The sequence below is a fragment of the Rana temporaria genome, chromosome 4 (genome assembly GCF_905171775.1).
Source record: "Rana temporaria chromosome 4, aRanTem1.1, whole genome shotgun sequence".
NCBI classification, from domain to species: Eukaryota; Metazoa; Chordata; class Amphibia; order Anura; family Ranidae; genus Rana; species Rana temporaria.
In genome coordinates this window covers 335297192-335369280 of record NC_053492.1, presented here as the reverse complement: position 1 = coordinate 335369280, position 72089 = coordinate 335297192, and the positions used below count along the sequence as shown (strand labels likewise).

The 72089-nt window shown below is 43.0% G+C and overlaps 1 long non-coding RNA gene across 1 annotated transcript; it reads left to right on the top strand.

Moving 5' to 3' along the window:
* The first annotated feature begins 39698 nt into the window (after window positions 1–39698).
* On the top strand, window positions 39699–42242 carry LOC120935413. Its single transcript, XR_005748467.1, has 3 exons — window positions 39699–39962; window positions 41884–41942; window positions 42056–42242. It is a non-coding gene; the product is annotated as an uncharacterized LOC120935413 (long non-coding RNA).
* The last annotated feature ends 29847 nt before the right edge of the window (window positions 42243–72089 follow it).

The window sequence follows — 72089 nt, the reverse complement described above, 5'->3', positions numbered from 1 at the left end:
AAGGTCAGCAAGCAAGGACTTGGTTCTGGTTGTGTGATTCCTGTTGGCCAGTAAACCAGAACCACTGGAGGGAATCCCCTGAGGGTTCCTATTAGTGATAAGGATTCCCATTAAGGGGAGAGGGTTGTGGTGTAGGGGTAGGGGCAAGATAGGGGGTGGTTTTAGGGAATGTGTGGTGTGCGTGGGTCTATGTGAAGGAGCAGGTGGTGGGGATAGAGAGGACGTGGGGGCCTGGTGTCTTAGATAGATGGAGTATATTTTAATTTCCAATTGAAAACTCTATTGGAATTAAAGTCATCTAGATCTCTTTTGAATTTTCCCTATTTGGTTTTGATCAGCAAGTCCTCATCTGACTTGGTGTTTTTCTTGAGAACATCAAGCCAAGATAGTGGGACAATGACTCCCCGGTCAATGATACTACTTGCTATAGTTTTAGCTTCAAGTCTAAGGGCCAGATTCACGTAGCCGCGGCGCAGCGTAACGTAACCCGTTTACGTTACACCGCCGCAATTTTTCAGATTTAGTGCCCGATCCGCAAAGCACTTACCTGGAAATTTGCGGCGGTGTACCGTAAACACGTCCGGCGCAAGGCGGTCCAATTCAAATGGGGCGGGTACCATTTAAATTAGGCGCGCTCCCGCGCCGGACGTACTGCGCATGCTCCCGTTGCAAATTTCCCGACGTGCTTTGCGCGAAATTACGACGCGCCGACGTTTTGTGAATCGCGACGTCAACAAAACACTTACGCCGGGAAAAAGAAAAAATGTTAAAATAACTCAAAAGCGACGCGGGAAAGACGGGCATATTTTAACATGGTGGAGTACTTTTCCACCATATTAAAGGTGCCCTATGTTTGCGACGGAAATCTAACACTTGCGACGACGTAACGACGGGAAAAATCTTCGTGGATCGCCGTAACTCATACCCGACGCTGGTTTACGACGCGAACTCCCCCCAGCGGCGGCCGCGGTATTGCATCCTAAGATCCGACAGTGTAAGTCCATTACACCTGTCGGATCTTCTGGCTATCTATGCGTAACTGATTCTATGAATCAGTCGCATAGATACTCTGAGAGATACGACGGAGTATCTGAGATACTCCTTCGTATCTCCTTTGTGAATCTGGCCCCTAGTTTCTCAAAGAGATGTAATCTATGATCAATGAGAATTTCCATCCACTTGGATGTACAGAATTCTGAGATATTTTCCCATTCTTTCCTAGAGGCATCATTTAAAAATGGGCAATCCTTAGTAATTCTAAGGCCTCGGGGAGAGATCTTAGTAGTGATATATTTTTCGAAGAAGAACTTGTCCCACCATTGTTGGTTGGTGTGTGTGACAATTCTCTCTAAATGTTTAAATTTACCACAGAGATTGTATCTAGTGGTACCAGTTAGTTTAGTGTTATTGGAGAAAATGGTAGGAGGTAAGATGGTATATAAATCTTCTAAAACATTGTGTCTATGGGTCTCTATATCTTTTAGGAGATCCATACTTAATAGATGGAATAAATATAATGATAAAATGGGGACGAGTAATCAATCTAGTATGCAATAATGAAACAGGGGAGAAAAAAGGGGGGGGGGGGGGCAAGGTAAAAAAATAATGCACTTTTTAGATAATTGTAAAGGTAACTGTAAAAATAACATACATTACATACAGATAAAAATGCGTGTGCAGTAGATAAAAAGTATTACTAAAATTAAAATTAAAAGCAACAGCAAGGAACAAATTGCAGAAAAAGCAGTTCTGGAAAGTTTTTTGTGGACAAGGTAAGAAGGAGTCTGTGTATGCAGCACTTCAAGCTTCTGAACATAAAACATTAAACAAGTAAAAAAGGCGCAAAGCACAGGTACCTCAAGTAGTGGTACCCAATAGTCCAAGGGCAAAGGTAAGAAGGTGTGGAGGGGCGTGGCCTAGCGTCGGACTGTGATGGACGCCTAATCCCTATCCTCCAGCACGTGTGGGCAACTAAATTAAGCTACAGGCAAAAAGAAGACGCTAAACGGCCGAAAAGCAAGCGATCGGGCCGCCAGAACACCCGTAGACCCGATGGAGCAAGGTCAGCAATCCTCCCCTGTAATCCCGGAGATGTTCCGAGCGGCGCAGATAGTAGGCCTCAAAGCCGCGGCCTCGAGTAAGGCCCCTATGCCGCTCGGCGGCTCCAGCACCTCCGCGGACGGCGCGATCAGCGCCCAAAACACCATGGCACCCCCAATCTTACCTCTGCATGCACAGCAGGCACAATCCCTCAGCCTAGCAGACCTGCAAGCCAATCTGCAGGCAATGGCCATGGATATTAAATCATCCTTTGCTGCAGCCATAACTGACATAAGAGCAGACATCCAGGGCATAGCAGTGAGGACAGGAGCTATGGAACAGGCCTCAGCCCGCCAGACAGATGCCATTAAGCAGATACAAAAAAATGCTGACATGCATCTTGGCCACATTATTGAAATACAACGCCATTTAGAAGATTTAGATAACCGCGGAAGAAGACACAATATAAGAATTAGAGGAGTCCCAGAAATGCCTGACCAAATTCCTGTGGAGAGAACTGCAGAAACCATATTTAATGACATTCTGGAAAGACCTCCTGATTCTCCGATTGAGTTTGAAAGAGTCCACAGAGCCCTAAGATCCAGGGGAAGAGAAAATGATCCCCCTAGAGACATAATCTGTTGCCTGGTAAACTTTCCTCTCAAAGAGGCCATATTGAGAAAAGCCAGAGAGAAAAATAGAGTCATCTTCAATGGCACAGAAATAAAACTCTATCAAGACCTCTCAAACATCACGCTACAGCAACGCAGAGCACTACGCCCGATCACAGAACAATTGCGATCAAGAGGTATTCCATACAGGTGGAAATTTCCGTTCTGTCTCTCAGCTACTTCAAGAGGTCACACGGCATTACTCCGAACACCTGATGACCTTCGAGCTTTCTGTGAAGCCATGAACATCCCTAGAACGGAAGTCCCTGAATGGTACAACTCCTTCATGCTGAATGAATCCTGGATCACACTCTCCAACAATCTTACTCCAAGAACACAGAGGCAAAGAGAACGACGCCCCAGATCGCCGTCGCCTCAACGCAACAGACGAGCAGATTCCCCACCCAGACGCAGAGATCGACCCGATCATCAAGACCACATGGACACCTAAACCAAGCCTAAAGAGCAGAAGATGAACGCTAGAATCAAAGATGGAGCAGCACACGTCTCCCTTCGACCACCTAATTCTTTCCGCCACAGCCTGATATTACAGAACCTCAACATGGAGATTTTGAACTTACATCTCCCAAAGATATCAGACCTGCTATCAACCAACCAGATAGACAGTCCTTCATCACACCGAGCCGACAACTTTTGCCATAGGAGATCTAGACACCTGTGAGTATCGCTTATATAAAGATTCCAAGGTTGGTTATCCACTCCAACCCACACATATTTGATCCTCCTAATAGAAAGACTTTAATAGGCAAACTCAACCTCCGGCCATACTCAAAGCCTAATTCTGATTATGGCGGATTTGAATGTGGTCAGAGACGTGTGATAAACTGTACTCCCTTTTTCTTCTTTTATTCTATGTTACACATTCTTGGTTTGTATACTTTTACCTAACCAATTGACTGCCAATACCTGTAATACATGATTGGGTGAGACATGACGGTGATCAAGATGCAAATACTCTGTAAACTAGTGATCCATGACACCAATGTGAGTTAAACCGGCTCATATGCTCAAATACTCAAAACAAAGCTTCCAAATTACTGAAACATGTCACTGCCTGATCCACAGGATATGGAATGTCAATCACACATAGTGAATGGTCTTGATCATAGCAATGTCTCATACACATGTTAAACTCTTCAAGATGATGTTCAGGAGCACAGCATAAGTTGAACAAGTTAAAAAACAAGTTAAAATGTTTTAAAATGTTTGTTTACACTGGTTATTGCTTTACACTGTTGTTACAATGGTTTAAAAATTATAGGAGAAAAGTGTTCAAACTCAAAATAACTGACATACACCTCATAGATTAGAAGGGCAACACTCCCATCTAGTGGACAAAAATATAATTGCCTTCAGATACCTTTAACACATATTATCCATGACTCTGACTCCCTGAACCTCTTGATTTATAGGCAACTTCCCTCCGGCTCTAAATTTACCCCACAGGTGTATTTATACAAGTAAGCTGGCCAACCACGGAGACTCAAAACAAAACTCAAAACTTATTTTTTAGTAATATTCAGGCCCAACCTACCAACATTTTTCCCTGTGAATACGCATGCTTTCTTTTTATAGTTGTCCCAGAGTGCTGACTCAATTGGTTCACAGACAGAGTAGAAAGACAGAGAGAGTAAAAGGAAGAATAGTTAGTCAATCTCCTCTGGCTGTGTACTACTGTGACCAAAACCGTAGCAGATACGATAATAGTCACAACCCCACACAAAGGGTTTTTTCCTTGAATACCCTTTGACCCATCCGGTACTGTATATACCAAGGTAGATCTGCTGGTCTGAACCTACCTGCCGGAGTTGTCTCCTCCCTTAACCCTCCCCCCCCTCTTCTTTCTCTAGCTAAACTTTTTCTCCTTTTTCTTTTTTTTTTTTTTCTTTTTTTTTTTTTTTTTTTATTTTTATTATTACCCCGCCCCCACACCGACTCTATAAACATGACTTCAAATACTCAACAAAGCATACCACTATCCATTAAACTTCTATCTGTGAACGCAAAAGGCCTCAACATACCTGAAAAACGAACCAAGTTCCTTAACGAATTTCACAAACAGAAAGCAAATTTCATATGCATACAAGAGACACACTTCAAATCAGATAAAATACCGAAATTCCACGACATGAGATACCCCACCGCTTTTCATGCCTCAAACACAGAAGGTAAAACGAAAGGGGTCTCAATACTAATCTCACGTCGAACCCCCTTCCAGGTACAAGACACCATGTTAGACCCTGGGGGTAGGTATATATTCATCAAAGGTAAACTTGAAAATCATCCAATGACAATTGCTAATGTTTATGCTCCAAATTCAAGACAGGTAACCTTCTTTCGTAAAATTAAAGACCTGCTGACAACCTTTGCCTCGGGCATTCTAGTTTTGGGGGGAGACTTCAATATCCCACTAGACCCCCTCATTGACACCTCTAACGGAACATCGAGCCTTCCCTACAGGGCTTTAAAACAAATCAAAATACAACTGAAAGAACTGATGCTACACGACACCTGGAGAACTCTGTATCCCCAGACCAAAGATTTTACCTACTTTTCCAACACCCATCAAAAATATTCTAGAATAGACTACTTCTTCCTATCACAGCCAGACCTAACCTTCCTAACAAACTCGACTATCGAACCTATGACACTATCTGACCATCATCCTATAACCCTCTCGCTGACTTTCCCTGAAAAAAAAACAGTGACAAAAACGTGGAGACTAAATACTACAGTACTAAAAGACCCTGCAGACGTATCAGAACTACGCGAGAAACTTCTAGACTATTTCTCTAGAAACGAAAATGATGAAACCTCCTCTCTAACGCAGTGGGAAGCACACAAATGCGTCATTAGGGGAGAATTCATCAAAAAAATAGCGAAGCTAAAAAGGGAAAGCCAACTAAAAATAAAATCCCTCATAGACCAGATCCACAAGCTAGAAATGTCACACAAAAGAGATATTGCCATCTCAACGCTTGACGAGCTAACTAAAAGGAGAGCAATTCTCGCAGAGGAACTAAATTTGAAAACAAAAAGACAATACGTACTGAGACATAGGATATATTATGAGCAGGGTAATAAAAGCGGGAAATTACTTGCAAAGGCAGTTCAAAGCAAAAAAATTTCTTCAACGATACATCAAATTAGAGATAACCAAGGGAAATCATATTCCGCAAACGAGGAGATCGCCAACCAGTTTGAAGCATATTACCATTCCCTTTATAACCTTCCGTCAGACCCAAAATGCCCCCAAAATTCAGAGAAAAGAGCTAAAATGATCCAGGAATTTCTGGAAAAATACAGCCCACCTAAGCTTGCCACAAATAAAGCCCAAGAACTAGAAGCTCCTATCTCAGGACCAGAATTTGACAAAGCAATTAAAGAGATGAAAATAGGCAAAGCGCCAGGACCAGATGGTTTACCCTTACAATACTACAAAACGTTCATTGACATCCTGAAGCCAAGATTCCTAAAGACATTCCAAACTCTTAAATCTGAACGCCAACCTCCAAAACAATTATTAGAAGCCCACATTACAGTCATTCCCAAAGAAGGTAAGGATACCTCACAAGTAACTAACTATAGGCCCATATCTCTTATTAATGTAGATGTTAAAATCTATGCCAAGATCTTAGCTAATAGAATAGTGCCCTTACTCAACTCCCTCATAACTCTAGACCAAGTGGGTTTCATCCCAGGAAGAGAGGGTCGCGACAACACAATTAAGGCCCTTAATATTAGCCACTGGTTAACTTCAAATAAGAAACAAGGCTTCTTTCTGTCTTTAGATGCTGAGAAGGCGTTCGATAGAGTGGCCTGGGATTTTATTGACGCAGTACTAGATCACATAGGCATTCTACCCCAAATGAAAGCTTACATCACTGCACTTTACACCAATCCAACAGCCAGAGTACGTGTCAACGGCCACCTATCGGACGCCTTCCAATTAAGAAATGGTACGAGACAGGGATGCCCCTTATCCCCTCTACTGTTTGTTCTAACTCTTGAGCCACTCCTAAACAGAATCAGATCCAATCAGAACATCAAAGGAATTGATATTCATAAAAACACTTATAAAATTGCTGCATTCGCGGACGACATGCTTCTAACCCTCGCAGAGCCCCACATATCCATACCTAACCTCTTAAAGGACCTAGATCACTTTAAATTATTGTCCAACTTAAAAATCAATCACACTAAATCCAATGCCCTAAACATTACACTCCCCCTAAAAGCTGTAGATCTGTGTAAAAAGAATTTCCCGTTCACATGGGCCAAACATAGTATAACCTACCTAGGAATAGAAATCCCTTCTAATCTAAATGACCTCTTTAGACTTAACTTTTTACCTATACTAAAGGAAGCGCAGGAGGATCTGAAAAGATGGAATACTTTAAACGTCTCTTGGTTTGGTAGAGCCTCCCTAATTAAAATGACAATACTGCCTCGCTTCTTATATGCTATGCAGACAATACCCATCTTTCTACCCTCATCTTTCTTTTCGTCATACCGTAAAGCTTGCACTTCCTTTATTTGGAGAGGCAAATCACCTAGGATTAAACTTAGTAGATTAAACTTACCAAAGAACAAAGGAGGAATAGCACTACCAGATCTTAAAAAATACCATCAGGCGACTCTCCTCACACGGATAGTAGACTGGAATATTCACCAGGTAGTCAAAGATTGGGTTAAATTAGAACGTATCCAGTTCCCCCAAGACCTGCATATCTTACCATGGATCCACCCTAAATACCACTCAAAGGCTATAAAAGCGCACCCCATGATAGGTCCTACTTTAAAAATCTTCCACAGCACATTCAAACAATCTAATGCGACCCCCTGGCTCAGTCCCCTGACGTCACTGAGAAATAACCCCGAATTCCCACCCGGGCTTGAGAAAAACTTTCTAAAACTCCATTGGCCCCATGAGCGAATCTTATCCATGCATTTCTATAAGAAAGGGAAAATATTATCTAGAGAAGACCTAAACGATATCATTAAACCCTTCGAAATACCACACTGGAACTACATACAAATCAGACATTACCTGACCAAAGCTGACAGTACACATCTCTGGACAAAACCACTCACAAAACTGGAAGATCTGTGTACCAAAAAAACCCCCCACAGACACATCATCTCGTATCTATACAGATCCCTGTTTGAAGATGTGTCAGACTTCTCAAGTTCGTCATGTCGAAACTGGGAAAGAGATATAGACTTATCCCTAACAGATGAAAACTGGGAAAAAAAATTTACGTACGCACATAAAGGGTCACTCAACGTAGCCACACAAGAATGCAGTTTTAAAATCATAACCAGATGGTACAGAACACCATCAGTTCTCCACAAATTCTCTCCCCTTATCTCTGACAGATGTTGGAGATGTAAGTCAGAGGAAGGCTCGATGATCCACATTTGGTGGTCTTGCCCATTGATACAAACTTTCTGGAAAATAGTCCATGAGACCATCAATTTAGTCACCTCAGAAAACCTCTGCTATACTCCTGCACAGTATCTCTTACATTTTAACTCTCTTCCAAGAAAACGCTACATGAAATCGCTAGCAATGTTCATGATCAATGCTGCACGACAATGTATTCCCACCCATTGGTGCTCCGATATTATTCCCTCCAAGACAGAATGGATCAGGAGAATAAATAACATTGAGAAAATAGAGGAACTCATAAGCATTTCCCAGGAGAAAATAATGAAATTCTCAGAAACATGGCGTGACTGGATGGTTTTCAAGAACTCACAGACAACTAGCACAAATATTCATTGAGACTCAAAAGTACCAGTAACAAAACTATAAAAAATATACACTGAAGTGGAAAGATTATACTTGATAAATACCCTAAGTCAAGCAGATCTATGTTAAACCCTCTACCCCTCCCTTTTTTTTTTTTTTCTTTTTCTCTCTCTCTATCTCTTCTCCTCCTCTCTTTTCTTTTCTCATCCTTCCCTTTCCCTTCCTCAACCCCCCTCCCTACCCCTCTTGACCATTAAATAATTACTACTACTAAAAACCCTATATACTGGTCAAGATGGATATAACAAAAAATGTTCTAGGAGGAACCCCATGGTTCATAATGCATAATGAATATTGTACAATCTTATATTTCTTACTTGTATGCCTTTTATACGCCCTCTTTAGATAAGGACTGACGTGAAACACATGATTGTATGCTGAAGTTTTAGAAAAAAAAAAAAAAAAAAAATATATATGTTTGCAATAATTTCTGTTCAATGCTAAAATAAGCTATATTCTCGATACTTTTTTCTTTTTCTGGATGTATCATTGTATTATCCTGTATGCCTGCATGTTCACCCAATAAAAACTTATGAAACAAAAAAAAAAAAAAGAAGGTGTGTATATACACATATATATGCACACATAGAACTATGGCAGGGTATCAGTCAGGGCAGCCACCAAAAAAAACAAAAGCTGGTTCCGGTATACTAGGAAAAAAACAAGATGAGGGGCACCTCTGAGTATGTATCATAAAAATAATTTAACAAACAACATCCACTCACATGGAGAACAGGTAAGTTGCATTCAAATCCGGTTGCTGGGATGAAGAGATGAAAGTGGGACTGCAAGTCACAGCAAGTCCTGTAAAGCTGGCACCACATCAGATCCGTGCAGGATGGAGTGGGATGGCTGAGCACAGCGTGGTTTTCTTCAGTGATCCAGGTTTGGGCATATCTTAGTCTATCAGGAAAAGTCCATCTGATAAGAATATTGGTTCCAGGTAAAAGGTGTAGTGGAGAGTGACAAAAGTCAGTGGTTATGGCAAGCCGCGCTGTGGCTTTGGTGTGCACTCTGTCTCTGTAGATTGAAAAATAAACACGGCCGTGTATTAAGAGTGAGACTAGAGGAGCATCACAGCACGGCGCCCGGCAATGACATCACACACATGCGACATGTTTCGAAGCTAGCAAGCCATTGATGGAAAAAAGTCCGCACCTTTTTTTCAAGCATAGAGTGTGTGAGAGCTGTGTGGGACATTTATAGGCTGACAGGGGGCGTGGCGATTATGGAGATTTGAAAAAAAAAAAAAGGGTCAGCAAAGCTAGGGGAAAAAAAAGAACATTAAGCAGACACAATGCAAGTGGAATGAATATAACATAGAATGAAAAATAATGAATAAAAAATCAGGGGGAAGTTAACATTTAGAAGACACAATGCAAATGAAGCAAATAAATATGATGAAAAATTGCTGGGTAAAAGGGTTCATCTAAAATTTAAGTTGTATGAAGGAAAATAAATTCAGAGAAAACTAGATGGTGGGAATGGGATTAAGATCATACTACCTCTAAGGTTACCATATACTCCATTATAAAAAACAAGAGATAAATATATATATATATATATATATGTGTAGACCTGCAGTAAAAAAATGACAAAGATGTATAAATAATAAGTGAATCGATGGATAAAACAGTAATACCATATAAAATCCAATTATGAGTAGTAATGACTAGTTCATAGATTGCTATAATACAGTCACTATTTCTATCCCTTCGTTTAGGCCACCAGGCGAGAGAACGTCAAGGCAATAAATCCAAAATGTCTCACGGGCACATCATTTTTTGAAGTGTTCAGCCTCTGTCATCGTATTGGGAATTTGCTCGATGACCCAGACTGAAAGACCAGTGGTAGATTTTTTATGGTGATTGGCAAAATGCCGGGGCACGCTGTGCATATCCTTACCACCCTCGATAAGTCGTCGATGCTGGCCGAAACGTTGCCTAAGAGGGCAAATAGTTCGTCCGACATAAATCAACCCACAAGGGCAGGTAAGACTATATACAACAAAGTTGGATGAACAATTGTAAAAGTGGTCCAGTGGATAAGTTCTGCCCTTAGAGCAAAAGTATTTTTTGCCCTGTTGGACAAAAAGACAAGTTTTGCAGCAGGCTTTTTTGCATTGGAACATGCCAACTAGGGGTATGAGCAGGGTGGGATTGGGGGTGACCTGGTTACTTTTGAGTTTGCTCTGGGCGATTTTATTTTTTAGGCTGGGAGCTTTGCGATAAGTAATTCTGGGTGCTGATGGAAGAATGGTGTTGAGAAGCGGGTCCTGTTGTAGAATATTCCAATGGGTGCTTAGTATGTTTTCCATTTTTTTGTATTGGAAATTAAAGGTAGTGATAAATCGCATAGCATGGTCTATTTTGTCTTTATCTTTTTTGACTGGTTTGCCTTTTGAGTAGTAGTTGCATGCTTGGTCTACCAATTCTGTCGGATATTCTTTATCTGCAGTATTATAGTCAGTATCTAAGGTGCAGTTCTGCCGTAGACGACAGAACTGACCCTTTGGTATGTTTTGTGTCCATTTAGGGTAATGGCAACTCTTATAATGAAGGAAAGAGTTGCCAGCTGTAGGTTTGGTGTAACTCTTGGCAGTGATGGTCTCGCCAGCATGACCCAATTCTAGGTCTAGAAATGCCAGGCTGGAAGACTCAAGAACTTGGGTGAAGGATAGGCTGTAGGGGTTATGGTTACAGTGATCTACAAATGAGGAAATAAGATCATGGGGCCCATCCCAGATGACAATGATGCCATCGATATACCGGCCAAAAAAGATAATGTTAGCAGCTGATGGGTTGTTTTGTTTTTGCCCAATAGCCCATGGCTAGGTTGGCATAGGACGGAGCAAAGTTGGCTCCCATAATTTGCAGGTAGAACTTGCCATCAAAGTCAAAATAGTTGTGGGTAAGGCAAAAATTGGTGGCCTCCAGGGGACTTGCTATTTGGGCCAGGGTTGGAGAAGATGCTAGATCGTACAGTGGATAAAAAGAAAGCATTTCCGCTGAAACGCAAAGCGCCCTGGAGTCAGCCGCAACAGAACAAAAGGAGGCAAAAAAGTACAACTTGGGTCCCAAAAGGTCCCCGTTATACAACACCCAAGGCAGATAACCAAAAAAGACCTGAAGGGAAAAGGCAAAGGAGGAGCGATTTTTCACCCTCCTGAGCAAACCTACAACAAGAAATGACAAATTGGTCACAGTAGGAGGAAGACTAGGGGCCTTCCTCCCGCAATGGGAAAAGATAACCTCCAATCACTTTATTTTGAGAACAATAAGGGACGGATATCACCTGGAGTTCTCAAAACCACCCCCAAACAGATTGTACTTAACCAAACTTCCAAAAAACAAAGGAAAAGCCGAAGGGTTAATGAGAGCCATAGAGGATCTCAGGAAACAGGAAGTAATCACAGAGGTGCCAAAGGAAGAAAGAGGACAAGGGTTTTACTCCCACATATTCGGAGTACAAAAACCCACGGGAAAGGTCAGATCAATCCTAAACCTCAAACCCCTGAATTTGTCCATAACCTACAAGATTCAGGATGGACTCAATATATTCAATCAAGGCCTTACCACCCCCAAACTGTTTTCTAGTTTCCCTAGACTTAAAGGACGCATACCTACACGTTCCAATACACAAAAATTATCAGAAATTCCTAAGGTTAGCCACAGGGTCGTCTTTACCGCAGGGCAAAAGGGGAAGCTGCCCTGGGCCCTGTCATTGCTGTGGGGCCCAAAGAAGCTGCCATTTAAGCCCTGCACTGCCCGCAGTTTTCTGTGTTTATACAGGAGAGCGGGACAGCTGCGGGCTTCATATGTTTGAGCCCGCTCATCCCGCTTCTCCCTCTGTCAGGAGCTGCAGGCCCGGAGTCAATGACAGAGCGAGAGCGATGCTCTGTGTTCCTCCCGCCCCCACCCCTGCCTGGCAGACCTGTGTAGCACACAACCGAGTGAAGTTTTCTGGCTGTGTGCTGAGTCTGATAGGCGGAGACTGTGTGATCTCCCTCCTCCTTGTGATCAGGTAAAATAGAACAACGTGGAGAGAAGGGGATTCATATGTTGTGCAGACTGCAGAGAATTGCTGGTACAGAGGTGGACATGGGGGTACAGAGGTGGACGGATCTGGATAAAATTTATATTTTTGAATTATTTTATTAGAACCACTAAAATGTTTAATCTCTTTTATATTTTCATATTGTTTCTATATTGTTGCTTTTTTATATTTCTTTTTATATATGCATGTGTGAAAAGTATATTTCACAATAAGTGTTTGTTTTCCTTGATAAGATTTGTCAGATATGAAATTAAGTTTTAAAAGTAATGAACTCAGCATTGAAAATATGAAGGATAAAGAACTAAAGATGGGAGAATATGTCACTCTCCTCTCTTCCACTCCCAAACCACCCCTCCCTCCTAAATTCCTCAATTGTAACAGGAAATCCTCCCCCTCCCCCTCCTTCTCACTCGGACCGCTTGGAAGGAAACGAGCAGAGCTGAATGAACTTTTTTACACTGGATGATGTGGGCAGCATTCCCAAACATGGACTTCCATCTCCTTGCTCCTAGATAGCCCCCACCACCGTCTGAAATCAAGATGGCTCTCAAGGACTTTGGAATGTCTGCCATGTGCTACAGACGTCACAAGGAGGGTCAGTGAGTGTGGGTGTATAATGTGAACCAATCAAATGCATATAGTTGTGATTCTATGCTTTTAATAAAAAGAAGCCGTGTGGGCCATAGCCCCCCTATTAATTTGAATCAAACGGCAGACTGGAGTTAGCCCTGAGGTTGTATCAGGGCCTCATCCTCATCAAGAGGTGGACATGGGGGGTACAGAGGTGGACATGGGGGGGTACAGAGGTGGACATGGGGGGTACAGAGGTGGACATGGGGGGTACAGAGGTGGACATGGGGGGTAAAGAGGTGGACATGGGGGTACAGAGGTGGACATGGAGGGTACAGAGGTGGACATGGGGGGTACAGAGGTGGACATGGGGGGGTACAGAGGTGGAGGGGGTACATAGATGGACATGGGGGGTACAGAGGTGGACATGGGAGGGTACAGAGGTGGAGGGGGTACAGAGGTGGACATGGGGGGTACAGAGGTGGACATGGGGGGTACAGAGGTGAATATGGGGGGGTACAGAAGTGAAAGGTGGACATGGGGGGTACAGAGGTGGACATGGGGGAGGTACAGAGGTGAACACAGGTGGACGGGGGGAACAGAGGTGGAGGGGGTACAGAGGTGAACATAGAGGTGGACATGGGGGGGGGTAAAAAGGTGGAGGGGGTACAGAGGTGGACGGGGGTACAGAGGTGGACATGGGGGGTACAAAGGTCAACACAGGTGGACATGGGGGGATACAGAGGTGAAGGGGGGTTACAGAGATGAACCCAGAGGTGGACATGGGAATGTACAGAGGTGGACAGGGAGATACAGAGGCCGACGGAAGGATTCAGAAGTCAACGTTTAATGGGGGGATGCAGAGGTGGATGGGGGATACAGAAGTGAGCTGTGGATGGGGGGATACAGAGGTGAACATGGATGGGGGGGGGGTAAAAAGGTGGACATTGGAGGATACAGAGGTTGATGGAAAAATATAAAGGTGGACATGGGGGGTACAGAGGTGGATGGGGGATACAGAAGTGAGCTCGATGGAGGGGTACAGACGTGAACGTGGAATACAGAGGTGAACTGTGGATGAGGGAGCAGAGGTAAGCAAAGTGATGTGCAGATGTGAACAATAGATGGTTTCTTTGGGGGAGGGGGAGGGGGGAGGATATGCAAGTAGTTCCCCTTGTGCTGATTTTTCTTGTGCCCTGTATGATACAAACACCTCAAAGTACACCCCCCCCCAATCCCTGTGTGTCATCCTGTACTCCTATCTCCCCCCATCATCTTGAACTCCCCCATCTCCCCCCCAATCATCCTGGACTCCCCTATCCCCCCCCCCACCCATCATCCTGGACTCCTCTCTCTCTTCCCCCCATCATTATTAGTATTATACAAGGCAGTGGCGGCTGGTGCTCAAAATTTTTGGGGGGGGCGCAAACAAACGAAAAAACAAAACAAAAAAACAATTGCAGCCACACTGTGCCCATCAAATGCAGCCACTGTGCCCATCAAATGCAGCCACTGTGCCCATCAAATGCAGCCACTGTGACATGCCATCAATTGTCACCACTGTGCCATGCCATCAATTGTCGCCACTGTGCATCAATTGTCGCCATTGTGCCATGCCTTCAAATGCAGCTACTGTTTCATGCAACGCAGCCACTGTGCCATCATTTATCACCACTGTGCCATCAAACGCAGCCACTGTGCCATGCCATCAATTGTTACCACTGTGCCCACATCAATTGTTACCACTGTGCGAACATCAATTGTCACCACTGTGCCCTTGAATTGTTGCCACTTTGCCCTTTAATTGCTGCCACTGTGCCCTTTAATTGTTGCCACGGTGCCCATTCATTTGTCCCCACTGTGACCTTCGTCGCCGATGTGCCCCTTCCCCCCCCGCCCGGCACTTACCTTTACTGGAGTCAGCCATCCACGTCCTCGACCCTCACCTCGATGTCTTCTCCCGCCCTCGATGACGCTTCAGCCAATCAGGTTACCGGTAGCCAGAATCGGCCAACTTGATTGGCTGAGACGCCTGTCAGTCTTATCCAAGGAACGCACACCATGTGCGTTCCGAGGATAAGCCTCCGGGGACCCGAGGGCTGTACTCGGAAAGCCTATCAGAGCCGCTGGCTCTGATAGGCACTTCCATACAGCCAACCAGCTGCCGTTATTCAGATGGTCTGCGCCTCATGTCCGGCCATCTGAATAGAACAGCGCAGCGGTGACAATAACATAGATTTGTGCAATGCATGAATCTATGTTATTACACTCAGTAGCGGTGAGAGCCAGAGGGGGCGGCGCTCCAGCGCCCTCTATGGACGAACCGCCATAGACGGCCCTGGTTAGCAATAGAGACAAAAAACAAAACCATGCACCTACAATTCCAAACCTTACCCTTCGGCCTTTCCTCTTCACCCAGAATCTTCACAAAGATTCTGGCGGAAGCCCTGGCACCCTTGCGAGTCCAAGGTATATACATCATCTCCTATTTAGACGATCTGCTTCTTTTTGCAGAATCTCCTTTAAGGTTACAAAAGAACCTCGAGATCACGCAGACGTTCCTAAAAAATCTGGGTTGGCTAATAAACATAGAAAAATCCAACCTACAACCCACTCAGGGGATAACATACTTGGGATATGTAAAAGATTTGGTCGAACAAAAAATATTCCTACCCAAAGAGAAAATAGAAAAAATCCAAAAAGAAGTAAGTGCAATTCAGGAAAACTTACCATGTACCATCAGAAAGGTGTCAACACTTGGGTTACCAACGTCCGCAATCCCAGCAGTACAATGGGCAGCCCTACATTTTCAGCCACTGCAAATGTTCCTATTAAAGATATGGGATCACAAGCAGGAGTCCTTGGACACTCAGGCCCGGATTCACGTAGAAGCGTGCATCTTTGTGTGGGTGTAACATATCCTATTTACGTTACGCCTCCGCAACTTTGACAGGCAAGTGCCGTATTCTCAAACCAAAGTTGCGGCGGCGTAGCGTAAATAGGCCGGCGTAAGCCCGCCTAATTCAAATGTGTAAGATGTGGGTGTGTGTTATGTAAATTTAATGTGACCTCACGTAAATTACGCTTTTTACGAACGGCGCATGCGCTGTCCGTGAAAGTATCCCAGTGCGCATGCTCCAAATTAACCCGCAAGAAGCCAATGCTTTCGACGTAAACGTAAATGACGCCCAGCCCTATTCACGAACGACTTACGCAAATGACGTAAAACGTTTAAGGTTCAACGCTGGCCCGACGTCCATACTTAACATTGGTACGCCTCATCTACGCCTCTTATAGCAGGGGTAACTTTACGCCGGGAAAAGCCTAACGTAAACGGCGTATCTGTACTGCGTCGGCCGGGCGCACGTTCGTGAATTGCCGTATCTAGCTGATTTACATATTTCTAGGCGTAAATCAGTGTACACGCCCCTAGTGGCCAGCATAAATATGCAACTTAGATACGACGGCGTAAGAGACGTACGCCGGTCGGATCTAATACAAATCTATGCGTCACTGATTCTAAGAATCAGGCGCATAGATACGACGCCTCAAACTCAGTTACGACGGCATATCTGGAGATACGCCGGCGTAACTCGTACGAGAATCTGGGCCTCAGGTTCTAATACCAGCAAAGGTAAAAAAATAACCCTATGGTGGTGGAGGACAGTGGAAAATGTAACCCAAGGACGTCTGTGGATACTTCCCATTGTCAGGTCACCTGTGGCCAGGTGACAAGTGCACCCTGTTGGGGTCAGGGATGCACCACAGGGTAGTGAAACCTATGACCGACTGCTGCGACTAGAGAGGAAGCGTGAACCCAAGATCACCCAGCTTTGTGGTCACCAGAGCCTCTAGTGGTGAGAATGGCCTTCGCCGCAGCTGGATCCAGGTCGCGACCCCTGGGATCCCCTAGGTGAGAGGGGAAGGGAGAGAGGGGAAGCAGCAAGCAGGACCAGTGGTAGTGATGGGTAAGCCGAGGTCAGGGCAACAGGCAGACAAGGGTAACCGAGGGACAGGCAAAAGGTCAGGATCACAGGCAAACAGGAGAAGTCAGGGATGAGCCAAAAACGGTACACAGGAAGATAATCGTAGCACACTGCAGACAGGAACTAAAGCTAACAACACGATTGAACAACACTGCATGCCTGTAGTGCAACAGTTAATATAGACTTCCTGGGATGGCCTGGGTGGGGCCATACAGGAAGGAGAGGAGATAAGAAGGTAACCAGAACAGAGTCAGGCCTCTAATGTACAGATGGAGACTATTGCATATGCATGACAGTACCCTCCCTCTTATGAGGCCTCCCCCTTCCCTGCCTGGGTCCGGGTTTAGAGGGAAACTTCAGATGAAACTCCTTCAACAGACGAGGTGAAAAGACCTCTGATGCAGGAACCCAAGACCTCTCCTCAGGACTAGGGATGAGCTTTGCGTTCGACTCGAACCCATGTTCAACTCGAACATTGCCTGTTCGATTGTTCGTCGAAATTTGAACAAAACGGGTAGTTCGCACCAAATTCGAGTGACGCGTCACGGCCCATAATTCACTGCAGCATTGCGCGCTGATGAGTGCGAGTGAGAAACTTGTAAAGCGCAGCACATGCGAACTGAATCGCCTCTGGGCGTTGTATCCATTTCATGGGTAAGGAACCCCTTGACCTCAAAAGAGATGGGTTTTAATCTTTCTCCTGAAGGCCAAGTGGTCCGACTCCAGTCGGATGGTGGTTGGTAGTGCATTCCACAGCCGAGGTCCCTGGACTGCAAATCTTCGATCTCCTTTGGACTTGTATCTGGCTTTGGGTATCTGTAGTAGGTTTTGATTGGTGGATCGCAGAATGCGATTGGGGTTATGGGCTTTTATTTTTTCGCATAGATATTGGGGGGCGTTTCCTTGAATACACTTATGTATTAAGCAGAGTGCCTTGAAAGTGATTCTGTCTTTTACTGGCAACCAATGAAGGGATCTCAGTGAAGGTGAGATTGATTCCCATGTTTTTTTACCAGTCACAAGTCGAGCGGACGTATTTTGAATGACTTGCAGACGAGTGATTTGGTATTTGGGAAGTCCTAGATAGAGGGCATTCGCATAGTCAAGTCTGGAATTGATGATTGTTCCCACCATGACTGCAATGTCCTCTTTCGGGATAAAGGGCGTGAGTCTGCGTAGTAGGCGCAGCAGATGGTGGGATCCGCTGACTACTGACCCTATTTGTGCATCCATTGTCATGTAGGTGTTGAAAATGACTCCGAGACTTTTGACTTTGGTGCTAGGGGGGATGGTTTTGCCCAGAATGGGTGGGGGAGTCCATGTTGACGCGGGGTGATTTTTCCGGTTAGCGTGAAACAGGAGAAGTTCTGTTTTGGAACCGTTGAGTTTAGGATAACTGTTTGTCATCCAGTTATCTATTAGAGTGAGGCATTTCTCTAGTCCAAGAGAATGATCCTTTTTGTTGCAGATGCGGAAATACAGTTGTGTGTCGTCTGCATAGGAGTGATAAAGTAACTTCTGGTTACTGATGATTTCAAAGAAAGGGCGAAGATAGATATTAAACAATACGGGCGACAAGGGAGATCCCTGAGGGACTCCGCATGATACCGTACGTTTTTTCAGAAGTGAAAGACCCCAGTTTCACGATTTGTGATCGGTTGGGTAAAAAACCTTCAGCGACTCCGGCTACTTCAGCTAGCCTAGCCAGTAGTAGTCCGTGGGCTACAGTGTCAAAAGCCGCGCTTAGGTCCAGCAGTATTAGGAGACAAGATTCTCCTTCGTCTGCGGCCTCTAGAGCGTCATCCCATATTTTGAGCAGCGCCGTTTCTGTTCCGTGACCCGGACGGAAGCCTGATTGAAACGGGTTGAGTAATTTATGGGTGTCTAAATGCAGTTGCAGCTGTTGTACAACTACTTTCTCCATTACCTTGGAGAAGACATTTAGAGCTGTTATGGGCCTCCGGTTGTTTGGGTCTTTGGGGTCGAGGGTAGTTTTTTTTAGAATTGATTTTATTGTACCTTGTTTCAGCAAGGTGGGCACCATGCCCTCCTTGAATGATTGGTTTATGAGCTGCGCGGTAGCTGGTGCCAGTATATCGGCACTTTCTTTCAGCAGTTTAGTGGGGATGATATCATTGGGTGCTGTGCTGTTACGCAGAGTCCCGATGATCTTTTTAGTGCCATCGATGGAAATAGGTTTTAGAGTGAATTTTGGTGATTGCGGCGGATTTATGTGGGTATTAGGTTTGTGATTTGGGGGGGGAGTTGGTGACGGTTCCATTTTACTGAATACTTTCATGGATTTTTTCAATTTTTTTAATGAAATAATCCGATAATTCGTTGCAAAATTCTTGTGAATCAGAATTGGGGGCCTCTAAACAAGCAGAATTCATAGTCTGAGTAAAAAGGTAACTGCACTAAACCAAAGATGTTATCCCACTGGAGAGAAACATGTAAGGGGCATAAAGCCCAATGTATGTGTCGTACCTTAGTAGTGAACTAATGTCAGACTGTGAACAAATTAATATACATCAAAGTGCAATATTACATATTAGAAACCGTGGCCTCAACCACTTAAAATTAAACGTATATGTGAAAAAATGTGAATAAACAATAAATAATCCTATCCATCCAATATGACATCAGTCACCATTTAGGGGAGGATTGATGGATAAATGGATCATATAGAGTGCAAAAAAAACAGTCAAATTCCGATCAGCCAAAAATTAGATTCAAAGTGAACCAATTAAATAAAGTCCAAAATCCATATGTAGATCTCAATAAGTGAAAAACACAGTCCATAGAGATTTAAATTGGAAAACACCCGTGCACAGATCTAATGATGAATGCCTATGGTCCTAGCACACCGCATGTGAATCCACCACCGTAATCCAAATCTGTCATCCTGAGGTAAAACTGATGACATTTGGGATTTCAGAGCTGGAGGTGACAACGTATTACTGGCCATATTTCTATATTGGTTCTGAAAGACAAAACAAAACCCTTTCTCTTCAATTCTGCACTTCTTCTCTTTTTACACGATCCATGCAATTGAGTCCATATGAGAAGTTTACCATATCGTGGATACACCATTATCTAGCCCCTTGAAGTGATATGCTGGGTTTGGTCCATTAGGACCTTCATTTCTGGTAAGCAGATTTGGATTACGGTGGTGGATTCACATGCGGTGTGCTGGGACCATAGGCATTCATCATTAGATCTGTGCACCGGTGTTTTCCAATTTAAATCTCTATGGACTGTGTTTTTCACTTATTGAGATGTACATATGGATTTTGGACTTTATTTAATTGGTTCACTTTGAATCTAATTTTTGGCTGATCGGAATTTGACTTTTTTTTGCACTCTATATGATCCATTTATCCATCCATCTTCCCCTGAATGGTGACTGATGTCATATTGGATGGATAGGATTTTTTATTGTTTATTCACATTTTTTCACATATACGTTTAATTTTAAGTGGTTGAGGCCACGGTTTCTAATATGTAATATTGCACTTTGATGTATATTAATTTGTTCACAGTCTGTCATTAGTTCACTACTAAGGTACGACACATACGTTGGGCTTTATGCCCCTTACATGTTTCTCTCCAGTGGGATAACATCTTTGTTTTAGCGCAGTTACCTATTATTTTCTTTGTTGTTTACAAAATAATTGCTGCTTATTAATCCAGACTTTAATAACCTAAACCTAGTGCAGTTGTCCCCATCCAATTCATAGTCTGAGTGACCAGCTTGAAGAGTTTTTGGGGGCGGTTAAGGGCATTTGCGACGATGTTGGAGAAATGATTTTTTTTGGCCGTGAAGATTTCTTTGTGATATTTCTTTGTTATTATCTTGTAAATGGTATGGTTTTTATCTGTAGAGCACCTTTTCCACGCAGCTTCTGCTCTTCTACGCTCTTGCTTTAGCAACGTCAGCTGGTCATTAAACCAGCTGGAGTTGTTTTTCCAGATGCAAGTTTTGCGTTTTGGTGCTACTAAGTCAGCTGACTGTAGTATCGCCTTGTTGATGGCGTCAAGTGTTTCTGTGCCTGTTTGTTTTTGTTGGGTTGTTTTTATTTTGTTCCCTAGTGTTGTTTTGAAGAGTTCCGAGTGGAGCTTCTTCTGAGATCTAGTCCAGTGAGTTGTCACCGGTTTTGTCATTTTTTTTGGGCTGGCGTTTTTGGTGATTGTGAATTTGATGGAATGGTGATCGGTCAATGGTTGCAGCTCATTTCCCAGGACGTCAATTTCTAAATCTTGTTTGAAAATTAGATCGAGCGTATGGCCTGAGTGGGGCCTTGTATTAGTTGCTGCAGACCTAATCCTTCCAGATGGTTGATGCAGGCGTCGGCTACGGGGTCCAGCGAGGAGTTGGCCCAGAGGTTGAAATCCCCAAGCACCGAAAGGTGTTTGATGTTTAGGGTATATGTGGGGATGAATTCAGTCAACGACATGAGAAGGTGCGTTTTTGGGCCTGGTGGTCTATAGCAAAGTAGCATATGGACCGTATCTTGGGGATTTGTTTGTAGCTGCAGAGTGAGGGTTTCCATGAATGGGAGCGAGTTTTGAAGGACTGGTTTGGTGATCGAGAGGTGAGTCTTGTGGATCACCGCCAGGCCCCCCCCTCTTTGCCCCACTCTGTTTTGCATTTGAATGCGATAATTTGCTGGCACCAATTCTGTTAGAATGGTGTTGCAGTCGGCTGTCAGCCAGCTTTCTGTGATGAAGAGGCAGTCTAGATCGTGTTGAAGGATGAAATCATAGATTTCTTGTCAGTGTTTTACTGCCGATCTTGTGTTGACCAAAGCACATATTATGCGCTTGGGCTGGGGTACCTGCGTGTAGTTTTTGACTGTTGATAGTCGATTTATTCTCAACAGTCGCTCATTCCTTAGAGCTTTTTTGGTGACAACTTGGAGTATAGAGGCAAATGGTTTTAGTTCCCGGATGGTTTCTGCAGAGTATTTTAGGTAACCCATGGTCGCAGAAAAAAACGCAGGGAAGTAATGTTGATTGGGGGGGTCTTATATGGTGATGGCAGAAGACTGTCCAAGTGAGCCGTCACTCGTTGAGTCTTCTCTCCCCGATTGGTCTAGAGGAAGGCGAAAAACCCCAGGCGTGCTGTGCCAATCTGCAGCGACCGGGGAAAAAAATTCCTTCCTGACCCCTCAACGGGCGATCGGTGCAATCCTGGATCAATTGCCTAGGGGGGATATGTACCCCTGTGTTAAACTATGGGAGTCCTGGTTGTTTGTGCTGTGTCTGCAGCAGCCGAGAGCTGGGAGGACCCTGCCTGGCTGCACTATCCCTGGGGAGAGCCGACTCGTTTGAGAGCGTCCTGCTCTCACTGTCCCTGGGGTGAGCAGACTAAGGTGAGAGCGTCTGCTGCACCGCTGAATCTATATATCAAGAGTTCCAACTTTACTAGCTGCAAGCTTGTTCTGGGTCAGTGATTGAAAAAAACTAATGAAGACTCCTGTCTTAACTCCTGTTTTAAACTCCTGGTTTTTAACTCAGGCACTTTTGTTCAAAGAATGCACTTCTGGTCAGAGAATACACATGTGAAGCCAACATCAACTGGGAGCCAGCTCCTATGGGACTTTGTACAGACACTTTATACTCACCTGTGAACAATTAAACACTCCCCTTAATTAGCAGAAAGGAAAAAGAAAAACAAAGCTGTTTAAAAAGTGTCAGAGAAAAAGAGGGGGAAAAATCAACCCTTGCAAGCAGAAGCAGTTAATAGCAAACTCCTGGTTTTTAACTCAGGCACTTTTGTTCAAAGAATGCACTTCTGGTCAGAGAATCCACATGTGAAGCCACCATCAACTGGGAGCCAGCCTGATGATTGGTCAAGCATGCACTATGACCCTGCATGCTTGGCCAATCACAGCTCCGTCAGTACAGAGAGCCGTAATTGGCCAAAGCCAGGGTGGCTTTGGCCAATTATGGCTCAGGGCTTTAGCACACGCCCCACACTATAAAAGGCAGCCTGCAAGGCATCCTCGTGTAGTGTGTTGTGGCGTTGTTAATAAAAAGATCAGTCAGTCAGAGAGAGAGAGACAGTGTCTTTTTTACTAGATAGATAGATAGATATATAGAGCAGGCAGGCTAGTCAGTTCAGTTAAATTGACAGTGTGTAGAGGATATATATACATCCCAGGAGTTGTACATATATTTATACACTGTATAGTTTAGCTAGATCAGCTATTCCTATTTGTCAGGCAGTAGATTGTGCTAGCTGCAGTGTTCTAACGTGTTGTATTGCCCGTGTGCTGTAAAGTTTGCACCTAAACGTACTTGGTGTTTACTGCACTTGTGCTGTTTAGTTTACACCTAGACGTACTTGGTGTTATTGCACTTGTGCTGTTTAGTTTGCACCTAAACGTACTTGGTGTTTACTGCACTTGTGCTGTTTAGTTTGCACCTAAACGTACTTGGTGTTACTGCACTTGTGCTGTTTAGTTTGCACCTAAACGTACTTGGTGTTACTGCACTTGTGCGGTTTAGTTTGCACCTAAACGTACTTGGTGTTACTGCACTTGTGCGGTTTAGTTTGCACCTAAACGTACTTGGTGTTACTGCACTTGTGCGGTTTAGTTTGCACCTAAACGTACTTGGTGTTTACTGCACTTGTGCTGTTTAGTTTGCACCTAAACGTACTTGGTGTTTACTGCACTTGTGCTGTTTAGTTTGCACCTAAACGCACTTGGTGTTACTGCACTTGTGCTGTTTAGTTTGCACCTAAATGTATTTGGTGTTACTGCACTTGTGCTGTTTAGTTTGCACCTAAACGTACTTGGTGTTACTGCACTTGTGCTGTTTAGTTTGCACCTAAATGTACTTGGTGTTACTGCACTTGTGCTGTTTAGTTTGCACCTAAACGTACTTGGTGTTACTGCACTTGTGCTGTTTAGTTTGCACCTAAACGTACTTGGTGTTACTGCACTTGTGCTGTTTAATTTGCACCTAAACGTACTTGGTGTTACTGCACTTGTGCCGTTTAGTTTGCACCTAAACGTACTTAGTGTTACTGCACTTGTGCTGTTTAGTTTGCACCTAAACGTACTTGGTGTTACTGCACTTGTGCTGTTTAGTTTGCACCTAAACGTACTTGGTGTTACTGCACTTGTGCTGTTTAGTTTGCACCTAAACATACTTGGTGTTTACTGCACTTGTGCTGTTTAGTTTGCACCTAAACGTACTTGGTGTTACTGCACTTGTGCTGCTTATTTTTATTTTTTTAACAATATTTTTTTATTAGAGTATTATCAAATTATACAACGCTGGTACATTAGATCATTTCAAAGGTATAAGAAGCAGTATAAAGGAATACATCTTACAGGAAGATATAGATATTGTACATATGAAGACTACATACTCTCTTTAAGGGTTGACCTCCAAAGGAGGTTATGCCTGACACCCCTTTCGGGGACAATTGTGAACAGGCTAGCTGCATTACCGAAACTACGTAGCCTATCCAGGGCCTTAACGAGGGTCCCTGGTGCATGACCATCTAGTAAGTGTTTCCAAAACACATTGACACCCACTTAGGGACTAACTAAGAAACAGTTTAACAATGATAGACATAAATTCAAAATGAACAGACAGAGGCATACCTAGGTACCGGGTCCTACCACTAGAAGGCAGAGCGTTTACACTTTATATATTTCATGAGGATCATAAGTGTGAGGGGGCATATTTAGATGACTTCCATATTTTCCAGTGCTTATGGAAGGTGTGGGATCTCCTTTCCATGTAAGCTAGCATTTTTTCCATTGTATATTGTGAGTTCACCCTAGAAATCAGCTGTGCAATGCTTGGTGCCTGTTGGGAGCGCCATTCTTTTGCTATCGAGATGCGGGCTGCAAATAGTATGTGCACAACAACTTTTCTCATTAGCGGTGGAAAATTCTCAATACCCAAGCTCAATAACGTAAATGCAGGGTTAAGCGTGTATTTTACCGACGAGACACCAACAATAATCGATTGTACCCTCTTCCAGAATCTTTGTATGATACTACAACTCCAAAAAATATGAATTAGGCTCCCTGATGACTGGCAGTTTCTCCAGCATAGTGGTGTGATAGAGCTGTTCATTTTATGTAACCTGACAGGGGTTAGGTACCATCTATGCAATAGCTTCTGTGCATTATCCCAGTGGTCCATACAGGCCGAAGATTTCCCATTGTATTTTATGGCTTCGTGCCACTGGTGTAATGGAAATTCCAGTTGCAGTTCTCCTTCCCATTTTAACATGTTAGGACTCTTACTCTGGACATATAGGGGAGACGCAAGTTTATAGAAGAGGGATATCCCTTTATGTTTGTTTGAGGGTTTGCTCCATAAGAAATCCCAAAGGACACTGGAGACGGGGAGACGACTAGACTCAGGGAGAAGTGGGCGGAGGACCTCGGGATGGAAATCTCAGGGCAACAATGGAGGCATGCCTGCACCCTCGCACACAAATGCTCAATTAGCACCAAACTCCAAGAAACGAGCTACAAACTCCTAACGCGTTGGTACCACACCCCAGACAGGCTTCATAAATGGAACCCACAGAGACCAGACACATGTTGGAGATGCCAGACGGAGAGAGGCACATTACTCCACATCTGGTGGAACTGCCCCTCGATCTCTGCCTTCTGGGAAAAGATACATCGCCTAATTAAACAAATTACAGAAACCAAACTAGTCTTAAACGCCGCCTGCAGCTTGCTACATTTGTCCACCTTCTCGCTGACACGATATAAGAAGTCCCTGACAATGCACCTCTTAAACGCAGCCAAATCCTTAATACCACTACACTGGAACTCTGCAAAGGTTCCGACCGTCTCAGACTGGCTCCACAGAGTCGCCGAGGTCTGTGAGATGGAAGATACCCTGGCTCAGGACAGGGGATCGGTCGAGAGCTTTCACGATACCTGGCAACACTGGTTCTTCTTTAGATACTCACGGGATTACGAGATGGCACTGACAGGGTAGTTACCTGGGAGGACCTCCTCAGCAACGTGGCCGTATACTGAATAGTACTGAGTCTCTTTACCCCCCCCCCCATCCTCTCCCCCCTCTTCCTCTGTCTCTCCTTCTCTTCATAACTTCATCTAATTCTTAACCTTCTCTATGAATGTTCGGATGTAGCGGTTCCAGCTAAATGTTCCTGTCTACATCTGACCCACAACGGAACTTGTTGATGCACTCGTAGTTGCAACGATATTTGAAGTTAAGTTGCCATTCAATGCATACAATACCGCAATGCTTATTTACTGTTCCAGAATGTATGGCACCCTAGTGGCATTGTTGCTATTGGGGAGCCAAGATGGTTAGAAATCACATTGTTTCTACTCGAATGTAAAACTTGATTTTTGGCAAACCCTTAAGTGTTCTCATCCAGCTGCGTCTGCGATGAAAAGCTCAATGTATGCATGATCTTTTTGTCATTACCTTTAAATCTCTCAATAAAAGACTTTGAATGAAAAAAAAAAAAAAGAAATCCCAAAGGGTCTGCGGAATTTCGATAGACCTCCTCCTATTGACCTTATTGTAGTGTTGAATTTGAAATATCCTATATTTGTCTACAGCGGTTTGATCACTCGGAGGAGGCGTAGAGTAGTGCGCCCCCATCTTTTTCCACGTTTTAACCGTGAAATTAGGAATGAGGTACTCGTATGCTGCTAGAAGAATTTGTAGAGTTTGGGTGGGTATATCGGTAAAGTGTATGTTAGTAAGGGCAGACCATGCATTCATAGTAGCTTGTATAGTCGGATAAGGCGGAGCAATTGGATTATGGTGTAGACTAGCCGATATCGTCAGCGCAGGGAGATCATGTGACCGCATGTTCTATTGTTGACCAACGGTTGTCAGTTTGGCAAGAGAACCAGTAGCGCATTTGGTCTAGAACCGCTGCTCTATAATACAATTGGGCGTTGGGTAGCCCCACTCCCCCCAGTCGTTTGGGCTTGTAGAGTTGTGCTAACGCACCCTGGGCTTCCTATTCCTCCAGATGAATTTTCTAAGTGAATTTTCCAGTTGTGTGAAGAATTTTTGTGGTATTGGGATGGGCAACGTCCTGAAGTGGTACAACAGCTTGGGTAATACTTGCATTTGATATGCTGCTATCCTTCCTAGCCACGAAAGGTGTAGAGCACCAATCTGAGTAAGCTCCGCCTCCACTTTAGTTAGAAGAGGGGGAAAGTTACTTGCATACATTTTATTTGAGGAGGCTGTAAGTTAGACACCCAGGTAGGTAATTGAGGGAGGGTCCCAATTGCAAGGGAAGTTATTTTTTAGGTTATTCTTTTCTTTTTGGGATAGGTTTAGCGTCAGAGCATGACATTTGATTGCATTGACCTTGTAAAAGGATACTTGCCCAAACCTATGTAGTAACGACTGAATCGTAGGCATGGATTCCACAGGGTTGGAGATAGTTAAGATCGCCATGGATGAAATAGTCTTTCATCATGACACAGTGATCCCAAAGAGGGCCTACACCTGAGGGCCACCGAAGAGACATCCAGCTCCTCATTCAGTATTGTATTAAAATCACCACACATTATCAAACCACCTTTCTGCATTTGTTTTGCCTTTTTGATAACCTTTCTGATGAACCGTAAGGGTCTAACATTAGGCGCATACACATTTACCAGCGTATAGGTGACATGGTCTATTTCAGCTACTAGTATGAGGTAGCGTCCACAAGGATCAGCATATACCTGCAACAAAGAGAAGGTTAGTGTGTCCTTACAAGCAATCAAGACCCCATTCTTTTTTTTGAACTATTCATAGCAGTAAAAATATGTGGGAACTTGGCATGCGTATACTTCGGGTTATTTGTGCTAGAGAAATTAGTTTCTTGTACGCATAAAATGTCACATTTGGCTTCTATAGCTGATTTCCACAGAGTCCTGCGCTTGTAAGGGTTATTTAATCCCCTCACGTTATGGGACATTAGTTTAAGTGTCATTCTTCTGGTAAGTTGAGCTACAACGCCATCTAGTGGTATTTTTGAGTGCTGACAGGATCAGACTAGGTATTTGCAGATTGTAGAACTGGAAAAAAACAAAAAAAAACAAATGTCCTTATAACTTCTGAACAAAAAAACGTTTCGGAACGGACAGGCCGCTTGGCTTGCGGCAAATAAGTTACGGCAAACACCTCGTAACCAAATATGGGAAAAAAAAAAAAGAAAGGTAGAACAGCCGTTTGATTCCCTTTTGGGAGTCATGAAATAGGACAACCCAAGGATCATTTTTAACCTCTTTCCCTGTGATCTCCTTTATTTGACTCAGAATGAGATCCCAATACTTTTGAATTTTCGGGCAGGTCCACCATAAATGGGCCATCGTTCCCCTTTCTAGGCAACCTCGCCAACATTCAGCCGGATGGTCAGTTCTAAACGTATTAATTTTGTCAGGTGTAATGTACCAGCCAGCAATACATTTGTAGTTTGTCTCAGCGGTACGCGTGTCAATCGCGGAAGAATGGGTCAATTTCAGCAACCTTTCAAAAGTGTTTTTCCCTCTAACTATACCCAACTCCCTTTCGCATTTCTGGACAAAAGGGGGTTCACCTCGTGCATCCATCTTTATGAGGAATTTATATAATTTTGAAACAGTGCCCTTTGAATTCTCTGTTTTACACAATTTCTCTAGAGGTGTCAACTCCGCCCGTCCGTAATGGGCGGGGGAGGTGTCGCACATAATTATATAACTGAGAATATCGCCACCTATCAAGATTCCAAATGTCAGTGTGTAATTTCAACTCTTCATAGGTCCTAATTTCACCGTCTTTAATTATATCCCCCAAGTGTAATTCATTTTTCTTTATCCAATTTCCCCCAATTTTTTTTTCCCTGGTGCAAAATAGGCATTGTGCCAGTGTCCTATCCCAAACTCTCAAAGTATCACGTGTTAAATCAAACGCTTTATTATTTAACATTCTAAATTGTGCAGGTATCCAAATTATACTACTTAATTGTGCCTTAGCTTGTGCTTTTTCTATTTGAACCCATCTCTTGTCATGTCTATCCCTAGCCCATTCTATCACTCGAGACAAAACCGCCGCATTATGATATTTCCTTATGTCGGCCACGGCCAGACCCCCTAGTTATCTTGTTTTAGGATAGAGAGAGAAATTCTGTGTTTTTTATTTTTCCACACATAATTCAAAAGTAAAGAGTTTAAGATTCTAAGGTATTGTTGAGGTAAGGTTATAGGGATTAATTGGAATTTAGAGAGAATTTTAGGTACAAGGATAATTTTTATGGTGTTTATGCGTCCTATCCAAGAGATAGGCCTATTTATTATTTTTTTTTATATCGTTTTTGATCTCGTTTAACAGGGGTACGAAATGTATTTCATAGATCTTCTTAACCGAATTGGCGAGTTTAATACCGAGGTATTTTAATTATTTTGTCCAGGGGAATTGACAGATCTCTTTCAACATCCCCTCTTCCTTTTTGTTTAAGTTTATATTTAGAATTTTGGATTTTGTTACATTTATCTTGAAGTTTGAGATGTCGCCATACTGTAGTAATACCTTAGTCAACTTGGGGATTGTATTTAAAGGGTTGGACACAAAGAATGGTTCCAGGGACAGGATAAAAAGAAGGGGAGAAAGAGGGCACCCCTGCCTTGTCCCATTCTTCATTTCGAAGGGCTCCGAGAGTATGCCGTTGATTTTGATTTTTGCCGAGGGGTTGTGGTAGAGTGTTTTAATCCATCTCATCAACCTCTGCCCTAATCCCATCACTTCAAGGGTTTGCATCATGAGTCCCCAGTCTACCCTGTCAAATGCTTTTTCAGCATCCACTGACAGGAATAGACCTGGGGACCCATTCTCCTTTATTTTCTGGAGTAAGAGAAGTGCTCTTATCCCGTTGTCTTTACCTTCTCTATCAGGGATGAATCCTACCTGATCAGGATGGACCAATATATGTATGACCTCTTTTAATCTCTCAGCTAAAATTTTAGCGAAGAGTTTTATGTCCGTATTTAATAACGAAATTGGTCTATATCCTGAGCAGAGTGAGCCGTCCTTCCCTTCTTTTAAAATTAAAGTTATTGCGGCTGCGAGAGCATCCTTACTCATTTCAAACTCTGATCCGAGGCCGTTTAAATATTTACATAATTTTGGTATTAAGATCTTGGAAAAAAAATTTGTAATAAAGTACAGTAAACCCATCGGGACCTGGGCTTTTCCCGATAGCTGTATTTTTCAGAGCTTTTTTAACTTCCTCTTTGGTTATCGGTCTGTCAAGGCTTAATCTATCAATGTCCCCAATCTTCGAAAGTCCTGCCTTTGCTAAGAAGTCTCTGGTTTTTGCCTCTTTCTCTCCTGATTGCCACTTTTTTTTGGTAATTGTATAGATCTCTTCATAATAGTTTTTGAATGTTTCTGCAATCTTCTTATTGGTGTATACCAACACCCCATTTTTCTTTTTGATTTTCTCGATATAATTTCTCTTTTTCTTTTTTTGAACCATTTTAGCGAGATGTTTACTGGGTTTGTTTCCCCAGAGATATCTCTCTCTGGCAATACTGTTAAAAAATTTTTTTGCATCTTGTTCTAGGATCTCCTTGAGTTCATCTCTCTTTAGCGTTAAATTATACGTCTCTTAAGATACTCGTTCTTTATGTTTTTGTTCCAAGTGCGCTATTTCTTTAACCAAGGCATCTACCTTCCTCGTACTCTCTTTTTTCTCCCTCGCACCCTCAGAAATTAGTATTCCTCTGATATACGCTTTATGCGTCTCCCAGAGGGTGGCACTTGAAATCCCTTCTGTATCGTTTGCTAGAAAAAATTGTTTGAGTTCCTCTTCCACCCTTCCGACCCTTTCTTCATCTCTTATCAGGTCTTCATTTAAGTGCCAGGGGGATGTTGATTCATTTGTACTGCTGTCTTGATTTTCATCGTTATCGGAGCATGATCTGATATGGACATAATTTCGATCTCAGTTCCAGTGACATTTTCTAATAAGCTGTGATCGACCATTATGTAGTCTAGCCTGGAGTATGTTCCGTGAGGAGGAGAGAAGAACATATAATCTAGTGTATTTGGGTGTTGAACCCTTCCCACATCTATTAGCTGACAGTCCTGCATCTTACGTTTTAATTTTTTAAGCTGTACGTTACTTGTCTCCTTCACTCGGGACGTACTGTCCAAACTCGGGTTTATACACAAGTTAGGATCTCCCATCAGAATCGTGTGGTCCTCCGCAATTTTTTTTTACTTTTTAAGTATTCTCTCTACATATGCAATTGAGTTTATATTGGGGGCATAGACATTTGCTAGTGTATATACAGAGTTCCCTAGCCTCCCTTTCAGGAACAAATACCTTCCTTCCGGATCCGTCATTCTTGCCTCCAGGGCGAAGCCTGTCCCTCTTGAAAACCCAATCGCCACCCCCCTAGCGCGTTTGGATATAGAATCCCCATAGTAAACATGGGAGAATACAGTTTAACATTTGAGTTTAATGTCAAATGGGACTCCTGCTGGAAGACAATATTCGCTCTATATCGTTTGATCTCTTCTATGATCTTGTGTCTTTTTCCTGCAGAGTTTAGCCCTTTGACATTATATGACAAAAACTTTATCTCAGCCATAACGTCCTATTCGGCAGTTGACCTTTATTTACTTCTAGAGTCCCTGAGAGCCCCCTTCCAACCATTATGTCCCTAGGCCATTTGCGCTCACGATTCTTTGCCCTTCCTATGCGGTGTACTCGCTCTATTTTAAGATGGTCTTCGGTGTCTTTGCCCAGTATGGGTAAAAAGAGATCGTTCATAATCTCCCTCAGGTTTTCCCCTCTTTCTTCTTTGATTGAGCGAATTCTTAAATTTTTCCTCCTATTAGGGTTTTCCTGGTCCTCTAACCGATACTGTAGTCTCCTCTGATTTAATTTCATTGCAAGAAATTGCTCTTTTAATTAATTCAGTTCTACCGCTTGTTCTACCTTTACTTCCGTCTCCTCTACCAGTGGCAAAAGATGGCTTATGTCTGCTCTCAACATGCTTATTTCGGTTTTTATTGATGCCTCCAGTTTCCTAAACATGTCGCCCATGTCACCCTTGAATAAAGCTTGTGTATCTGTCCTTAATTCTTCCATGTGGCTGGTGTCTTGATCCCCCTCTGTCGATGTATCAATATTGGCGGATAGCTGATCCTCGCCTCCTTTTTTTACCGTCCCCTTTTTTTCTGTTTTCTTGATGGCACCCGGGCTCTTAACACCCCCTTCCTGTGTCAGGTATTGTCTTATTGTGGAAGTGGTGCCTTTATCCTTGGGGATCTTTGGGGCCGTACCCCTAGTTGACCTGCTCATATTATCTTTTTTTCTGGCTCTTATACGTTTCCCCAGTTTCAATAGTGGTTAGGGGCAAATTATCTGGGAACAGTGTGGTATTCCAATATCCCTCTAATAATAATTAACAACCTTTAATTCCCCAGATCTTACTCGCCCCACTAATTAAAAGGTGCCAGGGGGAAATTTCCAGTCCCCAAGGACATCTGGAGCCTCTCCTCCACTTCCCTGCTCACCGCCACCAGGGCACACAGCCCCGGGGCGGGTTCCTTACACCACGGGCCCCAGATCTCTGCTGCGTTACCGTGTTCCTGACCCTGATAGGGAAAGCACACATAGGATCAATCAGAGGGGGTGTAGCACACAGTGCCTAGCGGACACTCTGACTGTTGATAGCAGTACGAAGGTATACAATTTAGAGGGAGCAGGGAGCAGTTCATGCAATAACCATCCGCGGTATACACCTTACATGGAGCAGTTCAAGCCTCAGCCATCAGCAGTATACACTTTACCTGGGACAGTTCCTATATCGGCCATCAGCAGTATACACTTTACATGGGGCAGTTCATTTATCAACCGTCAGCAGTATACACCTTACATGGAGAAGTTCAAGCCTCAGCCATCAGCAGTATACCCTTTACCTGGAGCAATTCCTATATCGGCCATCAGCAGTATACACTTTACATGGAGCAGTTCATATATCAGCCATCAGCAGTATACACCTTACATGGAGCAGTTCATGCCTCAGCCATCAGCAGTATAAACTTTACATGGAGCAGATCATATATCAGCCATCAGCAGTGTGCACTTTACATGGAGCGGATCATATATCAGCCATCAGCAAAATTCACTTTGCAGGGAACAGATCATGCCTCAAACCATCAGCAGTGTAACTTTACAGGGAGCCACTCATGCATCAGACCCCTGCAGTGTACAATTTACACAGATCCCATCAGCGTTACCGCACCACTGTACCAATGTTCTTTCCCTTCAGAGAACAAGCTCTCAGCTAAAACCGCTCCAGAACCACAAGACTGTGTCTATATTACCTGCTTCTTCCTAGGACCCAGGGCGGGGGGTGTGGGTTCGGTGAATCCGGGAGGTGCACGCCGTTACCTGGCCGCTTCTGGAGTCCCTCCGCCAGTACTTCCCAGCGGGGAAAGGAATACCTCCTGGCATCGGCAGCAATGGCGGCGGGGAGCGGGGGTTGCCGCGATGTTCCAGCGGGTCACGAGCGGGTAAACGAGCGATCCGCTAGCCGCTCAAGCTGTGCTGACGCCCCGACTTGTTCCATCCCCCCCCTGGTCTCTGGCGTGACGTGGTCCAGCCCCTTTCCTCTGCGTGCATGCCTCACATGCCGCACGAGCGTAGCAAACCTTTTTCAGTCATGCCCCTGCGACGTGATTCTGAGCATGCGGCCTCATTTACATGGGGTCACGGGTAATTTACATGGAGCACGCCCCCTACCTTCCTATTTTGAATTAGGCTGGGTTACGTCGGGCCATTTGTGCTACGCCGACGTAACTTAGGAGGCAAGTGCTTTGTGAATACAGTACTTGCCTCACTATGTTACGTTGGCGTAGTGCAAATGAGATGCGCTACGCCGGCATAAAGTAACGCGCCTCTACGTGAATCTGGCCATTGGTGTTTACTGCACTTGTGCTGTTTAGTTTGCACCTAAACGTACTTGGTGTTGATGCACTTGTGCTGTTTAGTTTGCACCTAAACATACTTGGTGTTACTGCACTTGTGCTGTTTAGTTTGCACCTAAACGTATTTGGTGTTTACTGCACTTGTGCTGTTTAGTTTGCACTTAAACCTACTTAGTGTATACTGCAAGTGTGCTCTGTAGTTTGCACCAAAACCTACTTGGTGTGTACTGCAAGTGTGCTTATTAGTTTGCACATAAAGCTAATTAGTGTGTACTGCACGTGTCCTCTGCAGTTTGCACCTAAAGCTATGAGGTGTGTGTACTGATTTTGTCCTCTTCAGGCCATTATAATGTCTGGAAGGACAACAAAGAGAGGCAGAGAGTCACGAGGGCAAGCAGGCTCTGCATCTAGAGGCAACAGTGCTGGTGGTGGACATGGTGCATTATCTTGTCCTTCTTTTCGGGAGCTGGTCGGGTTGAGCCTCATAATGCAGACAAATTGGTAGAGTGGATGACCAAGCCATCCTCATCCTCATCCGCTCTCACCCAGGCTCAGGGTACTTTGTCTGGCAAATTAGCTGCCAAGGCGTCCTCTTCCCTCTGCTCAATGGCATCACTTACTCCTTCCCTGGTCCCACCATGTCCTCCTGAGGAGTCCCCCGAACTGTTTCAACACAGTGTTGGGTACATGCTGCATGAAGATGCGCAGCGTTTTGAAGGCTCCGATGATGGAACACAGATAGAGGAAGGCAGTAATGTGAGCCCAGAGAGAGGGGGTGCCCGAGAGGAACAGCAATCTGGCAGTCATGTTCCCCCAGCTGCAGCATACTGCCAGGTTTTCGACAGTGATGAGGAGGGAGGGGATGATGAGGTCACTGACTCTACGTGGGTGCCTGATAGGAGAGAGGAGGAGGAAGAGGCACAGGCACATCTCCAAAGAGGCAGGGTGCCCTCCAGGGGCCAGCTTAAGGGCAGCACACCAACTGCATTACATTGCAGAGCTACGCCTGTGCAGGGCGCTGCTGTGTCTCAACGTTACTGCAAAAGTTCTTTGGTGTGGGCCTTTGAGACATGTGCATCAGATCGCACCATTGCTTTTTGCAACATATGTCTCAAGCGTATCTCGCGTGGCCAAAACATCACCCGCTTGGGCACCACATGCTTGACCAGACATATGTCGACCTGCCATGCAGTTCGTTGGCAAGCATACCTGAAAGACTCACACCAAAGAACAAAACGGACCTCCCCTTGCCCCTCATCAGCTGGGATCTCCAACCCCACTATACCCTCAGTCCTCTCTGAAGCCTGCACTGATAGGACTAAAGGTGTAGAATTTGGTGTGTCACAACCTAGTAGTACATGCGGGCAATCTACTATCGGTACACCAATGTCAGATTGTACCAGCCAAATTTCCCTGCCCCAGCTGCTGCAGCGCCAAAAGAAGTTCTCTCCCAGCCATCCACATGCCCAGCGGTTAAATGCTAGCTTAGCGAAATTGCTAGCACTTCAACTGCTGCCTTTTCAGTTGGTAGATTCTACCCCCTTCCGTGAGTTTGTGGAATGTGCGGTACCTCAGTGGCAAGTTCCCAAACGCCACTTTTTCTCACGGAAGGCGATTCCAGCTCTTTTTTTTTTAATCAAAAATGTTTTTATTGCTCACAAAACATACAAACAATGGAAGAATGACATCCTACACACTGTATTCCATCAGTCAAGACAGCGAAATCGCAGGTCAAACAATAAAAGTACAACAATAAGTAAACAGTAAGAGTCCCTGTTGTTTAGCCTCTGCCCCTACACTCCCCCAAGCAGCCTTACCTGTACCAATTCCAAGGGGCTCAACCCAGGTGTCGCGAGCCATGGATCCCATAGTTTAAGAAATTTCCCTGCGTTCCCTCTGTGTTGATATATGTATTTTTCCATTAAGAGTGTTCTACCCACATGTTGTATCCACGTCTTGGCCGCAGGAGGCTCCCTCGACTTCCAGTGGAGGAAAATTAGCTTTCTCGCCTGGAACAGTGCCGTGGCGAATGCCATTCTGGTCACCTCCTCCGCTATCGCCCCCTCCAGGACACCCAGCAGGCAACAAAGTGGGTCCATTGGAACATTGGTCCGGAAACACTGAATTCAGTGCAGCCAGTCTGTAACCCTAACCATATCTGTAACCCTAACCCTATCTGTAACCCTAACACTATCTGTAACCCTAACCCTAACTGTAACCCTAACCCTAAGATAAAAAGAAGGAGTTGCGCTAAAAGCCTTATGGGTATAGTAACCATAAGATCAATCAAATGTGTAGTCCCACAGTGATTTGAACACGCCAAAAATAATAAGGAATGTCCAATATAGAAATAAAACCCAATCTGTAGATGTTGCTGGGATAATGGTTGGATTGATCGAAGTTCAAGCTGACCCTTACCAGAGATGTAGATCCAGAAGGATCAAGCTGGGCAAAAGGTAGTAACCAATACGTGGTCCAGACCAGATATACTTCATCCAAGAAGCTCCACCATCATTAAGTCACAGCAAAACATGAGAAAAAAAGAAAAAAGCACAATAGTGCAAAATCAAATAGCAAAGGACATGAACACTCTGACTTTCCCCCGTGAGGACTTGACAAACGATGTGAAGTGAAGTAGGAGACCACCACCATAGGAACACACTGACCCTTACCAGAACTTAGCGACCCTCAAGGGATCAATCAAACATAGGAGCAGTGTGATGCAGCTATCAATGCTTGGAATAAGTGGCTTTTGAACATAGAGATGACCTTCTCAATTGCCAGGCGTAGCTGCCTCTCACTTGGGTCCTGTAACCTGCTGCAGTAATCCTCTAGTAGTGACAACACTCGCTCGGTATCTTCAGTCTTGCACAGTTGTACCGGCTCCTCTCCTAGACTGAAAATCAGTAGTGTAAACCTAAATACACTACTGATTTTCAGTCTAGGAGAGGAGCCGGTACAACTGTGCAAGACTGAAGATACCGAGCGAGCGTCGTCACTACTAGAGGATTACTGCAGCAGGTTACAGGACCCAAGTGAGAGGCAGCTACGCCTGGCCATTGAGAAGGTCATCTCTATGTCCAAAAGCCACTTATTCCAAGCATTGATAGCTGCATCACACTGCTCCTATGTTTGATTGATCCCTTGAGGGTCGCTAAGTTCTGGTAAGGGTCAGTGTGTTCCTATGGTGGTGGTCTCCTACTTCACTTCACATCGTTTGTCAAGTCCTCACGGGGGAAAGTCAGAGTGTTCATGTCCTTTGCTATTTGATTTTGCACTATTGTGCTTTTTTCTTTTTTTCTCATGTTTTGCTGTGACTTAATGATGATGGAGCTTCTTGGATGAAGTATATCTGGTCTGGACCACGTATTGGTTACTACCTTTTGCCCAGCTTGATCCTTCTGGATCTACATTTCTGGTAAGGGTCAGCTTGAACTTCGATCAATCCAACCATTATCCCAGCAACATCTACAGATTGGGTTTTATTTCTATATTGGACATTCCTTATTATTTTTGGCATGTTCACATCACTGTGGGACTACACATTTGATTGATCTTATGGTTACTATACCCATAAGGCTTTTAGCGCAACTCCTCCTTTTTATCATTTGTTTTTGTGTTGTATAACATTTAGAGTTTGCTGCTTATTATTAGTTTTTTTTGGTATGCGCATTTTTGCTCATTTCTTTATATAACCCTAACCCTATCTGTAACCCTAACCCTATCTTTAACCCTAACCCTATCTGTAACCCTAACCCTATCTGTAACCTTAACACTATCTGTAACCTTAACACTATCTGTAACCCTAACCCTATCTGTAACCCTATCTGTAACCCTAACCCTATCTGTAACCCTAACCCTATCTGTAACCCTAACCCTTTCTTTAACCCAAACCCTAACCCTATCTGTAACCCTAACCCCATCTTTAACCCTAACCCTATTTTTAACCCTAACCCTATCTGTAACCCTAACCCTATCTGTAACCCTAACCCTATCTTTAACCCTAACCCTATTTTTAACTTTAACCCTATCTGTAACCCTAACCCTATCTGTAACCCTAACCCTATCTGTAACCCTAACCCTATCTGTAACCCTAACACTATCTTTAACCTAAACCCTAACCCTAACCCTATCTGTAATAGCAAAAATAAAAGAACAAAAGCTGGACAGCCGCACTCCAAAATTTTCTTTAAAAGAGATGTCTTTATTTTCAACTGTGCATACAGTCACTGCAAGCCCACAAAAATCAGTATGGCCAACGCGTTTCGCACTGGCGTCAGTGCTTAGTCATGGCCAACATTGTTCACACTACAAATGAAATATATACTCAAAACATACAATCATGTGATAAAAAGCCCTGCCTACAGCAGGGAGAAATCAATTAAGTTAATCAAGCAGTAAATCAAACAGCAATTTAAACAGCTGAAGTATGGGTCAAACCTCCCTCAAGTGTGTCCCTTTATAAGAAAGGGGAGAAAACGTGAAAAACACATATTAATTTGTGAAAAACCTGTGTATATCTAGATAAAAATCAAAAATCAAAAATAAAAATAGAAATAGAAATACCCATAAAATTACTTATGAAGTTTCTCAAAATCAGACCACAACATATATGTATGGGTATAGTCTCAATTAGAGAATTAAAAATAATAATGAAAAATCTCTATTATGTGTTTGTGGTTTATGTAATTACTTGCAACATCTGCCATGTCCAATATGTTGGTAGGACCATTAGAAGACTATGTGACAGACTCAGTGACCATCTGTACGACATTGACAAAAATCATAATACCAATGTAGCCAGGCACTGGAACAACGCACATGACAAAAACATTTCCAGCCTGTCCATACAAGGTATTGAGAGCATTGCGTGTCCAGTCAGAGGGGGGGACAGATTTAAACTCCTTTGTAAACGTGAGGTATTTTGGATATTTCACCTCAATTCTAGACAGCCTTGGGGCCTCAACTTTGATTGGGATGTTTCCCATTTCCATGATTGAGTGTAACATCTCTCCCCCCCCCCTCCCCTCTGCTTGGCACACATAGTGGTTTTTGTCCTCTCTTTTTTCAATTTATTTATCATCATACATACATAACCATGTTTCCTCACCCAACACCACACTTGCCATTTTGTGAGAGCATAATGTGTCTTTTTGTTTTGTTGAGGCTCTATTACTTGTTCCTAGGGTTCACATCCAAGTCGTTAATGTTAAATAAATTTACTTACATTACCTACTTGCCGCTCACCTGCTGTATATTTCGGTAGGCGGGCTACTATATGGGTTTCAGTGCAACACCCCCAATTCAAGTTTGAGACTACATTCATATTTACATAATTTCGTAATCTTACTAATTTTTGCACTGTCCATACATTGTATATTTCATCCACAAGCAGGCGGGTCACCATATGGCTCTTAAAGCGGAGTTCCACCCTCAAATATGACTTTACATCAGTAGTTCTAAAAAAATGTCATTAGTCCTTTAAGAAAAAAAAAAAAATTTGTACATGCTTCTAAACTCTTGTTGCTAGGCAGATTTGTTAATCTTCCCACTTCCTATTCCGCGGTGCTAAAGCTTTGTGACCTACACGCACAGACTCCTGGGAATGTAGTGGGTGTACATTTGCAGGAGTCTGTGCTCCCCAGTCTGGAAGAATCGTGAGACTAGGATAATACAGTTACTGTTTACAGTGCCATGTTCAATAAGGGCACAAAGCCCTTAGTTTTCATTTCTACTGAAGGACGAGAAGGAGAGAGAGAGAGAGAGAGAGAGAGAGCGAGCAGCAGCTGAGAAGCAAGGAAGGACTCGTGTTACTCAAGCAGCTAATTCATCTACTTTGTCCCAGAGAAGGTAAGTGCTTATACTGTGGAACATTTGCTTTAATTGTGCTCACTTTCTTTAGCTTTGTCTCAAATCTGTTAAGTGTGCTTGCTCCCTCGTTTTTCTGCATGTCTGATCACACTTTTTTTTTTCTGTTCTAACTTTTCTTTTTTTTTTTTGTCTTAAAATTTTATTTTTCGTGTTGTTTTTTATTTCTTTCCCTTTCTGTGCCTGTATAAGAGTGCAATTTAATTTAATCCCCTTTTTTCTTTTATTGATTTATTTTTTCCATTTTTTTTTCTTTTCATTTTTTTTTTCTAATACATTTTAAAACATCTCCCTCTGTCTCATCTTCCCTCCACCTCATCTTCCCTCTCCCTCACTGTATCTCATACCTCTTCGTTATTAACAATCATCATCAGCCGCATTCTCACCCTCACCCTCATCCTCGCCCTTATACTCATCCTTACAATCATCGTTATCCTCACCTTCATCCTTATAATCATCTTCATGCTTACAATCACCATTATCCTCAACCACATCATCATTCCTCTCCTTGACTCACATCATCGTCATCCTCACCATTTTCCTCAGCCTCATCCTCATTCTCGTCCACATCATCTGTCTGCACCCTTTTAATCAACGTTATCCTCAAGCTCACCCACACTATTATTCTCATACCTGCACTCACCCACACCCTCTGCCTTTACCTCATCATCATCCTCATCCATACCCTTAGGCACCTTTCACACTGTGGTGGGAGCCGTGGTGGCAGTATAGCGCAGCTAAAAATAGCGGATACCGCCGGAATTGCTGCGGTAATCGGCGGCTAGCCATGCGGTATTAACCCCCGCTAGCAGGCCGAGAAAGGGTTAATACCACCCGCAATGCGCCTCTGCAGAGGCGCATTGCGGGCGGTATTGCCACGGTTTCCCATTGTTTTAAATGGGAAGGAGCAGTATACACGCCGCTCCTCTCACCCCTCCAAAAATGCTGCTGGCACAAGATTTATTTATCTCCCGCCAGCGCATCGCCTCAGTGTGAAAGCCATTGGGCTTTCACATTGAGTATGCAGTGAAGGAGTTTTTCTATTATTTTTAGCGCTGTACCGCCTGAAATACGCCTCAGTGTGAAAGGGGCCTTACACTTAACCTCATCACCATTATCGTCATCTCTGCACTCAGCCTCGGCCTCAGCATCGTCCTCATCTTCTTCCTTATCCTCATCCACAAAATCTGTCTGCACCCTTACAATCATCCTCATCCTCAATCGCACTATTATCCTCATACCTGCACTCACCCACACCCTCTGTCTTAACCTCATCATCATCCTTATCCATACCCTTACACTCCACCTCAACATCACCATTATCCTCATCCCTGCACTCACACTTACCACCATCCTCATCTTCTTCCTCATCCACAAGATCTTTATGCACCCTAAGGGCCCTTTCACACGGGGCGGATCAGTATTGATGTGTGTCCGTTTGCTCAGCGGGGATCGCTCCGTAAATCCCCGCTGAGCTGTCAGCTGACAGGGTGGTCCCCGCACACTGTGCAGGGACTGTCCTGTTTTTTCTCTGCTCTCCCCTATGGGGGATCGGATGACCACGGACCGTATGTCCCTGTTCATCCGATCCGATCTGCAGACTGAAGAAAAAATAGGGTTTTCTTCCATCCGCAAAAGCGGATCTTTGTGGAGGCGGACAATTACGGGTGTCAGCGGATAGGGATACATGTATGTCCGTATTTCATCCGAAAACGGATGGATGAAATACGCATGTCTGAAAGGGGCCTTACAATAATCCTCATCATCACCCTCACTATTATCCTCATACATGCACTCACTCACAACCTCTGCCTTATCATCATCAACCTCATCCATACCCTTACACTCCGGACATAAAAATCCATCAAAAAAACTAAAATATTTTTTGCAATTATATTTTTAGATATACAAGCCCTCTGTCCTGAGTCAACTATTGCCTATCATCGACATCTCTTACAGGAGGTATGTAATTTTGGGTTATTAGTTTGTTTTTATTTTTTTAAAACAAATTAAAAACACGTTTTATTTAAAAAAACTTGTATACAATTTATTAATTGTTTATTTGTATTCCATAGATTAGAAGAGACAAGTGGATTTGATTTATTTCAAAACCGTGCCTGAAATATTTTTTTTTAATTTTGTATCTTTATGTATTGATTATATTTAAATGTTGTACAGTATTTGTATTGTCTCTGTCTGACTGTCTGTCTCGCTATCCCCCCCTCTGTCTTTCTCTCTCGCTATCCCCCCTCTGTCTTTCTCTCTCGCTATCCCCCCTCTGTCTTTCTCTCTCGCTATCCCCCCTCTGTCTTTCTCTCTCGCTATCCCCCCTCTGTCTTTCTCTCTCGCTATCCCCCCTCTGTCTTTCTCTCTCGCTATCCCCCCTCTGTCTTTCTTTCTCGCTATCTCCCCTCTGTCTTTCTCTCTCGCTATCCCCCCTCTGTCTTTCTCTCTCGCTATCCCCCCTCTGTCTTTCTCTCTCGCTATCCCCCCTCTGTCTTTCTCTCTCGCTATCCCCCCTCTGTCTTTCTCTCTCGCTATCCCCCCTCTGTCTTTCTCTCTCGCTATCCCCCCTCTGTCTTTCTCTCTCGCTATCCCCCCTCTGTCTTTCTCTCTCGCTATCCCCCCTCTGTCTTTCTCTCTCGCTATCCCCCCTCTGTCTTTATCTCTCGCTATCCCCCCTCTGTTTTTTTCTCTCGCTATCCACCCTCTGTCTTTCTCTCTCCCTATCCCCCCTCTGTTTTTCTCTCTTGCTATCCCCCCTCTGTCTTTCTCTCTCGCTATCCCCCTTCTGTTTTTCTCTCTCGCTATCCCCCCTCTGTCTTTCTCTCTCGCTATCCCCCCTCTGTCTTTCTCTCTCGCTATCCCCCCTCTGTCTTTCTGTCTCGCTATCCCCCCTCTCTTTCTTTCTCTCTCTCTCGCTATCCCCCCTCTCTTTCTCTCTCGCTAACCCCCCTCTCTCTTTCTCTCTCTCGCTACCCCCCCTCTCTCTCTCTCTCTCCCACTCTTTTTCTCTCTCTCTCCCACTCTTTTTCTCTCTCGCTGTCCCCCCCTCTCTTTTTCTCTCTCTCGCTGTCCCCTCCCTCTCTTTTTCTCTCTCTCGCTGTCCCCTCCCTCTCTTTCTTCAAACTTTGAGAGGTTTAAATGTTGTATTTTCCTTTATTTTAATGATATATATATATATATATTTTTTTTTTTTCAATGTATTTATCAACAATTGATTTTGAAATTTTCAGAATAATGCAATTTGTTTGTATTTTTTATTGTTTTCATATGTGTGATCTCTCTCTCTCGCTATTCCCCCTCTCTTTTTTTCTTGCTATCCCCTCTCTCTTTCTCTCTCGCTGTCCCCCCCCTCTCTCTCTATCCCCCTCTTTTTCTCTCTCGCTGTCCCCCCCTCTCTGTTTCTCTCTCGCTGTCCCCCCCTCTCTTTTTCTCTCTCGCTGTCCCCCACTCTCTCTTTCGCTCTCGCTGTCCCCCCCCTCTCTTTCTCTCTCGCTATCACCTCTCTCTCTCTCTCTCTCTCGCTATCCACCCCTCTCTCTCTTTCTCTCTCGCTATCCACCCCTCTCTCTTTCTCTCTCGCTATCCCCTCTCTCTCGCTATCCCCTCTCTCTCTCTCTTTCTCTCTCTCTCTCTCGCTATCCCCCTTCTCTCTCCATCTCTCTCTTGCTATCCCCCCTCTCTCTCGCTACCCCCCCTCTCTCTCTCTCACAACTTTGAGAGGTTTAAATGCTGTATTTTCCTTTATTTTAATGTTTATATATATATATATATATTTTTTTTTTCCAATGTATTTATCAACAATTGATTTTGAAATTTTCAGAATCATGCAATTTGTTTGTATTTTTTATTGTTTTCATATGTGATCTCTCTCTCTCGCTATCCCCTCTCTCTCTCTCTCTCTTTCTCGCTATCCCCCTTCTCTCTCCATCTCTCTCTCGCTATCCCCCCTCTCTCTCTTTCTCTCTCTCTCGCTATCCCTCTCTCTCACAACTTTGAGAGGTTTAAATGCTGTATTTTCCTTTATTTTAATGTGTATATATATATATATATATATATTTTTTTTTTCCAATGTATTTATCAACAATTGATTTTGAAATTTTCAGAATCATGCAATTTGTTTGTATTTTTTATTGTTTTCATATGTGATCTCTCTCTCTATCCCCTCTCTCTTTCTCTCTCGCTGTCCCCCCTCTCTTTTTCTCTCTCGCTGTCCCCCCTTTCTTTTTCTCTCTCGCTGTCCCCCCTCTCTCTTTCTCTCTCGCTGTCCCCCCCTCTCTTTTTCTCTCTCGCTGTCCCCCCCTCTCTTTTTCTCTCTCGCTGTCCCCCCCTCTCTTTTTCTCTCTCGCTGTCCCCCCCTCTCTTTTTCTCTCTCTCTGTCCCCCCCTCTCTCTTTTTTTCTCTATCGCTATCCCCCCTATCTCTCTTTCTCTCTCGCTATCCCCCTCTCTTTTTCTCTCTCGCTGTCCCCTCTCTCTCTCACTATCCCCCCCTCTCTCTCTCTTTCTCGCTATCCCCCTGTGATACATTTGCCTATATGTCTCAGTTTAATTCTCCCTGCTTGCCATTGTGATTACCATCTGGTTATTGAAGTGCTAATGTCCCCTCACTATTTCTAAAGGTTAATTGATCTATTGGGTTGTGTGAAGGAGATCTGTGTTTATGTGGCTTGTGTTAATTATTCTGATTGCTTCATTGTGGTAATTATCTCTCTATATGCGGGGTCGAGTTGTCTAGTTTTTTTTTTTTTTTTTCACGTCAGACTCTGCTCACGTATAGCAGCAAGACTAGCTCACGGTTCGCCCGCCCATAGCGTCTCTCTTGTGGCTTCGCATCATTCGTGGATTTTTTCCTTTTCATATGTTTAAGTGCTTTTTCTTTTATACCAATACGGATTTGACATTTTTAAACCATTAATTAATCTTTTCCCACTTAACAAGTCTAACTGCATTCCTTGCTGATAGAACATAATTAGTCCCCCCCCCCCCCTTTTTTTTTTTTTTTTCCCTTTTTTCCTCCCCCCCCCCCCCAGATCTGTGTGCCATGCAATCTTCTTTTTGGTTTCTCAGCTATCTGCTTCTGTCATTCCCTGGGCAAACTTTTCTGAGGATTTAAACACTTTCCATTTTTCCCAAACCACCCTGTATTTGTCCTCTTCTCCTGTCTCTCTGCAGGCAAGATACTCCATCTCTTCTATATATTCCACCCTTTCTATCCACTCTTTAATTGATGGCCTCTTTGGATGTAGCCAATTTTTTGGGATCAGCGCCTTAGCTGCATTTAACAACACTGGGACCAGAGTTGTTCCATATTGTTTTTTTGTTTTTTCAGTTCCATGAAACAAACAGGGCAGCGGGCTACATAGAATCCTCTCCCCTGTTATTTCTACAATATATTTCAAAATTTCTTTCCAATATTCCTGTATTCTCGGGCAGTCCCACCATATATGCAGAGTTGTTCCTTTTTGTTTACAGTTTCTCCAGCATAGCTCTGAATTTTTTGGGTGGATCTTACTCATTCTTGATGGGGTCAGGTGCCATCGCACCATACATTTATAGTTTGCTTCTATGGTGGTAATGTCCGCGGCATGATTATATACTGCACCTATCATTTGTGATTTATCAATTTTTTTACCGATATCGCTTTCCCACTTTTCTAAAAAGGGCAGTACTTCCTGAGTCTCAAGCTCTGTTAATATCTCGTATGCCTTTGATATACCGTGTGTCAGGGGCTTATCCATACTACATATTTTTTCTATTGGGTATAGTGTCTTATCTTCCCTAATTGGTTGTGGTAGTGTGCTCACAAAGTGTTTTAACTGCAAATACTCCCATTCACTCATACTTTGTTCCCCTTCTCCTATTTTTATCTCTTGTCTTAATTTAATTTTTCCCCGTGTAACAATATCTTTTAATTTTTTCTCCCCTAGGTGCTTTCCAAAACGTGTTCCATTACCTGGTGGAAAAAGATTTGTGCCTGCTAATGGGATTAATGGAGAGTTATACTCCCATTTTTCCCGTCTGAATATTGTGTCCCATATTCTAAATACGTTCCTTGTTATACTGTGTGTGTTCGTGCTCAATTCCCTCATTTTCGGTGGTATCCATACATTTCTATTTAATTGTGTCCTACTTAATATTTCTTCCATACGTACCCATTTTTTTTTTGTGTATGCATTTGTTCATTCTAACAGCCTGGCTAAGTTTACAGCAAAATAATATCTTTTTATATCTGGGAGCCCCAACCCCCCTCCTTTTTTTTTCATGCTCAGCAATGAATAGCTTAATCTAGCCTTTTTACCTGCCCATATGTATTTCGAAATTACTGTTTTAATTACTTTAAAAAAGCTTTGCGGTATTTTTATTGGGAGCATTTGAAGTTTGTATGTTATCTTCGGTAATATCATCATTTTAAACGCATTAATCTTACCTATCCAGGAAATATGTTTTTTTGCAAGATTTTTCAGGTCTTGATTAATGTCGTTAATTAAGGGGACAAAATTAACCGCGTACAGTTTCTCAACTGTTGATGTAATTTTTATTCCTAGGTACGTTATAGCTTCTTTTTCCCATGTAAATGGGAACTCTTTCTGTAATTCTTCTGCTTCTTTTTTATCTATCCCCAAGTTCAAGATTACTGTTTTTATAGGGTTTATTTTAAAATTTGAAAGTTCACCGTATCTTTTTATTTCCTTTATGATATTCGGGAGGGATACTCTAGGTTTGGTCAAGTATAAGAGTATGTCGTCTGCGTACGCCGCCACCTTGTGTTCTTCATCTCCCACTCTCACCCCCCCTATACCCGGATTTTCCCGGATTTTTGCTAACAATGGTTCCAGAGCTATTACATATAGGAGAGGTGAGAGCGGGCACCCCTGTCTGGTTCCATTTTTCATTTCGAACACAGACGACATACTCCCGTTGACCTTCACCCTTGCCGTAGGGTGGCTATATAGGTTCTTTACCCATTTCATGAACCTTGGTCCCAGGCCTATATTTTGTAGAGTTTCCATCATAAACCCCCAGTCGACTCTGTCAAATGCTTTTTCAGCATCTAACGACATGAGTACGACTGGGGGTTTCTTTTTTGGTTCTTGTTGTAACAACAACAGGGTCCTTATGCTATTATCTCTCCCTTCTCTGCCTGTTACAAAGCCTGCCTGGTCTGCATTTATCAATTGCGGCATTAAACTTTTTATCCTTGTTGCTAGTATTTTCGCATATACCTTCAGGTCTGCATTTAGCAATGCTATTGGTCGATAGTTGGAACACAGAGTTCCATCTGTTCCTGTTTTAGGGATAATAGAAATATTTGCCAATAGCGCTTCTTTTCTTATTTCCTCTTCCTCTCCTATTTTATTAAAATAGTTACATATCTCTGGGACCAGGAGTTCTTTAAATTTTTTGTAATATTTAATCGGCAGACCATCAGGGCCTGGGCTCTTACCGCACGGTGTTTCCTGGAAGGCTCTGTATATCTCGTCTTGAGTTATTGGGGCCTCTAAGGATTCAATGTCGTTTTGAGAGATTTTAATTTCACTTCTTTTAAGTATTCCCTAATTTTATTTTTTCTAATATTTTCCTGCTCTTGAGTTTCATTGGTTCTTATTGAGTATAATGCACTGTAGAAAGTCCGAAAAGATTCCGCAATTTCAGACGTCTTATATTTCATAAGGCCGTCTTGATTTTTTATTTTTTCTATGTAGTTTTTTTTTTCCCTAGATACTCTGGCTAAATGTTTCCCTGGTTTGTTCCCCCATTTATACCTCTCTTTTCTAACATTTTTGAATATGTCCCTTGTTTCGACCTTCATCAAATCTCTGAGCTGGGCCCTCTTTCCAACAATTTCTTGATATACTTCACTTTCTCCTCGCTCTTTATGTATTTGCTCCAGTTCAAATAACTCAGTTGTTAATTTTTTCATGTTTAATTTTCTTATCTTTCTTTTTCCTGCTCCTATTGAAATTAGTTTCCCTCTGATGTATGCCTTATGGGCCTCCCATACAGTAGCTACCCTTACTTCAGGTGTATTATTAAAAGTAAAATATTGATCCAAATCTGTTCTCACTGTGTTGTTTACCTCTATGTCCTCTATAAGTTCTTCGTTTAAATACCATGATCCTTTTCTTTGCTCTACCTCTTTGAATCTAATTTTCAACATTACCGGAGCGTGGTCTGAGATTGTAGTTACCCCTATTGAAGTTTTAACTACCTCTTCCAGTAACTCGTGGTCTACCATTATATAGTCCAGTCTTGAGTATGTTCCATGCACAGAAGAATAATAGGTATAGTCCCTTTTATTTGGATATGTAATCCTCCAAGGATCTATTAAACAGTAACTGTGCATTTTTTTCCCTAATATTCTGAGCTGTTTAATATTTCGCCTCTGTGCCCCAGACGTGCTATCAAGTTGATAGTCCATTGAAAGGTTGAGGTCTCCTGCTAGTATTACGTGTCCTAATTTGAAGTCCATTAAAGCATTTAAAATCCCCCTCAGGTATTTATGTGGTTGGCTATTTGGGCAGTATATGTTTGCTAGTGTGTATTTTTTTCCTTGAAGTGTTCCTTTTAGGAACAAATAGCGACCATCCGGGTCTACCTTCCTATCTTCTACTGTAAAAGAGATGTTCTTCCCTATTCCTATGGCGACCCCCTTAGCTCTCTTCTTTGGAGAGTCCCCATAGTACCAAGTGGGAACTGCCCGAGAATACAGTCTAACATTGGAATCCAATGTTATGTGTGTCTCTTGCAAAAAAACAATTTCAGCGGAGTACCTTTCAACCTCTCTTAATACCATATGCCTTTTTTCCGGGCAACTGAGACCTCTTACATTGTATGTTAAGAAATTTATATTTGTCATATCTTTCTTTTTTTTTCTACCTTTCTCAAGTATGTATGTTTTTTCCTGCTGCATGGCACTCAGATCTGAATCCCTTTTCCTAATCTTCCCCTCCCCCCTCCCATCCAAAACCCTCCTCCCTTCTCCCCCGATCTTTCCCTCCCCCTCCCCCCTGGACCCCCTCTCCCCCCCATCCCCCCTTCCCCCCCTCCAATCATACCTTGCCCCTTTGGTCTTCATGTGGGGTTTTCTCCCCCCTCCCCCTTGGTCTGCCCTTGACCCTTTGGTTATTTGGAGCTTTTTTTTTTTTTTGGCGCTTTAGCGCTCTTTTGCTCCTCTGGCTAAGGTGGAATTCTATTTTAGCCCGGTCTCCTATCCCTCAATACTGGGGAACAAGTGAAGGAGTACTCTCCGGGTCCCCCCTCTCCCCCATCCCCCGCTAGTTGCTTACCATCTTAGCCCCTCCCGTCCCCCCCCCACCCACCCACCTCTCCCCCCCCCCTCTTCTCCGGCAGACAAGATCATTAATGATTTTTTGGTATTGGGATGCCTAAGCTATTACAAAATTCTGGTATTTCCTCGATAAACCTCAGTCTTGCCGAAGTCCCGTTTTTCCTCCCTATTAAACATGCTGGGAATCCCCAGTTATACTGAATATCTTGCTCCTGTAGGATCCCCAACAATGGTTTTAAACTTCTTCTTCTTTTTAACGTCTCTTGGGACAGGTCTTGGTAAATTTGAATATTATGTTGATCATATTCTAATGGCGACTTCCCTCTCAGCTTTCTCCAGAGTTGGTTTTTCTCTTCCCAACTTTCAAATCGCACAATAATGTCTCTTGGATAATCCTGTGGTCTCTCTCTGGCTCGTCTTATCCTGTGCGCTCGTTCTATTCTTAAGGGGGCAGTTATTTCTCTTTCTAATATTGGGTTACAAATTTTCCTTATTATTTCTGGCAAGTCCTCAGTTTGTGCGGTATCTGGAACTCCGCGTATTCTAATATTCTTCCTTCTATCTCTATTCTCCTGATCTTCTAGTTTATACGCCTGTTCTCGTTGATTCATTTTTAATGCTTTTATTTCATCTTCTAGTTTTTTAACTGAGGTTACATTAGAGTCGACTTTTTTCTCTACTTCTTCAACTCTTTCCAATATATGCCCCATATTTTTCTCCATTCTTTCCATTTGCGATTTGATTGATCTTTCTAAGGCCGCAAACATTCCTTCCATTTCCATTTTTGTTGGTAGGAGTGTCATGTCCTGGATTTCTTCCTTGTTTCCCTGTTCTAATTCACTCTCTCCGTCATGGTCAGATCTAGTCTCTAAGAATGTTTCTGAGAGTGTTTCTAAGTCTGCCAGTGTGTTGGTAGCCCCTTTTTTCTTGTCCTTTTTCTTATCTTTTTCTGCCTGGCTTCCTCTACCCGTTAGTAATTTTTCAACGGGCTGGCTATCTCCGTTTGTCCCATGTGTCACAAATTTACACATCGGGCCTGGGCTTTGGCTTAACCGGGGAACCTTTGGGATTGCCCCCCCTTTCGCTCCCTTTCCCCTTGTGGTCATCTTACACCCCTCTTTGGTTTTACAGTAATCTTGTTTACCCGTACTCTTTACTGTGTCCGTGATGCGCCCATGATGTGACAACCAGAGGTTTATAGACGTTTTATAGTAATTTCGTTTTGGGCCTGAGGGGGCATACCAGTCTATGTGAACCCCCTTTCTCTCTCTAGTAAAATAAACAGAACAAAAAAAAAAAAAAAAAAAAAAAAGGGGGGGGGGAAGAGGACAGACACAGAGCTCCAAGAGGCTTTTCTATTTTATGAGGTTACAGAGCTGGCAGGGAGTTTTGGGAATAATAACCCAAGAGGATCCTACCGGGTCCGTCACTTGAATAGGTCTCCCGCCTGCGCAGCACTTTTATGCTGAATTGAGCAACACATTTTTTTTTTTTTTTTACCAATGTTTACCAATGCTTATTAGAGCATTCTTTTTATCTCAATACAGTTCACTACTGAGGCCGGGGTGCATTTCCTTCAAAGGGGTATAGCTGTGAACCATGCGACTTTACGTCCGGCTGGCAGGCTTTTCAAGCGAGTTTCTCAAGAAATCTTGGGTGCCACATACATATACTTCCGATATGCCATTCAGCTGTTAAAGTTGCCTATAACATTTACTCGCGAGCGCCCACTACTGCCTGTTTATATATAATCTGTCTGTAGCTTTCTTTTAAAATTGCTGTCAGGATTTTCTTCTTAGGTACATTATTCAGCGTTCTCTACCTTTAGGTGTTTTCTCCTGACTCAGGTTAAGGTTACTGAGATATTTCTGCTCTTACGATTGGGTTGAAAATATTCGGGGCACACAGTTGCTAACCCCTCTTACTTTATATCAAGGTATAATATAAATTAATTATCCAGATGTCCCAATGTCCAAATGTCCAATTATCAGAATAGAAAAAGAAGGTTAACAAGGGAGGTAGCCGCCGATAAACAAATATAGTGGGAGTAATCTTAATAAGCACGTGTCCCTTATGAAACTTATTTCTTATCTTCATCCCAGTCTCATAAGAATTATTAACACCTCTATTGCAAGTATCTCATTAATATTAGTTCATGAAAGAAGCGTTGTACTCACCATTTTGATGAATGCGGTGTACTCACAAGTCCGTTGGTTTTAAAAAGACCAAGAAGAAACTGTTGATATACATTTTTAATCTTACCCGCTTGTTGGTGATATTCTTGGAGCCAGCTACTTACTTACACACTTCTCTCTCTTTTTAGTTTAGATTTGAGATACTTGAGCTACAGGCTACGAGGTGCTGGATCTCATTCATGTCAGCCTCTGCTCCCCATGTGGGGGAGCCCACACGCCGTGGTCCACCACGACTCAGTGCAGCTGCACGCACACCCCGGAGAACGGGGGGGGCCACCGAGCGCACGAGCCGCTCTGCCTTCTCGAATGGCTCGGTTCACATCGCCTCACTGCAGCCCCTCCCGCTCTGTGTGCTCTGTGTGTCCAGGCCCTCCGAGCGCCGTCCTCGCCACACTGCACTGCACGCCTTAACCACCGCTCCGCAGGAAGAGCCGTACACGCTGCAGGACAGGAGAATCTCAGGCGGCCAGGATCAGAAAGAGGGGGGTGAGATTACAGCACAGGGACAACATCTCTGAGCCGGGGGGGGAGGTGGTCAAGCGGGGAGAGGTCCGGGCCCCCTGCTTCCCTTCACGTCTCCACGATCAGCGTAGGGTTGGAGAGCGAGGGCTCCTGTCTAGCAGCTCCTCCACTCCGACCGCGCCATTCCTAGACTCCTCCCTGTCGAGTTGTCTAGTTAATGTATTTAGTACAACTAGTACTCAACTCCACTGATGTCATTATCTAAAGAAAATGTGTTTTCAGACTCGGCTCCGTCGTGTCTGCCTACTCATCTGTATGGAAGCCCCAGTGTGAGGGGGCGGAGATTTGTCATTGTAACAGTTTTGGAAATGACATATAAGCTGTGTGTTATAACATTAAACTCAGTCTTGGTTCCAGCATCCAGTCTTGACTCATGTGTGGGGGATCCTGTGATGTTCTTGTATGGAGAGGAGGGAATGCTTGACGGGGGTATCATACCGATACCGTCACAATTGGTTGGTAGCGGTGGGATTTTCCCTTCTACTCTCCTTTACACCCGGGATTCCAAGCAGACACTGGAAGAACTACTGGAAGTTCGTGGAAGGATTGCTAGCAACAAAACCAAACGGGTCATCATAGCAGAATCAATGGAGATAGACCAGGAGAACGGGATTGCAGCAACGCCAGCAGTACAAGAGATGGAGACACCAGTGATTCAGGAGGAGGAATCGCCAGCCAACAAGCTAATGAGAGAGAAGCTAGCGTGGTTCGGCCCGAACCCAACGCCGGATGTGGTGCTGAAAGTGATGAACCAGTTAGCGAAGGAGGCTAAACAAATAAGAGACAAACAAATAAGAGACGCAGAACTACAGGAGGCTAAACAAATAAGAGACGCAGAACTACAGTTAAAACTGGCAGCAGTCCAACAAGCAGCCGCACCTTCTCCGAACAGTGAGTACAGCACAGCAGACACAAGGAAGATTCCGTTTAGCGCTTTTAAAGCTTTTGATGAAAAGGACTGTGAAATTGATAACTACCTGGCGGATTTTGAGCGACAATGTAACCTGCACCGAATAGCTAGAAGAGAGTGGGTTGCAATATTGTCAGGCAAACTGTCAGGCAAAGCTTCTGATGCTTTCCGGACCGTGCCAGATCAGGATATCCATAGCTACGCCCGGGTTAAAGAAGCGCTCTTGGCTCGTTATGCAGTAACCCCAGAGTCCCACCGACAGAAGTTCAGGGACTCACGCAAAACCACAAAAGACTCTTACGCGGAATGGGCATGCCAGTTGTCCCTGTCGGCCTCTAACTGGGTTAACAGCAGCCAGGCCACCACCGCAGAGGACATTTTGCAACTAATGCTCCTGGAGAAATTTTACAATCACATCCAGACGGACGTCAAAGATTGGGTGAGAGATCGCAGGCCCATGACTCTACCAGAGGCCGCGAAGTTGGCGGATGAATATGCGGATACTCGCAAGACAAACCAGGTCACACCACGGGTACAACCTCCACGACCAACGGCGCCCTCACACCCACCAGCCGCTAGATACCAACCTCCTAACAGACCGATGACATGTAGCCCTCGCTACCCACGCCAGGAGGACAACGAACAACGCTGCTTCCGGTGCAAACAGTTGGGTCACTTCAAGCAGAATTGCCCCATGAATGACAACACCAGGTCAAATTGGTCTCAACCTGGGTACCGCCCACCAGCAGCAGCCCATTGTGTAGACTCGGCTTGGGATCCCCAGGAGCTGGGTCAGGAAGAACCATTGGGCACCCCTTACGAAGCCCTCATGGTACAATCTGTTATTACGGACAACAGGGAACACCATTGTCAGCTGGTCATGGGCGACAGCCATGAGCCGGAGGGGCCTTGGAGGGAGCTGGGCAGAAAGAGGCACCGCCAGCTACTCTCCAAGAAGAAGAGGTCCTGGAAGTCATATAACCAGTGGACCTGGGAGGAGAAGAAGCGACTGGAGGAGATGGAATCGCAGCGGGCGCCCCAGATGCGGGCCAAGATGTTCGCCAAGGGCCCACCGGTGGCCCCTTGCACCACCACCCAGTTCCTGATGATGAAGGACCACGTGGAGAGCCTGCAGGACATGAGCAAGCAGGATCTGATCCGTGAGTACATAGAGCTGGAGGAGTGCATAAGCCGCATGGAGGAGGAGAACAACCACCTGAGGTCACAGCGGGCTGACCCCCCCAGGCTCCATGAACTGGAGATGGAGCTGGAGCAGCTCAAAGAGGAGAACCGGCGGCTGCGGAGGGAGCAGGGGGTGGCTGACCTTATGGGGCTCTGAGTCCCCTCCCCCCCCCGGACTCTGAGCACCAGTGCTACAGCATTTCAACAAATATAACTTTTTCTTTTTATGAATCTCCTGTGACTGTCACTTCAGAGCCATAACCTGCCCCTCCCATAGCGGGACACCTAGATGGCGGCGCACAGACCCATTCGCCGTCTTCACACTGACTTCTGGTGACTTTGCAGATCGCACAAAGACTTGGGGACTGACCGGCGTGTGATCTGACGACCCGGTGGCATACCTGAGTCTGAAGCAGTTGCCAAGGGAGGTCAGTCATGCCAAACGGAGTTAACCTCGGACTAAAAGCTCTGAACCCGTCAACCCTACTGGACCAGGGAAGGTCCAACCGGGTTTTCCGGAGCAGGGAGAAAAAGGGGGGCCATTGTGATACATTTGCCTATATGTCTCAGTTTAATTCTCCCTGCTTGCCATTGTGATTACCATCCGGTTATTGAAGTGCTAATGTCCCCTCACTATTTCTAAAGGTTAATTGATCTATTGGGTTGTGTGAAGGAGATCTGTGTTTATGTGGCTTGTGTTAATTATTCTGATTGCTTCATTGTGGTAATTATCTCTCTATATGCGGGGTCGAGTTGTCTAGTTAATGTATTTAGTACAACTAGTACTCAACTCCACTGATGTCATTATCTAAAGAAAATGTGTTTTCAGACTCGGCTCCGTCGTGTCTGCCTACTCATCTGTATGGAAGCCCCAGTGTGAGGGGGCGGAGATTTGTCATTGTAACAGTTTTGGAAATGACATATAAGCTGTGTGTTATAACATTAAACTCAGTCTTGGTTCCAGCATCCAGTCTTGACTCATGTGTGGGGGATCCTGTGATGTTCTTGTATGGAGAGGAGGGAATGCTTGACGGGGGTATCATACCGATACCGTCACACCCCCCTCTCTCTTTCTCTCTCGCTACCCCCCCTCTATCTCTCTCTCTCTCGCTATTTCCCCTTTAAATGTTGGATTTTTATTTATTTGTTTGTATGTTATATATATATATATATATATTTTTTTTTTTATATATATTTATCAACAATTGGTTTTGAAATGTTCAGAATCATGCAATTTGTTTGTATTTTTTATTGTTTTCATATGTGATCTCTCTCTCTCTCTCTCTCTCTCTCTCGCTATCCCCTCTCTCTTTCTCTCTCGCTATCCCCTCTCTCTTTCTCTCTCTCTCTCTCTATCCCCCTCTCTTTCTCTCGCTATCCCCCCCTCTCTCTCTCGTTACCCCCCCTCTCTCTCTTTTTCTTTCGCTACCCCCCCTCTCTCTCTCGCTATTCCCCCTTTAAATGTATTCTCAGAATAATGCAATTTGTTTGTATTTGTAATTGTTGTTTTTTATATGTTTGATCTGTTTGTCGCTAATCGCTTATCTCTGAATATTAAATAAAATTACATTTATAATACGATTTTGAAGCGTCTTCTATTATTTGTTGCCCGTGTGTATCTGGGTGTGTTTTTATATATATATATATATATATATATATATATATATATATATATATATATAGTAAAAGTAATGTGTATAATTATCTTGAATTAATGAAAAAAATTATTTACAATTTTTTTTGTACAATATTTAATTATACGCACACATTTTTTTTCGGTGAAAATGTAAATTATCTGTGAATTACCCTTAATGTATAATTTTTAAAAATGATTATTTTCTTTGTTTTTGTTTGTGTGTGTGTGTGTATATATATATATATATATATATATATATATATATATATATATATATATATATAACACACAAACCCATACACAAAAATACAGGAATGTATTTCTAATAAAATAATAATTGAAAAATGTATTACAATATTAAATAAAAAAATATATTTTAATTACTTTCCTTTTAAAAAATTAAAAATATAATTTAGATTCTGTAGATTAACGATAGTTTCATATAATACTGGTCTTCTTTAAAAATCATAATAAAAAAAATATATATAATATTGGTTTATGAAAACAATTATTGAAATAAGAAAAAACTGATAACTATATGTAATGATATTGTGTGTGTGTGTGTGTTTATATATAGAAACGTAAATACACATATAAGTAGAGATGCTTGATGTTAGTAAATTGTACCAATCGTTCTCTACATAAGTCACCTATAAATTAAAAATATACTAAAAATTACATAGATATAGATATTTAATGAATAGATATTGAAATGTAAAAATATATATGTGTGTGTGTGTATATAACTAGTAGAATCAATAAACGTGAACAGGTGTTCAAACTGATAAAAAACAGCGCTAATATGTGGATAATCATCCAAATAAATAAATAAATAAAGTGGTGAAAACCTGAATGGTACTGATGGTGTGGAGGGTGATCTATAGCTAGTATAAGTGCACCTGGCACCAGATATTGCACCAATATTGTGGATGAGTCCCAACAATTAATGGGATGTGTGCTTACCACAAAAAACAAACCTTCAGATCAAACTGGTACTGTAAGGGTTAACACTCGAGCAGGGTCATATGCGGAGACAAAAAAACAGCATAATCATGGTATAATATTGTCTACACAACAGCCCATTTGCCAGGTTAAATGACAAGTCCCCAGTGTGTGCCCGTACAGTGACTGTGAATGATAAAAGCCAATACAAACGAGTTCACCGCTTCTCACTGGCGTCCTCCCGTCCACAGGGGCCGCGCTGGTGCTGCGGATGCAATGGTAAGCTGTGTCCTGGATACGATTGGATGGCCGTGGAACGCAGTGGAACGCACGTAGACTTCCTGTGTAGCGCTGTGTAGCCACGCCCTGACGCGTTTCGTCACTTCCGACTTCAACTGAGGGCGTGGCTACGTGGCGCCGTCAATATCCCTTTATACCCATGTAGCTGTCGGCTATTGGATGAGTCATCCCTGCCTGTTGGATCTGATTGGTGCTACTCGATCCGGATATCAGGGAGGACATCAGCCGAGCTACTAATGGGTTCAAAAGAGTATATATCGAGGGAGTCTAAAATTATAAACTTTAATATGATCAATGTAATCAAGTGTAACCGTATAGGGTAAAAAGGATCAATAATCTCATTATTAAAAAAGTACCATTCACTATTTTAGTTTTAATAAAGCAGTATAGTAAAAATAGTACTATGGGTTAGTTCTTTTTTCTAAAAACGAGCAAAATTTAAAAAAGTCAGCAAAGAAACTGACATGGAGCGAGTACTGAGTGATAAAATCAAATCGCTAAATGGTTAATCCAGCAATTCGATGTAAAGATAAGGTTGTTAAATCCTATATTATGGAGCAACGAAGCAAGGCACATAGGGTTGGCGATATCCAATCACTGAGAGTGGGCGTGTCTAACAGCCCAAATTTTACATCACGGTAATAACACTGGCAAATAGCATAGAGCCTACTAGCGATACTTCACAGGTGGACAGTACCTGCAAGTGCTAGCGCAAGCAGGTCATAGGGCATCAAATCGGCGCTATAGTGACATTTGATGACACACGGGAATGTGCATCAAGGATTGGAAACATACTAAAGTGCATATGTACCATCTTGAATTGGTGTTCCCAGATTAATCATATCTGAAAAACAGCGATTATTTTTTCTCATATTTCAAAAACATGGATTTTCAGAGAGGATAGCTTCAAATGTATATTCAAGATGATTGCATAATGACCCAGTTAGTCTTATCAGGCGTGTATGGGTCATATATTTGTGTATAAGAATAAAGAGACATGTACACATATAAGTCTCTGTAGATGAGAACTTAGAGGGAGGGCATAAATAAATAAATAAATATGTATATAGGTATGGACGAATAATCCACATAAATATATAAGAAAAATGTATATGTATATAAAAAACATACATATAAAAATCTATAAAAAATATATATACACATATACGTATAAGAGAAGGGGTGGTGAGGAGATGGTGGAACCTAAGTAATATTAGAAATATTAAAAATATTAAAAATAATATTAAAAAAATTACTAAAAGGCCACTCAAATAAATATATAAAATACATATAAAATATGTATAAAACTTCCTTGCATAAAAAATATATATATAGATAAAAGGATAAAAAATCACTATATATTTTTTATATATAACTCTGCGCAAGGGGAGTGGATGTGAGAGGCAGGAGGCTTATGTGGTCGTCCATAAACCATGCAGCATTTAGAAGAGGATGTCAAAAAGTAGGGAAAGGAGGAGCCTATATCAATGATCACTAATGAAGCAGTTAATGTCCAATTCTATGTTTAACCCATTGGGAGCCAGAGTCCCTGCTGAATAAATCCATTCCGTCTCACGTTTGGATAACTCCCTGACTTGATTACAACCCCTCCAGGGTGGTTCGAGGTGGTCTATACCCCAAAATTTCAAGCCGGTAGGGTTCTGATTGTGGTGTAGCTTAAAATGAAGTGAGACATTGTGATCTTTATATCCTATTTTGATATTGGCAATATGTTCTGCTAAACGGATTTTTAGCTTTCTTTTTGTCCTTCCAATATACATCAGGTGACAAGGACACTCGAGCATGTAGACGACATAGGTAGTATTACATGTGATAAAAGATTATTGGAAACTGAATATTATTAGACGTGGAGATAAAAGTGTCAATATGATTCTTTGGTCTGGCAGCTTCTTTGCATGGGAGGCATTTTTTGCAAGGAAAAAAGCCGTCTTTGTCCCAAAAAGTTGTTTTTTTTTTTGGAGGATCTAGGATCTTTTTTACTATTTTATCTCCAAAACTTACAGCTTTCCTGTATATGAAACCAGGTTTACTTGGTAGTACTGTGTTTAGTGTTTTGTCGAGAAACAAAATGTGCCAGTGATTTTTAAAAATAAGCTCGACTTCTTTATATTGACTATGGAATCCCGAAATAAAACTCCATTCGTGTACATTCTTCTTGTTTTGTGGTTGTCTTATGGTGAGATAAGAGTCCCGTGGTAAGAGTACTATTTCTTCAATGACTTTGTCCAGGTCTCTGTTCGTGTATCCTTTTTCTAAGAACTTCCCTTTAAGTACGAGGGCCTGTGAATTAAAGTCTATGTCATTGCTACAATTGCGTCTAACTCGCATTAGTTGTCCCTTTGGAATGTTCCTCAACCACATTGGATGGTGGCCGCTTTGGATGGGCAAGTAGCTGTTAGAGTCTGTCGGCTTAAAATATACTTTGGTACCCAATTTATTCCCATCTCTAAAAATATTAAGGTCCAAAAAATGTATACTTTGTGTGTTATATTCACTGGTCAGATTTATGTTGTAGTTATTTGAATTCAGATCCTTTAAAAACTCTTCTAATGTTAAAATGGAACCTGTCCAGATAAAAAACAAATCATCGATATAGCGGCGGTAAAATAGAAGTTCCTCACGCTGTATATTAAAAATGGATTTATCTTCCCACTCGGACATAAAAAGGTTCGCAATACTTGGTGCAAATTTAGCGCCCATTGCAACCCCATTCTTCTGTGTGTAAAAGCAATCATTGTACCAAAAATAGTTATGTCCCAGACAGTAGTCTAGGCAGTTCCGCAGGAATACTTTAAGGTTATGGGACAGATCTTCTCTTTTCGACAAGGCCCAATTCAGTGCCAGTAGCGCATCGTCATGCTGGATTATTGTATAAAGATGACACGTCTGCCGTCACTAGGTATACTTCATCCTTGCCTGTTAGATCAATTTCTTGTAACTGGATCAACAGATCTTTAGTGTCCCTTAAAAAAGCTTTGGTAACTATAACGCTTTTTTGTAAAAAATGGTCCAGAATTGGCCCAACCTTGATGTGACTGATCCGATGCCATTCACAATAGGTCTTGCTGGTGGATTTTGCACATCCTTATGGATTTTGGGCAGTGTGTAGATAGTTGGAATCCTACAATTACTTGGTACCAAGTATTTTTTCTCTTTATTTGATATCGCACAAGAACGGTATCCCATTTGTACAAGTTTCTTTAGATTGCTTTCATATTGTGGTGTGGGGTCCCTTTTGAGTTTCATATAAGTATTGGTATCAGATAGCATGTCACACATTTGGTGTGGTAAAATTCTTTGTTTAAAATCACTATGCCACCCCCTTTATCCGCCGGTCTGATCACTATATCCTTTCTTTTTTCGAGTGATTCTATCCCATCCCTTATATGCCTTGGGTTCACGTTTTTTCTGGGTTTAATCTGTTCTAGATCTCGTAACAGAAGACCCTTAAATACGTCCAGGGGCTGGTTTGAGCCTACAAGGGGATTGAAAAGGGATTTATTGCGTAATCCACTGTCTTTGGGTGGAATAGGGGTATTGGTTATAGTGTTTGGATATTTGTTTAAAAAATACTTTTTCATGCTTAATCTTCTAGTGTATTTGTGTATGTCAATAAAAACATCAAATTTATTGATTGGCCGATTAAGTCCACACTTTAATCCTAAATTTAAAATGTTCGTCTCTTTATCCGTTAAAATCGTTTCCGTTAAATTAAAAATGCCTCCTAATCGTATTCTCTCACTCTTCTTTTTTTGGTGCTCTTTTGTCCGTCTCCCTGCTCTGCAACCTCTGGTTCTCCTCTCCACGGTCCTGGATAAATGTTCCTCTCTTGTTCCGGATGAGGGTGATCCCTCCATTGTGGTTCCCTGTGTGGGGGTGCTTGGTGGGCCTCTCTGTATTGCGGATGCTGTTGTGATTGCATCGCTCCTCTCCCCCTGTTGGATGATGTCCCTCTCCCCCTTTTTTGCCACCCCCGGCCTCTCCCTAAAAAAGGACGGGGTGACTGGTACCTCACTTCATATTCATCGTCACGTAAAGGTTCGTACCTGTTATAAATGGGGACTGGGTAATAGACATCCGTGTGGGGTGGCCTTTGGTTATAGTTATGGTTGGAGGGGGCCATGTTCCTATTCTTTCCTCTTGTATTATTATTATTAGACACCCTTCTAGTCGGTGTGGGGGGATGGTTAGATTCTTGTGTATAACCTAAGATTCTTCCATTAACAGTATGTGGGCTGTACTAGTGGAGGGTTGTGGTTCTCCAGTAGCCTGTTCTTGTTGTGTCTCCATAATTTCATTTTCACCTATGTCTATGGTGTTAGTTTGTTGCCATAAATAAATGGTATTTGTTCTGAAGTCCCCCATGTCTCTATGAAACTTCTTAATTTTTGTTTTTTGAGTTTCTTTGTCAACCTTCTCTAAACGTTTCTTTATTCTGTTATTAAAATCAATGACTTGTTGAGAGTCTTTGATGGGATCCAATAATGAATTTAGTTCATTTATCCTTGTCTCTAATTTCACCATTTTCCTCTTCTTCCTTTTTAGGATAAGATCCTGTAATTTGTGACCCACTCCATTAAAGAACTCTAGCCATTCGACCATAGAGTCCCTATCATCTAATCCGTCTTGTGGTGTCACTTCCCATCTCAGACTTCTTATAATAATCTTTTCTTTCAAGTACTGCTCCAATGTACAAATATCCCACCATGTCCTGATTTGTTTCTCAAGGGTGTTTCCAAGGGTGGTTAGTGTTGTGTTATAATTTATTTGTGCGGTGGTTTGTTCATTCACAGAAAAAATATTGTTCATGTCCAAGTTCCTCTCACTCAGGAAGTTTATTGCGTCCATGGCAGCCACGGAAAAAATATAAATATAAATGTAAATATTTATATACAGAATATATATAAAAGGGTGCAAACGAAAACGGCCTAAAGTTGCACTTCCGGCTCCAAAGGACTAAGTAACTCAACCCGAGTGTGTTAGAGGTGGAGACAAACAGATGTGGATAGTAAAAGCACAGTATGCTGTAGACAATATTATAATATTATACCATGATTATGCTGTTTTCTTTGTCTCCACATATGACCCTGCTCGAGTGTTAACCCTTACAGTACCAGTTTGATCTGAAGGTTTGTTTTTTGTGGTAAGCACACATCCCATTAATTGTTGGGGACTCATCCACAATATTGGTGCAATATCTGGTGCCAGGTGCACTTATACTAGCTATAGATCACCCTCCACACCATCAGTACCATTCAGGTTTTCACCACTTTATTTATTTATTTATTTGGATGATTATCCACATATTAGCGCTGTTTTTATCAGTTTGAACACCTGTTCACGTTTATTGATTCTACTAGTTATATTACTTGGAAAAGGTTTTTACCTTTTTAAAAAATAGCTGCTCACATAGTTTATGTCAGTTGTCATCACTGGCATAACTTTTTCAGTGTGTGTGTGTATATATATATATATATATATATATATATATGAGTATATATATATATAGATATATATATACTGTATCTATATATTTTTTTTATCAATTGTCATTTCAGTAGAGATTGGTATAAACAAGATGAATTCAATATTATTGAAAAACTAAATAATTTGCTTACTTATAACAAAAAATATATAGAAAAAGTGTATGGCCCGGATTCACAAAGCACTTACGCCGACGTATCTCCAGATACTCCGCGTAAGTACAAATATGCGCCTTCGTATATGTGCGCTGAACACACAAACTTAGATACGCCTAAAATCAGACTTCATCCCACCGACGTAACTTTCCTACGCCGGCGTAGAGTGGGCGCATATTTACGCTGGATGCATGTGGTTCTCCCCATTGATTTTCTATTCTAATATGCAAATGAGGGAGATACGCCGATTCAAGAACGTACTTGCGCCCGGCGCATGATTTAAGCGGTTTGCGTAAGTTTGAAGTTCGGCGTAAAGTTATTCCTCATAGATGAGGCCCAACCCATACAAAGGTATGGACCAGGGAACACAAGCCTACGTATTGTATGTTGGACGTCTGTGAATATGGGCCGACGTGGGTCTGGCTGGGCGTAGGTTACGTTAACGGCGTACACAGTGATCCGGCGTATCTTAGGCAGTTGTTCCGACGTGGTTGTGCGCATGCGCACGGGATACATACATTTCCCGACACATGCGCAGTTCATTTTAAGTACTTGTCAGGAGTCCGGCCCATCATTTGCATGGGGTCACGCTTCATTCACATGGATCACGACCACTTCCACCTACTTACGCCTACGAAATTTACGCTACGCTGGCGCAGAGTTGGGAGCATTTGCTTTGTGAATTCCATGCTTGCCTCTCCGCTCTGCGCCGGCGTAGCGTAAAAGAGATACGCTACGGCGGCATAAATATGCGCCTATGCCTGTTATGGTCTGTATTAGTAATCTTTGTCTAACCACAGACAAAAAAAAGACATAAAAATAAAAAAGGTAGGTTTGAGTAAAGAGGAAAGTGACATTTTTATATTATATAACAACTTTGTAACATCTAAATATATTATATGTATAATATTTTATAACAGATCTATGAAGTTAATATATTTTTGTATATATAAAAATAACAAAATAAAAAAATTATTTAATAATATTGATTCAGAATAAAACAGTTACAACCGTGTATGCCTTTTATGATCTGTATTGTTAATCTTGGAATAACTTAAAAAAAAAAAAAGCTAACAAAAAACAAAGGTGTTGGTAGGGTTTTTGATAAAAGGGAGAAATGTTAAGAACTTAGGGCCAGATTCACGTAGGTGAGCGGCGGCGTAACGTATCGTAGATACGTTACACCGCCGCAAGTTTTCATCGCAAGTGCCCGATTCACCAAGCACTTGCGATGAAAACTACGCCGGCGGCCTCCGGCGCAAGGCGGGCCAATTCAAATGGGCGTGTGCCATTTAAATTAGGCGCGCTCCCGCGCCGGACCTACTGCGCAGGCTCAGTTTCGCAAATTCCCGTCGTGCTTTGCGCGCCATGACGTCATTTTTTCAAACAGCGACGCGCGTAGCGTAATTCCGTATTCCCGGACGGCTTACGCAAATGACGTTCATTTTTAAATTTCGACGCGGGAACGACGGCCATACTTTAGACAGCAATACGTTTGCTGACTAAAGTTAGGGCACCCAAAACGACGACTAACTTTGCGACGGGAAACTAGACTAGCGGCGACGTAGCTCCGTAACTCCTAATTTGCATACCCGACGCTGGTTTACAACGCGAACTCCCCCCAGCGGCAGCCGCGGTACTGCATCCTAAGATCCGACAGTGTAAAACAATTACACCTGTCGGATCTTAGGGATATCAATGCGTAACTGATTCTATGAATCAGTCGCATAGATAGAAACAGAGATACGACGGCGTATCAGGAGATACGCCGTCGTATCCCTTTTGTGAATCTGGCCCTTATTATTTTTTTATTATAATATAATTTTAATTAGTTCTATTGATAAAAAATAATTAAGTCAATATAAATATATATATCTATATATCTATATATATATATATATATATATACACACACACACATTTTTGAAATAGTTATATTTTGAATCAATATTATATATATATATATATATATACACACACAAAAATATATTAGATAATTATATATGTTAAAAATATTACAATAAACAGCGTGTAAAAAAAAACAAGAGGGAGTGTTGAGCAAAGAGGGAATGGAGAATTTTTTTAGACATTGAATATTTAATACATCTCTCTTTATCTCTCTCTATATATCTATATCTATATATACATATATATATATATACACACACACACACACACACACCAACACTCATGTGTGTGTGTGTGTGTGTATGTGTATGTATATATATATATATATATATATATATATATATATATATATATATACACACACATAAAGATAGGGAGAGAGAGAGAAAAATATATTATATATACACACACATGAGTGTTGGGGTGTGTTTAGAAATATACATATATACACACTCCCATGTTTAAATTTAATGACATTTTAAATTAAATATAAACATTATTTGGCTCATTTAAAACGAAATTTAGGTGGCTGTATTGAAACAATCAGCCACCTTATCCAAGCACTGCAAACAGAGGCTTGGACGGTGAGTCAATAGGAGTTCTCTTTGTGGGGATTCCCTTATCTTCATTGTCAAAACAACGGGGCGGGACGTTCCTCCGCCGCCGCCGCACGTTGTTATGGCAACGGAACAAACAATAGCTGCTACGGGCGGCGCTGTAATGCGCACGCGCGAGATTTAGTGCATACCCAGCATGCACATCGCGCCGGGAACAGAAAAAAAAATCTATTGGGCTTAATTTGCCCACAGCGCTGATGGAAACGGCCTGATCGTGCAGAACAGCAAAGGAGGCAAGGTTTTTATTGGTTTACACATTAAAGTGGGATGTGTAATGCAGTGAAATGAATTAGATTTAAGGATGACATTTAAATGAAAAAAAAAAAAAACGTGACGGGAACTCCGCTTTAATAATAATCTTCACCAAGACACCATAAATTAATATATGGGTTTTCGTGTGGCCTGTTAATCTACAGGGTACGAGGGTTCTGCGGGTTTTTTTGGGGGGGGGTCTTTGTTGGGTGAGCATGCAGGTTATGCATCAATTATCATTTCAAATCAGGCTTAACGGCTGGATCGATGTCATATCTTGAGGTGATAATATATACGAGTCTCCCTCCACTGTCATTGGAGACACATTACACAGTTTCACCTTTACTAATATCATTAGTGCATCCTGCATCATCTTTCAACTACCTCACATAATAATCCCCCCCACCCCTGGGTTCTATTAGTGCTTTATTATGAAGCGTACATATCTCAATACAATCTATGTCATACACCCTATATTTATGTGGGTATTGTATTTTTCCCTCATTATACATACGCTATATAAAAATTGATTTTAGATCTACCTATTCGCATTTTTGCGTTCTTGTACTTCTTTAATTTTTGTTTCCTTCTTCTTTTTTCTCCCGGGTTTTAGGAGTAGTATGCTATACTGGCTTCATTGTGTGGTAGATGAGGCACTATCTTAGACGTTTCGACTCATGTCGATCCTTGTTGTTTGTCATATACAACCAGGTGCCACACCATTGCAACAGGTTCTCGGGCCATTTGCGCGCTTGTTTATTTATTCTATTTCTTTCGATTTTTATTTATGTGCTAGCCCCGTTCCTCATAAGGCCTAATTGATTGTCCAGTTCGATATAATAATCTTTTTATTCAACATTAACGACTGACACCGGACTTTCATGCAGGATCACATCCACACTTGCCTGTATTTTTATCCACATCCGCCCTCATGACAATTATGTCTTTTTAACATATAGAGATGTCTACTCAAACTCTTTACTTGTGCGAGGTCACTCATACAGCTCCTTAACCGGGTAAAAACCCAACACCAATATGTATACGGTTGCTGGTTTGCTCTCTCCGAGCATAACCAGCTCCTTTATTATGTATATTCTTACACTCATGTATTAGACCCCTGAATGGATCAACATTTAGGCAGATCGATTGTACACTACTACACTTGATCTCAGACTTTCGTACTAGATCATTATCTACCCAATGGTAAAATAACCATTACCATGATTATCACGGTCACATTTATCGGGTAAGGCATCTTAATAGATGTTGTTACCATCTGCATGGTGTCCATGTACATCATATTCATATGATTTTGTTTTCACTGACTTTTTTATTATAATGTCTTACTCACTATTAAATTTTAACCTAATGTCCATTCATGTAGCGATTCTCCCACCAATTTATTATTTGATCTTCTTATTTCACAGTCTATTTTCTCAAATAGGTCCATTTCGGTTTCACTAATTAGTTTACTCTAATAACTTATGTATTCTGAGTCACTTAATGATCACGGACGAGAGATCTTATATATATATATATATATATATACACATGTATACACATAATAGAGATTTTTCATTATTATTTTTAATTCTCTAATTGAGACTATACCCATACATATATGTTGTGGTCTGATTTTGAGAAACTTCATAAGTAATTTTATGGGTATTTCTATTTCTATTTTTTATTTTTATCTAGATATACACAGGTTTTTCACAAATTAATATGTGTTTTTCACGTTTTCTCCCCTTTCTTATAAAGGGACACACTTGAGGGAGGTTTGACCCATATTTCAGCTGTTTAAATTGCTGTTTGATTTACTGCTTGATTAACTTAATTGATTTCTCCCTGCTGTAGGCAGGGCTTTTTATCACATGATTGTATGTTTTGAGTATATATTTCATTTGTAGTGTGAACCTTGTTAGCCATGACTAAGCACTGACGCCAGTGCGAAACGCAATGGCCATACAGATTTTTGTGGGCTTGCAGTGACTGTATGCACAGTTGAAAATAAAGACATCTCTTTTAAAGAAAATTTTGGAGTGCGGCTGTCCAGCTTTTGTTCTTTTATTTTTGCTATTACCGCATTGCCAGCACCCTGGTGGTTCAACAACCCTTGATCATCACGAGGCTCACCTGGAGCGGTGAGAATTCTGTCTGTAACCCTATCTGTAACCCTAACCCTATCTGTAACCCTAACCCTATCTTTAACCCTAACCCTATCTGTAACTAGTGATGTCGCGAACCTAAAATTTCGCGTTCGCGAACGCCTATTGCGAACTTGCGCATATGTTCACGAATGCGCGAACCGCCATAGACTTCAATGGGCAGGCGAATTTTAAAACGCACAGGAACTCTTTCCGGCCACAATAATGATGGAAAAGTTGTTTCAAGGGGACTAACACCTGGACTGTGGCATGCCGGAGGGGGATCCATGGCAAAACTCCAATGGAAAATTACGTAGTTGTCGCAGAGTCCGTTTTTAATCCATAAAGGGTATAAATCACCTAACATTCATAAATTGTTTGGAATAACGTGCTCTAAAACATCAAGTATGATGTTATATTGATCAGGTAGTGTTAGGGTTAGGATAACAGATAGCGTTAGGGTTACAGATAGGGTTAGGGTTAGGGTAACAGATAGGGTTACAGTTAGGGTTAGAGATAGGGTTAGGGTAACAGATAGCGTTAGGGTTACAGACATGGTTAGGGTTACAGATAGGGTTAGGGTTACAGTCTGTAACCCTAACCCTATCTGTAACCCTAACCCTATCTGTAACCCTAACCCTATCTTTAACCCTAACCCTATCTTTAACCCTAACCCTATCTGTAACCCTAACCCTAATCCTATCTGTAATCCTAACCCTATCTGTAACCCTAACCCTATCTGTAACCCTAACCCTATCTGTAACCCTAACCCAAACCCTATCTGTAACCCTAACCCTGTCTGTAATAGGGTTAGGGTTCACAGTGACAGATCAAACTCCCCGTTTAACGCACCGCAAACACCTGCAAACAGTCCATTTGCACAACCGCAAACTCCCCATTTACACAAGGTTGGATACCAAGCTAGCCATGTCCCGTTCCTTGTCCTCACTGACGTCAATGAACGTTTGAGATTGCAGGCGATGGTTTTTTTTCAAAGCCTATGGTTGTGCTGAGGTAGTTCAGTGACAGTTAACCACTTACCGACGGCGCACCGTCATTATACGTCCACAAGGTGGCTCTGCTGGGCGAGAGCACGTAATATGACGTCCTCTCTGCCAGCCGCCACTAGGGGCGCGCGCGCCCCCCGCGCGCCCCCGACTCCCGTGCGTGTGCCCGGCGGGCGCGATCGCCGCCGGGCACACGCGATCGCTCGTTACAGAGCGGGGACCGGGAGCTGTGTGTGTCAGCAGGGGAAATGCTGATCTTCGGTTCACACAATGTATGAACCGAGGATCAGTGTTTCCCCTAGTGAGGCCACCCCCCACAGTAAGAACACACCCAGGCATACTTAACCCCTTCCCCGCCCCCTAGTGTTAACCCCTTCACTGCCCGTGGCATTTTTATAGTAATCCAATGCATTTTTATAGCACCGATCGCTATAAAAATGCCAATGGTCCCAAAAATGTGTCAAAAGTGTCCGCCATAATGTCGCAGTACCGGAAAAAAAATCGCTGATCGCCGCCATTACTAGTAAAAAAAATATAATAAAAATGACATAAAAATACCCCCTATTTTGTAAACGCTATAACTTTTGCGCAAACCAAATAAACGCCTATTGCGATTTTTTTTACGAAAAATATGTAGAAGAAAACGTATCGGCCTAAACTGAGGAAAATTTTTTTTTTTATATATTTTTGGGGGATATTTATTATAGCAAAATGTAAAAAATATTCATTTTTTTCAAAATTGTCGCTCTATTTTTGTTTATAGCGCAAAAACTAAAAACCGCAGAGGTGATCAAATACCACCAAAAGAAAGCTCTATTTGTGGGAAAAAAAGGACGCCAATTTTGTTTGGGAGCCACGTCGCACGACCGCGCAATTGTCTGTTAAAGCGACGCAGTCCCGAATCACAAAAAGTACTCTGGTCTTTGGGCAGCAATATGGTCCGGGGGGTAAGTGGTTAAGTGACCCAGAAAACAATGATTCTGCAGTGTGGGCCCATTGTTGGCCTAGTAGGCTTTAATGATTACCTTAGATGATCACAAAGAAATGTAATGGTTTTTCTATGCAAAATTATCCAGCTGATCGCTTTTGGTCTGATCACAATGAAGCAACGACCTTATCATCTGGGGTGTGCCAGCATTGTCATTGCCAACACACTCATAGAGGTGGTCGCTTCATCGTGATACGCAAGCCCCTTCACCACAACAAGGTAGCGATCACGAAGGGGAATTGACACGTTTGTGCCTTTTTTTGTTGTTTTGTTTTTGCAGCCACAGTGCAGCACCAGAGGCCAGAAAAATTAGGCATGTACACATGTCTAAAAAATTAGGTATTGTTGCAGCTGCTGCTGTAGCAGCGGCCAGAAAAATTTACGTTTTCCAGGCAGAAAGTGCACTAAAACATTGAGGCTTGAACCCTAGTTGGTGGTGGATAAGCCACGCAAGTAAACCCGGCAGAGATAAAATACAGCAGCGTGTGGACCATTTGTAGCCCAAGGAAGCTCATCTCATCAGGCCTTTAGTCAAATGTATCGCCCACTGTCAGTCCCTTCGGGATCCATGCCTCATTCATCTTAATAAAGGTGAGGTAATCTAGACTTTTTTGACCTAGGCGACTTCTCTTCTCAGTGACAATACCTCCTGCTGCACTGAAGGTCCTTTCTGAAAGGACACTTGAAGTGGGGCAGGACAGAAGTTATATCGCAAATTGGGATAGCTCAGGCCACAGGTCAAGCCTGCACACCCAGTAGTCAAGGGGTTCATCGCTCCTCAGAGTGTCGATATCTGCAGTTAAGGCGAGGTAGTCTGCTACCTGTCGGTCGATTCGTTCTCTGAGGGTGGACCCCGAAGGGCTGTGGCGACGCGTAGGGCTGAAAAAGCTCCGCATGTCCTCCATCAACAACACGTCTGTAAAGCGTCCTGTCCTTGCCGGCGTGGTCATGGTAGGAGGAGGATTACTTTCACCTCTTCCCCTGTTAGATTCCCGTTGTGCTGCGACATCACCCTTGTATGCTGTGTAAAGCATACTTTTTAATTTATTTTGGAACTGCTGCATCCTTTCCGACTTCCGGTAATTCGGTAACATTTCAGGCACTTTCTGCTTATACCGGGGGTCTAGTAGTGTGGCCACCCAGTACAGGTCGTTCTCCTTCAGCCTTTTTATATGAGGGTCCCTCAACAGGCACGACAGCATGAAAGACCCCATTTGCACAAGGTTGCATGCCCAGCTACTCATGTCCCGTTCCTCGTCCTCACTGATCTCACTGAAGGTCTGTTCTTCCTCCCAGCCACGTACAACACCACGGGTACCAGATAGGTGACAACGAGCACCCTGGGATGCCTGCTGTGGTTGGTCTTCCTCCTCCTCAAAGCCACATTCCTCCTCTGACTCCTCTTCCTCACACTCCTCTTCCAGCGTTTCTGCAGGTCCAGCAAGCGATGCTGATAAGGCTGTTTCTGGTGGTGGTGATGGTGACCACAACTCTTCCTCTTCCTCTCGCTCATCTACGGCCTGATCCAGCACTCTTCGCAGCGCACGTTCCAGTAAGAAAACAAATGGGATGATGTCGCTGATGCTGCCTTCAGTGCGAGTGACTAGGTTTGTCACCTCCTCAAAAGGACGCATGAGCCTACAGGCATTGCGCATGAGCGTCCAGTAACGTGGCAAAAAAATTCCCAGCTGCGCAGAGGCTGTCCTAGCACCCCGGTCATACAAATACTCATTGACGGCTTTTTCTTGTTGGAGCAGGCGGTCGAACATTAGGAGTGTTGAATTCCAACGTGTCGGGCTGTCGCAAATCAGTCGCCTCACTGGTATGTTGTTTCGCCGCTGGATATCTGAAAAGTGCGCCATGGCCGTGTAGGAACGCCTGAAATGGCCACACACCTTCCTGGCCTGCTTGAGCACATCCTGTAAGTCTGGGTACTTATGCACAAAGCGTTGTACAATCAGATTCATCACATGTGCCATGCACGGGACATGTGTCAACTTGCCCAAATTCAATGCTGCCAACAAATTGCTTCCGTTGTCACACACCACTTTGCCGATCTCCAGTTGGTGCGGAGTCAGCCACTGATCCACCTGTGTGTTCAGGGCGGACAGGAGTGCTGGTCCGGTGTGACTCTCTGCTTTCAGGTAAGTCAACCCCAAGACGGCGTGACACTGTCGTATGCGTGATGTGGAATAGCCCCTGGGGAGCTGGGGGGGTGAAGTTGATGTGGAGCAAGACGCAGCAGCAGAAGACGACTCAGCCGAGGAGGTTATCAAAGAGGATGGAGTAGGAGGAGTAGAGGAGGTGGCAGCAGACCTGCCTGCAAGTCGTGGCGGTGTCACCAACTCCTCTGCAGAGCCACGCATTACATGCTTGTCCGCCGTCAGCAGGTTTACCCAATGATATACCTGCCCTGACCGTGCTTTGCAGACCAGGTGTCAGTGGTCAGATGGACCCTTGCCCCAACACTGTGTGCCAAGGATGCCATGACTTCCTTTTGCACAATAGAGTACAGGTTGGGGATTGCCTTTTGTGAAAAGAAATTTCGG